This window comes from Taurulus bubalis (genome assembly GCF_910589615.1).
Source record: "Taurulus bubalis genome assembly, chromosome: 15".
NCBI classification, from domain to species: domain Eukaryota; kingdom Metazoa; phylum Chordata; class Actinopteri; order Perciformes; family Cottidae; genus Taurulus; species Taurulus bubalis.
The window spans coordinates 18647381-18719469 of NC_136603.1; the positions used below are offsets into that span (position 1 = coordinate 18647381).

The 72089-nt window shown below is 42.0% G+C and overlaps 1 protein-coding gene across 1 annotated transcript; it reads right to left on the reverse strand.

The window, feature by feature from the left end:
• Nucleotides 1–2130: 2130 nt before the first annotated feature.
• On the reverse strand, nucleotides 2131–40501 carry col18a1a (collagen type XVIII alpha 1 chain a; the record flags this gene model as incomplete). The annotated part of the gene is made up of 42 exons (XM_079230939.1): nucleotides 2131–3553; nucleotides 3901–4013; nucleotides 4276–4473; nucleotides 5439–5756; nucleotides 5865–5897; nucleotides 6346–6474; nucleotides 6606–6670; nucleotides 6848–7007; nucleotides 7155–7286; nucleotides 7374–7408; nucleotides 7531–7584; nucleotides 7935–7965; nucleotides 8259–8324; nucleotides 8633–8698; nucleotides 8854–8907; nucleotides 9046–9081; nucleotides 9248–9325; nucleotides 9432–9491; nucleotides 10251–10286; nucleotides 10651–10683; nucleotides 10781–10870; nucleotides 11119–11154; nucleotides 12327–12425; nucleotides 13580–13606; nucleotides 13904–13975; nucleotides 14226–14357; nucleotides 14974–15018; nucleotides 15643–15705; nucleotides 15840–15962; nucleotides 16078–16128; nucleotides 16246–16323; nucleotides 16419–16481; nucleotides 17793–17819; nucleotides 17986–18192; nucleotides 18414–18440; nucleotides 19541–19665; nucleotides 21728–21806; nucleotides 25480–25551; nucleotides 27673–27756; nucleotides 30050–30591; nucleotides 38866–39276; nucleotides 40153–40501. The coding sequence occupies 42 exons, from the start codon at nucleotides 40499–40501 to the stop codon at nucleotides 3340–3342; spliced, it is 4713 nt and encodes a 1570-aa protein (XP_079087065.1). The 3' UTR covers nucleotides 2131–3339.
• Nucleotides 40502–72089: the final 31588 nt, after the last annotated feature.

The following is a 72089-nucleotide window of genomic DNA, read 5'->3' on the forward strand; positions in this document are numbered from 1 at the left end:
ATTGGATAGATTGCAATTAAATTTGGTTCAGATATGTATGTCCCCCACAAGATGAATCATAATGACCTTGTCAATACTTTGACTTTTCATCTCCCCTTCATATTTGATTTTTTTTTTTTTTTTTGTCCAGTACCTTCAAAATAATGACATACCTTTCAGGCTCAGATTTGTTGTGTGTTGATTAGGGATTGCCGGCATGATAACACGCTAACCTAACATTGGGAAAATATATATCTACGGTATGTGCGTTTGATTGTTTTAGGACTTTTTGTGAAAATGAAAACTGCTTATTCAGCAGTATGTTTAAAAGCATTTTTATATGTTTATTCTTATATGTGTGCTTCCTGTTACCTTTAGACTTAACTTGCTCAAATGTAATAACTCCATTCTTGCTTTTTTATCTTTGGAACAACTTTTTTTGAGAGTTTGCAATCCCAAACAGCTCTCTTCTTTAATACATTTGATATTAAGTGTCTACCTAACCCCATTTGGATGTGTTAAAATAAGAAACCTTGCTGTGGAAAAATGTTTTTTCCTATATTCATTCTTCTCAAAGTGAACATACACAACATGAACACATCCTCCACAGTTATAGTGCCATGTGCTATCATGCAAACATATTTAATTAATGCAGAAATTATTGTTCTTTGCTTTCCTTGTCGGCACTTTCTGTCCACTCTATGACACGCCACTACATTATATATATATATATATATATATATATATATATATATATATATATATATATATATATATATATATATACATACATATTATATTTTACATAAATCATACATATCCAGGTCCATCTCTCAGATATGATGGAGGTTGATACACACTCCACACGTAGAACATCCCCAGACGTCACCACAGCACCAATGATTATGTCCAGCGCAGATGTGGAAGCTTCGGAAACTCACTAATTAACACATAATAGCTCGTTTGTTTGCCAGCTGGTGGCCTAGCAACCTCCAGGAAGTGAAGAACTGGTCACTTAAAAAAACTGCAGTTCATGACGGTGTTTTATGATTAATTTACATTTAGCTGACGCTTTTATCCAAAGCAACTTACATCTTTGCTCTCTATACACTGTAGACACAGCAACGGAGAGCAATTAGGGGTTAAGTGTCTTGCTCAAGGACACAACGACATGGACGAGCAGAGCAAATTAAACAACTGAGATATCACGTGTTGATTATTGAGACTCTTTTGTGGAAATATAATTCTTTTTTTTTTCTTTACTTTTATGACATACTATACTATATTTGTATAACTCGATGTTGTACAATACTGTGCTATTTTTGGGGATATTTTTATGACAAACTATACTATGACTACAGTATGCGATTTTAATGAGATACTATATTAGTATAGGGTATTTTCATGATTACACAGAGGGATAAATACTGTCCCCTATAATCACCTGAATGTAAGAACCTCTTTCTGGTGGGCATATGATTTTAAAGTAACTTCTAAATTAGGCCAACTCTGAATAATTCAAATTAATCTTCTTAATCAAATATTATGTGGAAACGCCTCCTAACTTTAAAGAAGAGATTTAAGGGGATTTCATGAGCTATCGCCAATGACTGGTGACCCAATTCAGTTCTCTTTTAAAATCCACATACTTCTAGACCTACATGTATTCCTGATTGCCTGGTAATTTTTTTTTTTATGTCAATGTTGACATGTTCTGCTGTAATCGTATCCTAATTAGTTCACAATGCAACATACATGTTTACACACATTGATAAACTGTACATTAACTGCTTCTGGCAGTATTTTTTGTTTGTTTTAACCATCGGCCATACCATTATTATGGTTCCTGTTATCATTTATGTAGTTATGATGTCATGGTGAAATTGAGTGAAGTTCCATTTGTAGATAAACAGTTATGATGTATGACCAAGGTGTGTTGGGTGCCTCGCTTTACCACTGATTTGCAGTGGAGTCAATGCCACCAGCAACAGCTCATTGAAAAGGACATAAAGCTGCTGGTCATGGCTGCTGAGGGAAACCTCTCAAGGCCACAGGGCCATCAGAGCAACGAGATGGGGCCATTAGTTTCAGCAAAGGAAAGTCATTCAACACACTGTCCAGCTGTAGGAACAGGACATCACATTATTATTGTAGTTGAAAAAGACTTTTATTCAGTGCCTGGGAGAAACAGTACAGCACACATAGTTATAAAAATGGATATCCACAGGTTCAGTCAAGATATTCAAGATATCAGTAGCATCAAGGCCAGGTTAGTCTCTGAAATTCATACAAGGCTACTGCAAGAGTGTCTCTCTCCTTAACATGCTGTTTTATCCGGCCCTAACACCCGTGACAGCAATCCCTCCAACAAAGATTAGCAGCAAACTAATCATTTCCAGCTTACTCACTGATAGGTTTTCATGAAGTGGTAAAAGGAAAACTAATCATTTTAGATTCATAAGGCTCAATTTTAGCTAGAATGAATCTTGCCCTGTGGATGTGGGATTATTTTTATTACAGTAGTGTCTGTGTCCAACAAGGTCATTTAAATGTAGGAGAAGTAAAAGCATCTGAATGCACTTGAGCAAAAGCTGCTGTAACATTTACATATTTGTAGAATAATACTTTGTAAAGGAGTGGTTTACTACATGAGCTTATTTTGTAAAGCAGTCCTGGGTGTGTATGAAGGCACAGATTCTGATCAGAAGCTCTTTTGAAAAGAATGAACTGTTTAAATTGTGTAGAATATAAATGAGGGTATGAAGCTTTTTTTTTCAAATGTTTTTTTTTTCCTTACATAACTTCATTTAAAAATAAATATCTATTATCTTCTTTAAAATAGTCTTTAAACGTTGCTGTTCCCCGTCATTACCCACAATTTAAAAATGAAATTGGAAAAAAAAGTGGAACTGATCAATACTTAATATAAAAATAAAAAATAACAGGATGGATATAGCATTTTTATAAACAGTTCAAAAGGTAAAACAATGATAACGTCAAAAAAAGAAATCACAAACAACAAACATGTAATATACAGAATACACAAAAAAAAAAAAGGATACAATTTGAGAACATATTTAGCTTCTCCGCTCTCGTTCTGCACCTCGGACAAAATATGTGTCAATGCCCCCGAGAAAAAGGACCAACACCGCTCTGTTCGACCCATCTCTTTGGCGCTTGTGGAGGGGAGGAGCAGACGATGCAAAGGGTCTCTGCCAGGCAAAGAGCCACAGGGCCAGTTCATTGGACGCCACATGGTCACCTGGCGTGTTCTCGGGAAATTCAAATGGTGTTTAACCAGGGCCCAGAACAAAACAAAACAAAAAAAAGAAGAAAAAAAAATAGGAGGATGGAGGGGATTTATTTTTTGGAGTGTGTTGTGAAGGCGTTCTCGATGCAGAGGACGATGTAGGAGCCGGAGCAGCTGCTGGAGGTTTGCTGCAGGAGGCGGCCGCTCTGTAGTGATGATGCCAGACCAGTCACGGCGTGGTCGCCCGCCCGCCATGTTTCACAGTAGTGGTCTGTTTGCCGGTGGCCTTTGTTGCTCGATCCATGCCAGACCATTTTCTCTGGCCTGCAGGAAAGCATAAACAAGCGTGTCAGAATATATATATATATATATATATATATATATATATATATATATATATATATATAAACACAGTATTCAGGATGTGCCCATGGATAGAAAAACCACAAAGTATACAAAATGTAACAGCCAATGAAGCAAATGCTTCTGCTACTACTACTACTACTACTACTACTACTACTACACAGGCCGCTACATGAAAGTGCATAGGATGCTGTATTAAATGGAAGATAAAGGAATGAAATGAACAAAGAATGAATGAAAAATGCATGAAATGAAAAATGATAAATGAAAAAATAAAAGATAAATGAATGAAATGAACAAAGTCTCACCATGCGCTGTCCCTGACGATGTCTCTACCATCGAAGGAGTAGATTGGTACATTCTCCCTCATTTTGCTCACATCACCAAAGAGAGACTCCCAACTGCTGAACAACTCTTGGTGCTGCAAGAAGGAGATTAAAATGCCTTGTATTTAATTTCATTGAGCAGCAAAATACATAGAAATAACCACAGTAGTAGATCACAACAATTAACACAGAATCCTCTTTTCTCTTAAGAAACCTTAAAGGTGTCGGAGCTACAGTTGGACTTAAGTGAAAATCACGCGTCACGCTTAGCAGCCTCAAGAGGGTCGGCCTATGCAGATGCCCAACGTAGTATAAAGAGAAACCCTTTAGCAATACTGCCACTTTCCCGTCGCTCACCTTGAGGTTCACGATGGGGGTGTTGTCCCTGTCCGACCTGCGGACGATGGTGTAGAGGTCCTGAAGCTTGGAGGACAGGAACGCTCTGAAGGTGCCCTTCAGGCCCACGGCGCGGGCCTGCTGGAAGCACAGGAAGTCGGCCCCGCGGATCCCCCGCATGTTACCGGTTTGAGGGGCGTTCAAGGCGATGAGATGGAGCTGGAGAGGAAGACACAGGTTTCTGTTAAAATTATGTATTCTGTACGATCTGCTCTTGGTACACATCGGTTTGGGATAAAAAACAATGTATATACGTAGTAAAATTATTGTGAGCATATCAAAATATTGCACATTGAACGTGTTAGTCAATAAGTTCCATTGTGTGCCCCTTACTCTAAAAGTACTGAAGGTTAGACCACTAAATAGGCCAAAGTATCAGCCAATAAAGGCTTATTGCAGATGTATATATGTCCGCTGATAAGTAATATATTATTGCAAAATGAAAGGTCAGAAAGGTCAACTATATATTTTTTCACTTTGTGAGAACTGACAAGTTGATTTTCAAGTGTGTGGCTCACTTATGATCATAGTAAAAAACGGTCACATGAATATGGATATTGGATCCTCTCAAATATTTACATTGGTATCAGCCTTAAAACTCCAGCATCGGTCAATAGGGATGTCATATATTAAGTCAATACCAGTGAATACTAGAGAAATTTCCCGATTCCCAATACCATAAAAAACAAAAACAATAAATCCCACGTACGCCAACATGCACTCTTTTATTACCGTTTATATACTGTTTTTTTGCAAGTGCATTATATTATTAAATTAAATGTTTTATTATATTATATTCAATCAGCATACAACATTATTCCGACCCGAAAAGAGTCCTCAAAAAATGTATCTGATCTGAAAATAGGACAAAAGAAGCCCTAATTGTCTGCAGGTGCTTCTTTTACAAAAGGTCAACAATGACAACGAAAGAGGGAACAGAAATACCGCTTCACTGAATAAAATCCCTGATCAGTGTGTTCCCTTTCTTTTTTAACCTCCGTGTCAAATAAATAAACACACCACATGTTCATACTTATCAGTTAAGAGTGTCTGCAAGATGAAACCCTCCAAAGCTAACTAGCGTTGTTGACATGTATGAGCTCTCCTGGTTGACCTCTACTCACCCCTGGTGCTGAGGGCTCCACGTGGCTGACAGGCTGCACTACAGGTGGTCTGGGTCGCCGCTGCGGAGTTACAGGGTGTCTGTTCTCAGTCTGTTGTGTGGCTAATCTCCCATCCGTCTGGCCTGTGTGTCTCTGGTCTGGGAATCTGGGGTCATACTGCGGGTATCTGGGCTCAACGGGTGGGTGCGGTGGAGGCTCAATGGGTCGTATGGCAGAACCACCCTGGGAGTAATGGCCGGCTCCGTTGTTGTGGGACTGGTCCTGGGACTGGGGGTACTGGATCACAGGAGGAGGCTGGACCTCTGCCACCTCGTTCTCCTTTAAATGAAAATGAGAGAGATTTAAATTGGAAATCAAAAACAGTGAAGGAAAAATGCCAAATATGTGTTCTATCTCTGTATTCTGTTTTTCTCCTGTGGAACGTACCAGATCTCTGAAGAAGGGACTGTAGTCTCCAAGCTGAGGGGGGTAAAGATGTTTAGTGAGTACTGACATCTCACAATGAATGAATGAATGAATGGCCTGATCTGAACTGAATTACATAATAATGCAGGCAGGGTATATTTTCTCTGTCAGAATTAAATGACTGTTTTACACATACACTTGTTCACGCCTACAATAAAATGTTGAAATATTAATTCACATAACTATAAATACAAAATGTACAAAACAAAACTATATCGCAGGTCAACCAAAAATACCAGTATTTATGTAAAAAAAAAGAAAATGTGGGTAAAAAGAAAAAAAAACAGGGATATGGCACCGAGTTAAATTCTTTAGATTTTTTTTTTCCCCTAGTGGCCAAAAATTGACCACAGCAAGTTTAAAGTCTAACTAACAGTATTGAAAATCTACATTTTGAATGTCTCTCGAAGCATTGCGTTTTCTTTGGTGCAAAGTACTGTACCATGACTTGCCGCAGTCCATCGCGCACTCTCAAATAGAGGTCTGCTTTGTCAATGATGTAGATGAGGCTGCCCTCTGTCTGGCGTCTCGCAGTAGCTATCATTGTGTCATATGACCTTAAAACAGTAAGCTGTGGAAAACAAATATAATGGCATTTAGCTTTAGTTGAACATGAATGAAATAACTAATAGATGGCTACCAATTGCTCCTCAAATGCAGAATTGTGATCTTATATTATTAAAGTGCAGTGATTGTGCTTACCCCAGAAGAGTGACCGGGACTTCCAGGGGCACCAGGAGGACCAGGAGGTCCAGGGACATTGAGGGCTTCAAATGCAAACAAAAGCTTGTTAATGATTTGGCTTATGAACCAATCGAGTGGAGTTTAACTCCAGTAGCCAACCGGCTGAGAGCAGACAGTAGCTTAGAGGTCCCCTCCACACTAGATAGCAGTGTATAGTTTAGAATGATTCAGAATATTTAAACAGAGAAGAAGTCGCTTACAGTGATTGGGCCTATATGCTCCGGGAAGTGAGGGAGATCCTTGGGGTCCTGGAGGTCCAGGTTGTCCTGGAGGACCTGGTCGGCCATCGTAACCAATCCCTGGCGTCCCTGGAGGTCCCTGGGGTCCAGGAGGGCCCAAAACAGGTTCTCCCTTTGGACCCTAACATGAAAAAGAAATGTTCATCATCTAGGTCATGACAAACATGTCATCTGTAATAACGAGTAAAACCACAAACCTTCTGACAAGATAGGATCTGGACCGTTATTAAAACCTGTAAATATACGAGGACAGATTCTCAAAACTCACCTCTAAGCCTGGTTTACCAGGAGGTCCTGCAGGGCCTTGTACTCCTCCAAAACGTGGGTCATAATATCCGCTACTAGGCTCTCCCTTTTCTCCCTTCACACCCAGGTCTCCGCGCTCTCCCTTCAGTTCATTCTGTTGGAAACAGATGAACATTATGAAGTGGAGTGCATCCAGCAGACTGAGGAAACGGACTGGTGGGGTAGCAACGAGCTAGCTTACCTTGAATGTGTAAATATCGAAATTAGAGGTAGTTCCTGGAAAAATAAATGTGTTTTAGTAACTAAGTACTAATAATTCCCGTCAACACTCCTGCAGAGCAGTGGATATGTATGTCATAACGGTACAGTATGTATATCTTATGCAAACTAGGATTTACCTGCGATTCCTGGAATTCCTCGGTCCCCACTCTCTCCTTTTTCCCCTTTAGTCGCTACGAGAAAAATATCATTTTCAACATTGGTGAGTTCGACACAATATCTCACTGGTGTATCTGCTATGCAAAACGGTGCGATTGATAGTGACGTCTTCTGTGTTTTATCCATTCATTCTTCAAATCTAGTCAGACTTGACAGTCTAATCTCTTGACAATAGAGTGCATATCCCCTCGGCGCTGAGGCGGCTTCATCGAACTCAAATTAAGATAGAACTGTTTATCTCTGCCGACACTTAAAAGCCCTTATTAAATCTCTCTTCCTTGACTGGCCCTTTTTACTCCTTCCTTCTGATCCCTCTCTATCCTACAGTATTATGTATCGGTGCGATGTGTGAGAGAGGTCATACCTGGGTAATTCCTTGAAGTTTCATCATAGCGCTATGAACGGGGGAAAAAGAAAAGGCTCAATGAAGAAATTCCCGGCAACAATAGAGGAAAAGCTTCATCTCAGATTTATGCTAAATTATGCAATTAGCGACTGACTCAGTAGTTCCACCAGACAACAAGGCAAACAGAACAAAAGCACCAGATAATGACTGCATATATACATATCATATGATACGGTTAAGCTGTCAGCCACTACATGAGAGACATTAACGTTGTGCTAAATAGTACATGTACATGTACAAAGTGTATTTCACGGTACAAGGTTTTACATCCTGTGTACTTACGTTGAAGCGGTCTGAGGGAATGGCTGGTCCGGGCGGTCCAGGAGGTCCAGGTTGTCCAGGGACTCCCTGATGGAAACAAAGTTATTCTCTCTTTCTTCCTGTTTGGTGTGCACGTAGAGGTTTATTACGGACATACTATTAAGAGCTGAAGTCAGCAAACACTGACAAGCGTGAGAAATGTGCATCTTTGATTAGGATTACCAAAGCTCACTGATGAGAACATGTGAATGTACATGTTATACATATATTTAAATATTTATTCATAGATCTACAATATATCATCGGTTTGATGGTCAGATGCATTTTAAAAGGTGGCGTTTCACTGTCAGAAACGATCTATCTAAGAAGGTATTGGTGATCATATCAACACTTACTGGGTAGCCATAGCCGACTCCTGTCTCTCCTCTCTCACCCTTGTAACCATTTACACCAGGGCGACCCTGAGGGGAGAAAGTCATCATTTAATATTTCCCTGCACTTGAAAAAAAAGGACACAAAGGTATTTAAATGTGACTATAGCAATATGCAATGGGTCGGTAAAATGAATATGTGGTACTTGGTATAAACACAAAACAGTGGAGGAAGGGGTACTTACGGGTCTTCCGGGCATTCCCATTTCACCCTTTATTCCAGAAGGCCCATACTGGCCCTGTACAATAAATCATGAAATGAAAGACATTGTGAGCTGACAGGAGAATGAAGTGGAGGAAAAAATAAATTTTGGGTTTAAAACTGTTCAGTTATCTATCAGCGTAGATATATAAGATGGAGATGCTCAAACACTCACAGTGGGTCCAACCGGTCCAGGTGTTCCTCGGTCTCCCTGCATGCAGGGTAGAGGAAACAGATGTGTTGTATCACCGAAAGCAGGCAAAACATTTAGAAAAGTAGTATGTCTTATACTTTAAAGGAGAATGCGTACCTCTTTTAATGAGAGACACAAACCAGACATACAGTAAAAGCATACAGTCAAAAGCAGTGAGCCTCACCTTCGAACCCGTCAGCCCATCCAGATGCAGGAGGTTTCCATCAGGTCCGATTACCAGACCTGGTTCACCTTTCTCGCCCTGAACATGGAACAGCACAGACGAGACAACGCAGACTCAATCACAGCAGTGTCTCAATGGCCGTTCAACGATTCCTTTAGGTAAAGTCAAATAAACAAGACTTTACCTTGCCCCCGTAGCCTGGCAGGCCAGGGTCTCCTCTGTCACCCTTCGGTCCAATAGGACCCTGCAGGACAGAGAAAGAAAGCTTCATCAGCTTCCTTTGGCAGCAGGAGAGTGTTTCCACAGATCAATTCAAGCCATTCCATTAGTCTCCGTCTCTACAGTTCGGCTTGTATTGCTGAGCTGACCACTGTTTACACGGTCAGTCCAGAATTAAGTGGATGAGATGCTGTGGGCTTCTGTGAGTAGATGCAGCGCCAATATGTTATCTGCTCACTGAAGTGCAGAGAAGCGTTTGATGCTTGCTTACTTTTTGGAAGCCAAACTTGAAATTATCCAGCGGCAATATGGGAATTTTAAACCGAATTTAAACCGAGCACCGCCCACTTCACACCAGTGAGAATAACTCAGACTAAACAAAAAACAAAGGCCTGTTTCATAGGAAATAACCCAAAAATATTGCAGAAAATGTACTTAATTTTACGCATGAAGCTGATCGAGGAAAATATATTTGTTGTTTTAGGAAGAAAAAACAAGTATAATTGTGACCTGTTTTGTAAGATTTGTATCTTTAGTAGGAGTAGAGGTCTTGAGGCTGAATGCCCCAGACAGGAAAAATGCCATTTGTTTACAATAATAATAAAAAAGGAATAATAAAAAAAGAATGAATCTGAATGAACAACAGGTTGAAAAAGCACAAGGGACAAAGAGACAACACCATTAATGTGAAGTGTATTCACCATTAGTGTGAAGTAAATACACTTAGCATTTATGGTTATAATAAGGGCAAGGGACATTAATTATGAAAGCCGGGGAGACTTACAGGGAATCCAGCTTGGCCAGGTAAACCATCTCCTCCCTGTACAGGAAAACATATTCATATAAATCCATTAGTCTGGTGTTCTGTGTTTTGCTGACTATCATGCACCAATTTATTGTTTTTAACTTTTTTAATAACTGTACATAACTTATTCTTGCCCTGTAAAATTAGTGCAGCTTTGTGTACAGCTGCCTAAAATATAATATATTGAAATTGAAAGAGATGTTTTGTGGTCATAATGTGTTAGTAGGCGGTTGTTTTTCTTTCTCTTCTGTTGACTGTACATTTTGTATGTATCAAACCAGTAGTAAATTTGAAATACCGCGAGATCTTACAAATTTTCCCTATATAAATAATGTGTGTGCAGTCCCACATACATAACAAATAAAATAAAAATACAAACCTGAGGCCCATCATTGCCAACAACACCATTGACCTGTAGTGACACAACAACATAATGAAGTGAAGATGAATCACTGATTAAAACCCCTCTTAGTTTAGGATGACAGTAGAGCATGCTTTGTGTTGCTTACATTGTCAGGCGTCTGGTAGATGATTTGTCCTGGTGGTCCGGGTGGCCCGGGTGGTCCTGGGACAGCTGTTCCATCTCGACCTGGTTCACCCTAAAACCACAACACAGCAAAAAGATGAGTAACTGTCCCACCTGGTAAGGAATCATTTGTTAAATCAAATGTTAAGTGTAACACAGGTTTCCTTTTTTATATATCTGTATAAAAATAAAGGTTGGTTGTTTTTTATGTCTAACAGATCAAAATAACTACAAAGAAACATACATAAGTGAGATGGAATGTGTGTAGCAATGAACGGATATTTTAGGGTTAAAATGTATTGAAATGAAGATGCAATTCACCCTTTCTCCTGTGGTGCCACTGTCCCCCTTTGGTCCCTGTAAAATGAAACAGGAATGAGACAAACGATACGTTAACAAAGGTGAAAGGTCCAGATGTCTGCTTCACAAAGATCCACCAGCAGACGAGAGGAACAACATGCTTATTCATTGAAAACTGAAGACAATAAACACACTGCTTCATTCATATCACATAATATACTGAGAGACCTGTTCAATAAGATGATAAATTAGATTAATTTAAGTTTCCATTCATATGTAGAATTCACAATGAGCAGGCAATGACACAGTTGCACGCGTCCTTTGGGTGCAAAGCCCCCGCGTGGATTGACAGAAAGCAAGCTTTACCCAGCATGCCGTTTGGTGGTGTAACAGGTAATACTGGAGCACGTGACGTTTGAATAAACAATGAATTACAACTGAGCCATCTATATGACAATTAAACAAAGGAGATGATGAAGACCATGACATGCAATTGAAAGCTCTGGAAAAATCTAGGAAATGGACCTTGTGAAACAACTATTTGCAAGGTCAAGAATGAACTTTCATGATTGTATTGGGTATTACTTGTTACAAGTCCCAATATGATACATTTAAAGCAGTTATTGACTGACACTGATAGGAAGTCTGATGTGTTGTGCACTCTTAATAGAACAATATTTATAAAGCATTACTACTTATTTTTTTACTGCAAATGATGATTCTCCATTCTCTTATCAGTCTAGGTAGGAAATAATTTTTTTTTTCCTCCAAAAGGCTTTGTGTCCTCACACAAAGCCTTTTCCTCTGTTACTACATCTTGCCAGCATTAGCTCCAGGCTGCACACTCGGCTGTTTTTTCTCAACAACAACAACAACAAAATGTTCTGACCCAGAATGTACTCAATACAAAGGACTGATGAAATTACCTAATGTGGCCACAGGGGGTAAATAACACAGACAACATTTGAGAAATGCTCAATATGTTTGCCCCATGGCTTCTTAGATTATGACCAGTCTGCTACAAAACACATACAAATAAATACATTTTAAAAAATCCTTGAAAGTCACATTTTGACAGTTTGCCCCGTTTGTAGTGTGACACGGTAAACCAAATGCTCTGTTACATCACACGGGAGGTATTTAACACGGTGACCTTTCAAAACCTGTGTGACCTCTGGTATCCAGCCGCAGCATGAAATAATCTCATTTGTCATCTCGATGTATTTTACCTGAGGTCCAGGGAAGCCATCCAGGCCTGGACGTCCATCTCTTCCTGTGAGACCTTCACTGCCCTTCTGACCCGGTATACCAGGCAACCCAGCTTTGCCCTGCAGAGTACGATCAAGATACAACGCTGAAAATCTCACTTCAGGGAAACACAAAAAAATAAATCATTCTACTTCATGGAATAGTTACTTTTTTTTACATTAAATTCCACTGTTCCTCTTGCCTATGTATTCATTTAATACTGGGGTGGCCACACGACTGCCTGTTTTTAAATGACCCGTGGGGAATTATTTTTTAATTAAACTAATATAGCTTGAGGATATTTTGAATAAGTTGCACAGTATGTACATGGCACATAATCATTTAAACACTGGATGCGATCCAGGCTAAATGTTCTGACATTTTCTCCATCTTAACCTCTCGGCAAAAAATACAATAATTTACCTGACTGTTGTGTTTGTTATAGACTTATAGAGATTCACATTTTTACTTTTTCAATCGTTGCATACTCTTTTCAGTGAACCCTTAGGCACTAAACATATAACAATATAGGTAAATGGGAATTATTGCCTGTTTTAACTTTAGTTGTTTACAGATTTACACATGGCATCATAATATTTTAAATGTATGCCATACACACAAGTATTTCATTACATTTAAGTCAGCAACATGTGGGCAAACCAGTAAATAGTTGTTATTATAGTAGTAGTGTTGCATAGTTATTTTGATAGAAAATTATTACAATGTCTTGCATTTATGCTTTTTGCATTTACGGTCGTTTGGCCAATGACTCCTTATATCTTTCTCTTCCTGGCCCACGATCAAAAAAGTTTGTCCTCTCATTGCATTTATTTGTTTTTGTCATCAGTTCTGTTTGTGTGCTTGTATTGTTTATTTCCTCTGCTATTCCTTTAGACAGGGCAAGGACCTTCTTTCGCACCCAAAGGTTTAGAAAACACACGGGTGAAATGACACCAGAGGAAAGCAGCAGGGATGAGACCAAAACTGAATGTTAAATAAACCCGTTTAAGATGCTTGAGGGTGGGCAGAGCCTAAACTCCACCACCTTTAGAGACCGTGGTTCAGTCCCAGGTAGCTGTACCTCACGCTTGTTTGTGGGTTTCCACAAGTGTACTCAAAATTAGACCCCTTCTTGATCCAATAGTCTGCATTAAAAGTACAAAACATGTGTGTTGGAGAAGGGGCCAAGAGGCCCAGCTCATCACAGATTAGAAAAATGACTTCAGTTACTTACCGGAAGTCCAGGCAAGCCAGAAGAACCCTGAAAGCACACGCGTTTGGTTATTTCCTCATGCATTTGCAATAGCACACTAGGGCACACGGGCACACTCAATAGTAATCTTGAGTATTAATCGTTCACTAAATTACCAACATGACTTTAAAGCTGCGGCTCATTCTCTGGCTTATAATATGGGGGCTTAAAAAAAAAGATTTAAAGAATTTCAGCACAAGTAGGAAGTACATCTCATTCTGAACCGTGTCCGTATTGTGAAGAATGTGAGATATTGTATATCATCTTCCACAAATCCTAAAGTATTTTCTCCATTGCAGTACTGACCTGTCTTCCCTCAGGTCCTCTGACGCCAGGCAGTCCATTGCTGAACCCTCCGCCTGAGGCCTCCATGTCATCCTTCAAACACCAAGAGATGTTATGACAGTTAGACAAACTAAAACTTCTGTTGGTTTGTTTTTCCCAGTAATGGACGACAAACAATGTGTCTGCAGTACAGCTGTCATTGAGCATAATTTAATATTTACATTTATTGTATGGAGAACTGTCCCAGACAAACAAATTACACACAAGAAATGTAGCTAATTTTGGCATCTTTTACATTGATACTTAGGCAACTCTTCTAAGAGGTATCATCACAAAAACGTACAAATCCAACACGATAGCTTGGTCCAGGAGGCCCCGGAAGACCTGGTTGCCCAACTGGTCCGATAGGTCCGGGCAGACCAGCCAGTCCAGTCTCTCCGGAGGTTCCCGGTAAACCAGAGTCTCCTTGAGATCCCTGTAGGGCGAAGTGACAGAATAAATAAATACAAATTGAAATAAAAGCAAATACAACGATTGCATCTTCATTAGAGTGCATCTTACCAACAAAACTATATTACCGTTCATGCAGCATTTTTCGTATGAGTAAGTGTGGTTTAATAGTACGTAGATTAATGTAACTGCACAGACACCCATGCTCATTGTTGTGGGGCCAAATTCAGACGTTACCAAATATTAAACCAAAGCATAGCCAGCACTCAGATTAAGCTTGAAGTCAAGTCTAGCTGACAATATTTGACAAACATTTGCATATTGCTAGAAGACACAAATCCCCTTTGATGGCTGACGTGCTGGAGCCCAGTTACCTGCGGATGGGAAGGCTTAGGGAAGTAGGAGGAGGGTAAATAGTGGGGCAGCAGAAAAGTAGGAGCTTGGCTGGAGAAATGAAAGGGATGAGGGAGCGTACTGGTATTTCAAAAGCACGCCACCAATTCATGTACCTTGATTTCAGGACTATACTGGTTACAACAACAAAGGCAATTTGCATTCAGTTGTGTTTTTGAGTCTAGATCTAACTGTAACGAGTCAGCTACTTTAAGGCATCATCTGAATGAAGACAATGAAACCCGCACCTTCTCTCCGACTGCTCCTGGAAGACCCAGACTGCCTGAATCACCCTGGTGTAGGAAAAAGAATAGATCAAAATGTGTTAAAAAAAAACACTCTGAACTATAATGATAGAGTGGCTATTGTGCATGTCTCTTTTACAACATTTAACATTTGAGTGGAGGGATTGTGTTGAACTTGCCTCCCACTTGGAAGCTGTGAAAAGCAGCAAGCGAGCAAGCTTCCACTCGGAAGGCGGACGCTAGTTAGCCTAGCTTAGCACTAACTCCCACTAGACATCTTTTCCCCACACCTGCTGAGTCATGAACAGAGCCCACTCACTCGCATTATAGCGTAGCCTAGCTAGCGGTAGCTGCCATTCTCTCATGGGTGCAGTCGTGGTGAAACGCTAACAACCAGACTCACAGTAGCAGGTCGCCCTGTAACCTCAGCGCTGCATTCAGTGATTCAAATTACAACACAAATCACATTATTATTATTATTATTATCTACATTATTGCCCGCCCACACACAAGCAAAACTGAATTTGAACGTCAGTTCGACTTAGACAGATTCAACTCATGTTTACACTCTGACTGCTACTGAGACCACTATTGAGAAGCTTCTGATGATGCTAAAAAAAGATGTTTAGTTTGAGTTTACAGAAGGAACAATTGGTCTCACAAGATCATTACCTTTTCTCCCTTGGGACCAAGAGCTCCTGGGCCTCCATCAGTACCCGGCAAACCAGGCAAGCCCTAGAAGGATTTGGTTCAGGCATTCAGTTGTTGTTGATTGGGTTAGATTCTACAGTCATGTTCATCACGATTCAAAGGGTTGAGAGAATAATTTGGTGTGAGTGATGCTAAGAGGCAAACACATGGGCACCTACAGGTTGACCGGGCGCCCCGTCCTTTCCTGGTGGTCCGAATGCCCCAGAACTCGATGCTGCTCCTGCTGTAGAGGGACCGGCGGGACCGGGGGGGCCAGGGGGACCTGGTAGGCCAGGCAATCCCTAAAACAACAAAATGTATTGTCATTTACGGATGCTGGTTACAGTCTTACAGCAACAAAGAAGATGCCCTCCTCTACATCGTTTGTGTCTGTTGAGAGTAGAATTAAAAATTCACCCGAATGGATTCAGGATCAGGGAAACCAGAGCCTTCCATGTCCACAAAAGTCTGAAAAACATGGACTGGAATCAGTTGTATTCAACAAATGAGACACAGAGGCAGGAAATGTGCTGATACACGTTGAGCCTAAACATGATGCAGCGTGCGAGGCCCAGATTCACTCACAGATCTGAGTCCGGTTCCTGGGAGTCCCGGAGGTCCAGGGAGTCCCCTGGGACCAGGTTGACCCTCTCCACGGTCTCCCTGTTTGCACGAGACTCATTATTATAATCATATTTATAATAATAAAAATACCGTAATAATATACGTTATTCTATTAATGTAAGTGGGCATCTAACCTTTTCTCCTTTAGCTCCAGAGTCACCTGGGGTTCCTGGGAAGCCAGGTGGTCCATCAGGACCCTGTGGGGAGGACACGATAATGTTAGGGCCCTCATGATGTTAATACCAGGACATCAAAGTGTAAATTAGTAGGTGTCCCCTGAAGGTGCTCCTATCACGATTCTTGGGGGCGATCACCGACAACTTTATGCAGTATCGGCCGTCAACACCATCCAAGACAGAAATACGTCACTTTGCATAGAGTCGCCTCATCAGAAGAATCAGCTGTGAGTCAAAGCATGCATTACCCCAGAGAGCGTGAGCCTGAAGGATGGAAGTATTTAAGAGGGAGACCCAACAATGTGGTTCTCTGTCAACGTTACAAATTGGAAATGGATTATGAACACTTTGAGCAAAAGCATCCCCGAGCGCTTTGTGATGACAGCAGCGTCCTGTTTACTTTCAGTCCCTTCGAAAGCATGACATATTGAGATTATCAACACACAGAACCTGCTTCTGTTCGGAGAAGTCGCCTAAAATTGATGTTCTGCTGTAATGGGAATGTAACTAAACACCCCGGAATAATATTCTCTGTTTACTGTAACGCCATGTATGAGTGAGAAAATGGCTTTAACTAATATTACAGACTGGTACTGTTTATCATTTCAATTATTTGCTTTGTTGTAACCATTTTAAGTTCTTATGTAAAAAATATGTCCAGAATATTTCTGATCAGTATCTGATAAAAAGGGTTAATTAGCTTGCTACATTTGTTTGTTTTTAAGAGGAGGGCATTGAATACAATTTAAAAAAAACTAATTTTTAAGTTTTTTATATAAATGTTTTGGTAAATTGAATGTTATACTTTTTGTTTTATTTTTTAAATCCATAAATTAGTTGGTAGCTTAAGTGACTATTACAAAAATAATATTATTTGATTAATTGAGAGAAAAAACCCCAGTTGTTTGGTGCAGCCCTAATCAAAGGGTCTATTTGAATCCTTCTATTTATGTGGAGCATTATATATTTATTTAACTATTGTTAACAGCACTGCATATTAGGTATTCAAATTAAGAGATGAGAAAGTACATGAGCTGTGTGTTTATTGGCGGTCAACATTCTCTCTCTCTCTCTCTCTCTCTCTCTCTCTCAGACACAAATCACAACTCCGATGAAGCCATCTTCATCGGAGTTGTGATTTGTGTCACAGAGAAATCATCTTGTGTGTTTTGCGTCATCTGATCTGCCTTGACAGAAACCACCAATCAAAATATTTAGAATGAATATCAGCCAATAACAATCAGTGGTTGATCGATGGGAGCACCCTCAGTATCTACCTCAACAATCCATCATCACTTGACCTTCGAACAGGTGATAAGAAGTTCAACTTACGGTTTTTCCATCCTCACCAGGATCCCCCTGTAAATAAGGAAATATACGTCCTTTGAGACACATTTCAAGATTTATTTGACAATTCCTCTTTCCAATTTCATACAAGTTTTAACTGACTATTTAACACAATTAAAAGGATCTTATTTGAAATTTTGGAATCAATTCTTTTGAAAGACAACTGCAGTCTACTAACTGGCTCTCCGTCAGCTCCCGGTTGTCCTTGGGAGCCCGCAGCACCTTGTGGTCCAGCCGGTCCTCGGGGTCCGGGGCCTCTGGAAGAAACTGAGCCGTCGCTGCCGACTGTGTACTCGGTTGCGAGGCCTGGCGGGCCGGGGGACCCGGGTGCCCCAGGTTGACCGGGGTCTCCCTTCTTTCCTTGGTAGCCAAAGCCTGCACTGCCCTGCAGATAGAGAAGAGGGTGACTAAAGCTTCTCCAAAAAGTACAACACAAGAATGATGAAGTAACACTGACACCAGCGCAATTAGACAAAAAGTAAGATACATGCAGTAATTAAGTAATATTGCATGTTATCCTTCTTCTGTCTGTACAAGACACCTGTAACTTTTCTCCGAGGCGACTCAAATCAAAGGATGAGATGATCTCTAACTTAACTAACTTACCTTTAATCCTATTTCCCCTGGTTCCCCCTGAAAATGAAAAGAAGAGACAGAGCCAAGTCAGTGGCAGTGGCCTTCATCGACTGTCACGTTCCACTTAAAACCCTAAAATGCATCCGTATCCACAGACACGTCCACATGTTGGAGAACTTCACATTTAGGATATACACCTCCAGTGGAAATGTAATCAGCGACACACATTAAATTCTTTAAAAAAGATCAAAAGAAAATGACAGAAAACAGAAACAGACGCAGAACACATCTTTTGTGTTGCCTGCTTTGTATACTTTGTTTTTTATTCCTTTTTATCTTCATGCCTCCGTATCCCCTGCCGGATTGAATCTGTGTGTGTTTTGTATTGTGTCTATTTGGAAAAGTGCATTATGTGTATGTTGCTCTAAGACAGAAGGGACTCAAATCTATGTCAGGCCAACAGTAATGACCTCACTTTACAATTATTGTAAAATCAATAACATTTGGCCCACATAAGACAACAATAAATATACATATACATACATCTTGTCCTTAGAAAATGAAGAAATGTAAACTACAGCTTGTGATTAAATACATTACATTCCCTTATGGAACCTGCTCATATGATTGGATTACATTGCAGGTGTCGGCTGCTTTTACGCATTCAGCATGCAGAACAATCTGAAGGGCAATTTAGATCTCACATTTCATATTTCACTTCCAGTTATAGTTGATTAATTAGCTTTAAATGTCATGTGCTTTAATTATTCTTAAGGTTATTATTATTTTACTAATTTGGCTTTTTATTTTCATCGAAGCTTCTCTCTTGTCTTTCTTGGTGCCTCTGTTTTTTCACTGAGCTTCACAGCAAATGACGTCTCTATCTCAGTGTAGTTTTGAGCTAGAATAATGTTTGAATGACTGAATTTGCGTGCATACAATTAGGACTTGCAGCTCCCTCTAGTGTTCTTTTGGGGCATTTCACCAAAGCCCATATGGCTGCTCTTTCTACCCTCTGCTCTTGTCCAGCTCACTCACTGGCCCACTGCGACCTTTACAAGGTCAAACACCGGCGTCATCGGTGCGTCCCGCCCACTCCCCGCGTGACAACGAATTGCATCCACGGTCAAAGTAGATTCCTTAAAAAGCGTCCAAACCTTATCTCCACGGGCTCCACCCCGTGAGCCGGAGCCGGCATCTCCCTTCGGCCCGATTGGACCCCTGTCTCCTTTCAGTCCTGCATCCCCGCGGTCACCCTTTTCTCCTCTGCCCCCAGCTGGACCTGTGAGCAGCGGGACAGAGTCATTAATGACCTTTCAAAATTGATGAATGACCGTATCCCACATCCCAAACAATACAAAGCCGAAAGCGAAGGAGGAAAAAAAAAAGGGGGGTGGGGGGGAATTACTTTTTGCTTGTTGGAGCGAGAATCCCAGCGAGCGCCGTGTGTGGCTGTGATTTAAAGGCCACGCCGAGCTTTTCTGAGGCGGTACCACCCTCCCAGCGCTGCATGCACTCACATCCTGATGTGTACCCTCTGGTGGGAGCTCGATTGAGCCTCAACTCTTCTGACGGGAGGCGTTACCTTCAGCCCACTTCCCCAGCTGTGCAGAAGACATGTGTCTGAAGCCGCTGACATGCAGAGCAATGTAATGTGTTCCAGTTCAGGGATTAGAGTTTAGCAATGGAAAACCGGATCCCATGCCCTCTGAACGGATGCACACGGGCACTGACAACACTAATACCTCATACCATAGCACTAGTAGCTTACGGTAATAGGGAATATTGTACAATCCTTGTTATTTTTAAGAAATAAAAAGCTTGACCAAAATTGTTTTCTTATGCTTTATTAAATTCTCTCTCTCTCTCAGAAAGATAACGGCCATATTTTTCATCCCCCGGGCTTATATATGAATAGCATAGATGCATAGATAGCATAGATGGATGCATGCTCGCATGCTTTTAAAGTCCATGTGAGGTCCTGCACGAGGAGAACACATGAGGTCGACAGCAGAGCATCCGATCGGAGAATATATCTATATATATTAAAGGAAGTAAAACACGGGAGGTGTGGATGCTCGTCTCTGTGCTTTAAACTGCCCTCGACCCGCCTGGTGACCCGGGACGCTCACGCCCGGACTCACAGAAAGTGAATTGTACCGGGAGTCACTTGCTGAACATGACCCAAGAGACAGTTAAATGAACTTTCTGGAGTAACATTATTTCAAGGGGTGCTCCAGGATGCAAGCCATTTTGTCTATACGATCATGATAGTTTTCTTTTTTGGTCTGTTGGACTTTCCTTTTTGAGCATTTAAATAAAAGAAAAAAGTATTTTATATATTGTAAATACAAGAGTATAATCATTCCAAGAAAAAAAAGGGAAAGTGGCCAGATCCTGGTTACAAGATGCTTTGACCTACAGTAGAATAGGAGAATCTTCACATACTTCATCTAAGCCTCTTTTCCAATGTTCCCAGTTTATAGTTTAATTTTTCATAGTGTAAGTCAAAGTATCTGCAAATTCAGTGCTGGTTGGAATTTTCTCTCTCTGACAAAACAACTTGCTTCGTCTCTGCCATTCCACAGAGTAACATAGAGTTTTAATACAATATGTTTGTATACTTTACATTGCAACCATCAGAAGATAACAATGAGACCACTGTCATTCATGCCTCAACCACTAGATGGTGCAAAACACACAGTATGCCCCACAGGAATTCCATGTGCAGTATGAAATATTATAAACGGACATAGCAGACAATAATCCGTGTAACGTTCTCCGTGGGTTAATCACTGAGTACATTATTTTCAAGTCAACTTCAACCCTGGATGGTTAAAAACACAAGTTGCTCTTTGCTCCAAGTTAACTATTTTAATGTAATTCACACAGAAAGCAGCATCTTCGCCTGACACTCATCAAGTGCTCGTCACAAATGAGAGCCTTCCAACCTCTGTTGCATTACTCCTCACGTCCACTAGATGGAGACATGTGTCAGTGCGTACCTTTGTAGCCAGCTCTGAGCCACTCCGTTATGCACGTTAAAGAAATAGGAATTTTGCAGCACCATGTGCCATCATAACCACCGGTGAGCCAAGTCATGTGTCAGCATGTGGAAATACAATACATATTTCCCATCTTACACATTATAAATCTATGAAAGACAGTGATAGAGAGAGCATGGAGCAGAGCCAAAGGCACCTGTCAAAAAGAAAACGGCTGGCATAAAGAAAGTACACTAAATATATATAAATATGACAGAAACACAAACAATATGCTCTCTGCCAGCAGAACTTAGAACTGTGTCACATGCGTTAAATAAAATGGCGTCCAGATAAACTCACCTGTTTCTCTTGCAATTGAGACGTCGTCTTTGCTGCTCAGCGGTGGCTGCTGAATGGGCCGGGAAGATGGAGGAGGAGTCTGCAGGTGAACGATCATGCAACAGAGTTAGATACATATATATATATATATAAAAACTTTTTTTTAAAGGGCAACGTATTGCATTTACTGGAAGCGGCACTAAATCCGCTTTAGATTTTATGGCTATGTGCAACAGCTATGTACCTGCATGGGAAAAAAAAAGTAGTGTTCCCATTCAATCCCACTGATGTTTATAGTTTGTGCAGCTAAAGCTCTCTTCCTAACGAACGAGGCCGTTTCCCAGCTCTGCATGAAGCCTTTTAAACGGGGTAAACATGATTGAGTCAACATGTGCACGGCAAATCAAGCACAGAGCAAAAACCTTTCTTTCCGTCCTTTGGCACATTGTCATTGTTTTTGGGGGTAATTGCAGTTTATGCATTTATCGCTGTCAGACATCTCGAGCCCGGGCCCTGCTGTAAAACTCTTCTGCATGGGAACAATATTACGGCTGTTCGGGAACACAGGAACCAGCCCGCTGTAGAATGATGTCATCACCCAGAGTCATAGCGACACCCAGGACACAGCGGTTGAGCTCGTTTACGGCAACCTTCATTAGTGCGTGTGCGTGTGTGTGTGTGTGTGTTGCTGCAACTCCTGGCCCCATTTTTAACATGATGAGCTAAAAAAATCAATAACTGATATGAACTTGGGGGGGGGGGGAATTCAGAAATTATATTTTTATGTTTTTGTGTCTTGGTGCTTAGTCCTCGTCCGTCACTAACAACACAGCAGGACTGAGAGAAGCAACAGGGGTTATTGAAGGTCGGGGGGGGGGGGGGGGGGGGGGGGGGGTTGCCACTCGTGGTGGGCTCCCAAACTGCCTTTGGGTAAAGACTAGAGAGGGGGAGGAATAAACGCCCCCCCCCCTCCCCCAGTCAGTAGCTCATTCTTCACCGGTGACACAACTCGAATCGTCACCTGTGGAATTCGAGAGAGGAGTGGGATGAAGAATGTGGAGAGGGGGCAGCTGGAGGGGCAAAGTGAAGCCACTGTTGATAATTAACCAGTTTCCTTTCTGAGGAATTCTCCCCACGGTGTTGCACGGCACTGGCTATGCTAAGAATTTGTCCGGGACCGCTAGTGACGTTGATATATGTATTAATGTGATAAAGAATACCCTGCTTGTTCACTCCTTTACTTATCCATCATAGCTGGGGTTGAAGGGTGGGAGGCTCCGATCTTGAGAACATAGTGTTGATGGATTTGAACCACATGACCCCCTGAATCTAAGAGCAGGTATGCAGCTCCCTCGGCAACGAAGGTATTCCACCTCTGGAACAGTGTCTGCTTTTTCTTCTTCTCTCAGTGCATGAAGTCCTATGAAGTATTGCAGAGAGAACTCACTGGATTTGTTTAGTTTGTGTTGATCTTAGGGTGAAATCAGTTTGTTTTTGCCTCTCATGCGTTTGACTCCTATTGGCTTTATCATTGTGAAATTGAATCTGGCTTTGGTAAAACAATTAATGAAAATGAACAGAAACAAACAAGTATTTTCCTTTTTCCCCAAACATTGCTGCCTTTGATTAAGACTTACATGCAAAACATGCCTGTTGGCCAATCAGTGAGCTAACTATTGCAAAATCGATGTAGCTGCCACATATCACAGCAACAATCAGATTAACAGTCCCAGTTAGCTCTCTTATAGTCTTTTCTTTGTATTTTAGTAATTACAAAGGAGAACTACATTCAGTAGAGCAGCTTTTAATAGTCATGGGTCACCAAGTCAAGCCTCCTCAGCCTTTAAGTCTCAAGTTCGGTCGAGTCTTCAGGCACTCAGGTCTCAGGTAGGTTGAGTCTCCCAGCAGACGAGTCACAAGTCTACAGCTCTGAGAAGAGTATAACTCTGAATACACAAAATCAATAGATGTGTTCAGGTTAAGTATTTATGAAAGCCGTCTTAAAGGGACGTTGCAGACAAACTGCTAATAAGAAGTCAGCAGTCCTTCAACCTGAAACAACCACTTGCATCACATGCAGCTGGAATTAAGCTCTTGAAACATTTCCTCTTAGGGTTTCATGCTTGAAGGAGACACCAGCGGTGACACCGCTTTGGGTGACTGACTAGCTCCGCCATCTATCACGCCGAATTCCGGGATGACAAAATGGAAAGTTTCACTCGTACAACTCTCCCTGTCTCAGCCGCCTCTGCCCGGACTTGCCTTAATTGCAGCGGTTGGACAGTGTAGCTTCTACCTTCTGTCAACAGACATCGGACGGAAAAAACAAACATCGGCAGGTAGGCATTAGATGCCAGCTGCTGCGTGTGACATCACATCGCATACTGCAGGATAAAAGCCCACTGAACAGATGGAAAAGCCCCTGATAAAAGTTGCTGAGTACACAGCAGTCACATTGAAGAGGCTTCCGACTCGCGGTGCCAAACCCCGCCCTCCCCGTCTCCTGCTCTGACTTTCTTTCCACCTCAGTCAGTTGCTGCTGATAGAGAAACCAGTCAGAATAACAAAAGCCTTGAGGCTCTGACTTGGATCCGATCGAGTCCAAATTGACATCTGGTTTTTCTAACTCTCCACTGTAATTGTAAGTGGGAGTGTGTGCACGCAACAGAGACGGCGACGCAGGGCTGCTGATGGAGGCTGTGCTTCATTTCAGCCTGCGTGGCTACATCTTTTGAAGGGTGGGAGGCTGTGAGTGGGTGTCTGTAGAATCTCATTGTGTGTGTGTGTGAGAGAGAGAGAGAGAGAGAGAGAGAGAGAGAGAGAGAGAGAGAGAGAGAGAGAGAGAGAGAGACAGAAAGACGAAATGGCAAACGGAGAGATGAGGGAGAGCGCCGAAAGATACGAGAACATGCAGAGATGATGAAAAAAAAAGATATTGGGAATTAGCATGATGGGCAAGAGATTAGTATCTGTCAGTTATCTTGCAATGTCTGATATGCTCGGCCTTCGCCCAGGTGATGAGTCTACAGATACATTCAGGGCACACACGCCTCACCTGACACCAGGTAAATCCCTGCTTACCGTTCATGCTGAAAGAAATGTGCTGAAACTACATTCAAAGCCGGACATCCTTCTTGCTGACCTCACTTTCTGTTTCAGAGGAATGTTATTAACTCCTACATTCTAGAAAAAGCCCAGTTTTACCTCCCCAAGGTAATTTCCCTCTCTCGTCTGACGAGAGGAAACTCTCCATTTAAAAAGTATTTGTCCCCGGATCTGTAAGACAGAAGCGGCTCAATTTCCAGAAGTCAACTCAGCAGTTCTTAAATCTCTCGTGAGGGATGAGCGTTCACCAACTCATGGAGAGAAACTCAAGACATCAGTGGTTTATATATCCAACACTGGGATGACTCGGTTTGCAGAAGCAAAGGAATAATCTTTGTTGGCCAGGAACGCGTGTCTGGCTCGATCAGCTGTTTTGAGACCTCTTCAGGGAACACAGTATTCTTATTTCTTCTTCTCACTCTTCTTCTTAGTGCTTCATTTATAGTTTTACACAACTTCCCAGTGAGAACATGGTAGACCAAACCCATAATGTTTCAATATCATGTACCAAGAAGAATAAAAGCAGCGAAATAGCTGCTAGGAAGAAGTACCGTTATTAATGAAGCATCACTTAAATGATGGAGGAAAACAAACGTCAGCAAGTAAATATGATCAAACCTTTGTTGCAATTAAAAGAGTGACATAATAAATACAAAGCTGTTGCATACCGTCATTCTATGTTTCTCCCCGGTTGGTTGTTGGGTTCTGGTTTCTTCATAGCCGCTTCCTTCCCCTGAAGGCTGAGGAGACCAATCAGACAATTTCAATTGTATGTCTCCAAGATGTTCTGTCGTAGTTTTACACACAGCGCACTGACAATTAAAAACCTGCCACAGCTGGGGAAAATATTTCTAATGCCAGTTCATAAACTCTACTTAAAGTGTGGTAAAATTCAAAAGGAATGTAGCTGTTTAGTCAGCAGTGTTATTGAATATGTGTACAGTACATAACCTCTATCAGGCCCAGCTCTAGACCACGGGGCCCTAGACAAGATTGGGGTAGGATTGCATTATTATGTCTTTCAAGGTTAATGGGATTCTTTTTTTCTTTTTTTTAAAGGAGAAGACAACTATTAATTATATTTCCTTCTGAAAAAAGAAGTAATTGTTCTTAATTATTGGCTGCATTATTGTGTCAGAGCAAGGTTTTTGAATAGGTAAGGCGATACATAATAACTTACAACATAGTACCCCGATATAAAATGCAAACTAAAATAAACTAGATATAATTACTACCACTGATTTGCTTTTTGTCCTCCAGCAACTTTCTTTATTAAAACAATCTAAATTGCAAGGCCCTACCCAATTGCGTATAGGGCTTGCTGGCACTAACCTCCATGGTATTGACTGACTGTCTGCTGTCTTTATTGCTGTAAATGTGTTTTGTTATGCCATGTTCTTGGCCAGCTCGCTCTTAAAACATATATCTAATCTCATTGAGCCGTTTACCTAATTGAATTAAGGTCATTTAACACTAACTCTATCTATCTATTTACAACACAGTAAGTTTGGGCTCAGTCACTGCCCTTGGATTCAGAACGTCTTGGTGACGCAAAACCTTGAATGTGTCCTCAGAACAGCCGTGTGTGAGGTTAGCATTTTAGATAAAAGACACTTCCTGAAATCGGAAACCTGTCATTTCCACTCGGAATGTGATTCTCCCGTCTAATCCAAACACCATCTAAGGATCTGATGACAACAAGCGGTACAAGCTTGAACGTTGTTCTGTCAGTAAGGTCGAGGTTCTGGTGGTCTCAGCGAGCGGAGCAGCTGTAGAGGCAGCGGTTCACTGAATAACAGTAAATGCTGCTGGTGGGCTGCAGCGAGGCACCTGTGTTTGTGGGTGGGTGGTCAGGGTCGGCACTGAAAAGGCTGCTGTCGGCTCTTATCTGTTACGGATTCACGATTGCTAATAATTTATGTCAAATGCTGGAATAAATCAACAAAGTACTTAAACGCCTTCCCCCTGATGCAATGGCCGAGCCACCAGCAAAATTCTTAGTAATAGTCTATTTGAAACCACGGGTCTCTGATTTCTTCTTCTTCTCCTTGCTAGCCGGCGACCATCAATTTTGTCAGATGCTGGCAGATTTCATCAGCTGCAGCTAGTTAACCTATTAGCTTCATGTTAGCTCCATGACTTGGTTAAAAGCATTTCTAGCTGACTCTTTTTAAGATGCTAATAGTGTGAAGGGGGTTTAATTATGTACACGATGGCTGGAAATCTGCTAACATTAGCCTGATAGCATCCAGGGCCGGCTTCCCCACAGTGGGGAAACAGGACACAGAGGTTCTGCTAGACGTGAGACAGGTCTTTCTTTTGTGACCTGGAACCCATAGAGCAAACTGTCACTTGAGGACTGTCCTTTTTGAAGCCTTGAGTTTGGCATTTTAGCCATTGTCATCTTGGTTTTGGGCCGTAGCCATCTTGGTTTTTTTGCAACCAGAAGTGACAGGAGAAGGTGGAGCACAACTGAACGCTAAATACATTTTCAGGAATTGACGGTTAAAGATTTAACATGGACGACACCCAGGACGGACAATAACGTGGTAGCGACCTGTCAATCACAAGGTAGCCACGCCCTAAAACATACCCTGCTTTATGGTCTATTTTACTCTTATGTTGGACCAACAGGTATTAAATGAACATCATACTGTATTAAAGAAGACTTGAAACTAGCGATTGAGACACACAAACTAATTTTTACAATGTTTACTGAGGTGAAAAATCAAGTGAAAATAGGGTACATTTCTCACATACTTCTATACAACCAGTCTCAGTTCCATCACATGTAGTCTGGTATCTTCAAAATGAGATTAGGGTGATAAATGTGATTATAGGGTGATAATGTGATTATTTACCATATCTGAGTCGTCGTCATCGTCTTCACAGTGCCTCTCAGCAGCACGGGGGTCTCCCACCACCCTCAGCTCACCGATCACCCCCTGTCGCAAGAACAAAAAAAACGTGATCAGCACTTGTTCTCAGACACACGCACACACACACACACACACACACACACACACACACACACACACACACACACACACACACACACACACCGTATGTCTTACTTTCAACGTGCAAATATGCTTATCTTATCTTCTATATTTCAAGGAATTCCCCATTTCCGCGAAATCAGAGGGGCTATTGATGTCGCCACTCTTAGCGTCGGCCTGTGAAGTGCCACTATCTTTGCCCCACACACACAATCTGATACATGTTCCCACACAGGATAGTCGCACAGATAGCATTCATGCTATCTGAAGGCCTATCAAAGGGCCATTAGGTCTGAATGAACAGGTGGCTTCTCTGCTGCTGAGTTATTTGAAGTCGACTCCTCGGGACAGATTTATGTCCTGAGAAAAAAGTCAAATGGATTTTTTGAAGAACTTTGAAGATAAACAGCAAAGGCTCTTTGACATTTAAACCATGTCCCAAACAGGCTTTTAATGGTCAGTCTTTTTTTGTAACTTGCACAATGTTTAGTCGACGTGTCATGGTCTTTTTCCAACAAATTGCAGGACTAAACTGTCACTGCGGCATGGTTTTCCTAGTGATGGATCATACAGAAATGGGACATCCACTAAACAAATCCAGTTTCAGAATGGAATTTCCATTTTATAAATACATAAGGTAAATATTTAGATGCCAAATAATCCCTCCAAGTCTTGATTTGATCGTAGAATTTAAATTCGCAAGACCTCTCCAGCTTCGTGTCAACACATGGCACGTGGCCAACATGTCCTGAAAGAAGGGTTCGGTTGCCTTTTTCCAAATGAGTAGTTTGTAATACATCTTTCTGACAAAAGCTCAGACTACAAGGAAATACATGAAAGGCTTGTGAAAGAAAAGAAAGAAAAGCTTTAACTGTGTGAAGCAGATTTACAATGTGGTTTACAGTTAATTAAGCAGCCGTAATAAAAACTGATAAAATGATTAAAGCAAGTGCTACAGCTGACAGAGGAAGCGAGAGATAATGTTACAGCTGAGAGAACACTAAAAACCTTATCCCAAGGGCTCGCAGACAAATGGGAAGTAATCATTTGGAATGTTGACATATTTAGTAGTTTAAATATCTCTTTACGTCTTTATAATGTACACATTTTAATTGTTATTAAAATATGCTCTTAAGCAGCGGATGGAATGGAAAGGAACACCCCCCGAATATGCCCCTTTTTTGGCTCGCCTGTAAAGGGCCTGTGCTCCCATGGCTTCAGTCTTATTAACACAACAGGGAGCTCATATGGGTCCATATAAGCAGCTAGACTCCATACTTGGCCACGCCGAACAGTGAAAACGGCAGAGAAAAGCATCATCGTCATGTTGAGGGGTAACTCAAAGAGAGAAAGGTCATGTTGGCATGCCGATAAAAGCCAGCCATAAAAGTCAATGAAAAGCTTCCATCTTTTAAATGTCACATTTCTAAGATAAATACATAAACGAATGAATTATTAAAGATATCTCCACACCCTCAAGGGTGGAGGTGACTTCAAAAGAACTTTTGTATCTGGGATTATGATTGTTAAACTGTTACTAGAGTCCAAATAGTAATCTCCCTCCAGATTGTGAGTGAATAATGAATCATAAAACAATCAGTTAATAGCTCTCAAGTGTGTAAATAACTTAAGCAATAAAATAAGAGTGTCTGGCAAAATAATTGAGCGTCAACGCCTGCAGCAGTTGCATGTTTGGTCCGTGCAGGTAGCCGTGGGTGAACTACTTTAACCCTTTAACAGCTGAGGTCAACAGTTGTTGCGGTCAACTGCTGGGATTTACAGCAGTCAAATGACTGAAGTTAATTACAGCTCAACTGTGAGGTCGTCCAATTATTTGCGGTCTGCTCTCGAGAAGATGGCGAAGCGGGGCAGACACTCGTGTTGTGGTTGAGAGCAAGCCAATTTGAGCAATCAAATCATATGAGTTATTCAGGCCGAGATGTTTCACGTGACTGACGGTGGAAAGTCAAAACACGATTACGCTTCACGCCGCAGGAGTCTCGTCTCTTCACAGTTGAACTCGGTTCTAGACAGAAGTGTGTGGGGATGGGAGACTCCAATGCAACAATTAGTCTGACTTACTGAACACAATAGAGCATACAAATAAAGATTGTTTTCTCGACACATGTGCATACAGTATATAATTCAATGTCATATAGCCCTTATTATCTTTCTTTTTTTCTGATTTCGTGGGCCTGAATATCCTCTGGAGGAAAAGAGATGAAGCCCGTTTACACACCAGAAACTTGTCAGGATCAGCTCCTCCAGCTTGCCCGACGAAGACCCCGGCGCCGGTCTGCAGCTCCATCTCGTCCGGTGACCTCTCAAGGCGCATCACCTGAGGGTCGGTGTCACAGTTGAGGTAGAACTTCACCATGTCATCCCTCACAGCGATGGAAAAACGAGTCCAGGTGTCCGTCATAGAGGGCACGAGGAAGCTGGCCGCCTCGTACGACTTCTGCGAGTCCGGCTCTGTGTAGTACAGGATGACATTCTGCTTGCCGCCCTGCACGGCCGACAGTTTAACGCCCACGTACATGATCTTCTGCGCGGCATCTGTGACGGAGAAGATGACGCCGCCGCGTTCAGTGGTGGGTTTCAAGTTGAAGTTGAGGGCGAAGTCTCGGTAGAATGGGCTCGGCAGGTGAGCGCGGGCCAGCTGGCCCGTGTTGGAGTCGGGGCCGAAGACATAGCTCGGCCTGTAGTCGGGCCCATAGACCCGGGTGATCGTATTTGGAGGAGGATCCCCAATCAGCTGTTGCAGGGAGACTCCAGTGTCTTCTAGAGGGGGAGAGAAAAAGGATATGAGGCCACAATATGCATGGAATAGGCTGGAGGTTAGAAGAGAGGGCTGCATAGCAGGGTACAGTGTTAGAACAGGCGCTATTAGGCTGCTGGGGGTTGACTTAAAGTGAATGTGCCTGATGGATGCAGGAACAACTGATATTACTCGCATAGGTCCAAAGTCTTTGTTGCACAAGAGCAAAAAAAAAAAAAAAACATAATTAGTCAAAGATGTTTTCCTTTCAAACGTCATGTAAATTTGATGAATTAACAGATTTCATAACATGTAGATGAGAAGTTACCACAACTGCCTCCAAAGAATCGGCAGGCTTTTTTGGGAAGCATTGGCACTGCTACTCTACTCATTTTAGAACTTCTAGATCAAAATATGTAAAAAGTAGACATGACCCAAAAAGGCCAACGGATAGTCCATATGAGACTATGAGCAGATCCTTAAAACGGACATTACAAGGCAAACTTTTCATTCCAAATCTGAAAAGATATATCAAAAGGCATATTCTAAAATAAGCATACATTACATGAGGAAGTGACTCAAGAGTTGACTGATTCAGTATCTGAGAAAAACAACGCAACACTTAACGTGTCGATAAAAAACTGCTCTATTTTATTTAACTGAAAACGGTACAAGCCTTATTATTCAAGGTCGTGATAGAGGAGTGTGAAACCGAGGTGTCAGAGGAGCTATAGTTCCTACATGTGATCTCTGCAAAACTCTATGACAGAAAATTACATCATACAAATCTTGCACATTTAAAAAAGTAGAAAATGTATACAATAATAATAAATCTAATATGTGTAGAATAGGCTAAATATTTATATAGATGTGATGCATAAATTCCTGACAATACAAAAAAGATTCTAATAAAAAATAAGAAATCTTCCGACTTGTGTAACATCTGCTAGATGTCACCGCTCTGGGACACCCAGGGACCAACAGCTGGGCCTCCTGCATATCTTTGCTCACTCTTCCATCACCCTGGGTGACTCTGGCGAGGTCACTGCATAATGATTGGAGGCGTTTAGGAAATAAAAGGCACACAAAGAGCATTGTGTTCACATCACGGTGCCGATGTTGTACTAGCATCAAACTCCAGACTACACCTTTTTTTGGCTTTGATCAAAAAGAACGTTTCCTCATGTTAAAAGAGAAATCACTGTTTTGGGAGAAGACAGCGTCGTTTCTGGAGCTTTGAAGAAATGCTTTGGTTTACCACCTGGGGACTAATGCGGCTGCTGCGTCGCCCGGTTCAAAGCCTCCCCACTGGAGATCAGTGGGGTCTGCAGAGCTCAAACACACAAGGCGTTTAGCTGAACCCGAGACTTGCTTTCTGCTGCACATCCATAAACCCGAGTTTTTCTGTACGCTGTATGAGAACTGAAGATGCTTTCATTTCATTCTGAGCAAACAGAGAACCCAGTCACACTGGAACAGGAAAGCAATACAAATACTTTCCAGTATTTGAAGTTCCCCCTCCGCACCAAACAGACGTACATTTGTGAAGAAGATGCCTCACTAAATGTACATTTGAATATGTGACCGGAATATATAGATAAAGCACTGATAGTATAAAGATGTCCTACATTAGTTGACGATACAAACGCAACTCTTTGGGTACATTTCAAAACAGTATAATGGTGGAAAATCCAATCACATATATCCAATATAGCAAGCTAAAAAACTAATTAAAATAGAACATCTGTCGACAGAATATCTACTTATATCAGACGCCACACATTTGTTTGTACATATCACTTGATAAAACCTCGATAAACGTTTCCTAATTTTTAAATCCTGAAACAAACAAGACCTGAGCATAAAAATGACATTTTCTATCTAAATTAGAAAACGTTCATCATGAAATGTCGGACGCAGACGGACATGAAGAGTGTCCTCTTCAGAGCTCCTTCAGTAGACTGGGAGTTCTTGACTGCTGCACGGATGGCAGTTAACAACTCACTCATTTAACCAGATGTTTGCTCTGATGAAGTCAGAGGGAGAAACCTGGAGGGTCTCTGCAGTGGGCCTGTGCTCACATGTCTGAACCTGGCGCCCTCTTATGTGCACCACCTATGCCAGAGAAGGGTTGAAAAAGGCTAAATGTTGTCGTAATCCAGTGGTGGAATCCATTACGTGGGAAAGCACGCCATTTTAATTTCCTAATCCTCCCGCTACGGGTGCTGAAGCGGATATGTGCGCAATCTTTAAAGCAGAAACACTCCATAACTGAGCATGTTCTTTTTGCTCTGGATGATAACACTGTCGCTGCTGGAATGCAACTCACTCGCTTTAACATTGTGAAAGTTTATCAAAGAAACATGCAATTAGCAGCTGGCCATGACGATCTATTAGATTTGTATGCAGATCAAACTTCAAGGTCTGGAATGTGAGGTCTCTCAAACAGGGTCTGGTTGTCCCCTCGCACGCAGAGATGGTCATACATGCTTCGAACATCTGATTTTCATACGCATTCGCCAAATGAGCAGCAGACATCCTCACACGTGCACACGGCTTCCAAGCTTCCCAAACCCCTCATTAGCAAAACACATATTAGTCGTCACTCAGTCCGACCAGATGTGCACCTTTCTGGATTATGTTCAGAATTACCAAAAAAGAAGACACGTCCTCATGAACCAGACGATGATTAAAGACTAAAAACTAAAAATGTCAATCTTTACTTCAAATAAAAAAAGAATGATATAGTTGTGCCGGATATCAGGATAAACATTTTGTTTTTAAAGCTTGGAAGAGTAAATAAAGACAGTTTTATTTATAATTTTATATATATATAATATATATAAAAAATACAAAACAAATATATAAATTATTATTATTATTATATTATATATTCTTTTTTGTGCAATACTGTCATATATTTTATATTTTGTGACCTTATTTTTATTTATTTTTTTACCTTAAGTTTATTCTAATTCTATGTGTTAGCAGGACCCAGCAAAATAAGCATTTCATTGTATAGAATAACTCTGTTATCTGTGCATATGACAGTAAAACATCTTGAATCTTGAATCTTGAAGTTTGATCATTGGATCTAAAGCAGTTAAAAAGGTTTGACCTGCTTTCGGCTAGCAAAGGAATGCTTTGGCTAAAGCCTGTTCAATGAGCCGGCATTGTCAGCAAAGGGCCAGACAGTCATTCCTTCTCAGAGATCAAAAATTACTATCAACAAGGTTCCTCATTAGCATTTTAAGTGCAATCTCAATTCAGGTTTCCCTAACAGCTTTTGTTAACCAATGACAGCTTCAAGGCCAATCTGGAAGAGAAAAGCTCTGCTGTTGAATGGAGCAGTGATGGGTTTATGGCGCTAGTTTGTCTTGTCAAGAAGGCGGCTTACTGACCAGGACCTCTTTTTCATTTCCTAACATTCCAGAACGGGGTACCAGAGTTTGTGATACCCTGTTGATAAAGCTGTATATACAGTGTGAGGCTGTGTATACAGCTTTGGGAAGTACAAGATCCTGCATAATCCATGGGAAAACATTTGAACATCTGGACAGTCACAGAAAACGTTTATGGTTTCCCTGACTACGCTCCATCACCATTTAAAACATCCCTTGAGGCCTGCTGACAAGGGCAAATATCTCTCCACTCCAAAAAAAAACCCCAGTCAGTTGTCTGACCTGTGTTCGGAGAGCGTCTGTCAGAGTTCAACTCTGCAGACGTGAAAATTACTATCCCATGATTGTAAAAAAAGAAAAAAGAAAATGTCTGCAATTCATACGCATTCGCAGCATAAACTATGTCTGTCAGCCAGCTGATTTAGAAGTGAAGTCAATTACATTTGGTCACACAACATGGTGGTTGTGTTTGCTTTCTGCTTAATTGATTCCTGTTTGATCTTCGTTTCAATGTATGTCCGTCTGCTTACAGGGCTAAAGGGAGCCATTTGCAGTGCTTATAAAATGAGATCAATGTCAAGTACTTGGTTGAATACATTTTATCTGTCAAAATAATATAGTGAGCATGATTCATTTTTATATGACATTTTGCCCATTTTGCTGGTAAAACAATACATCTCAACACGGGTGCACCATCAGCTCTGCAGCCCCTTAATAATTGTATCTCCTGCAAGGAGATATAGTACCATGATCACTACTCACAAACTACATAAACAATAACAATATATATAGTGACATAACTACTATTTAACAGCGTTATAACCAACACCAGGTTCCACTACCAGGAACATGAATGTCATTAAATTGAAGAAGAAGAAGAAGAAGAAAGAAGTAAAGAACACAAGATGTTTTCAGTTATAAAGGTACACATCATCACCCTGGATAAATGGTCCTTTCTTTCTGCAGAGGACATTATGTGAGCCCCTGGGCAGATTGTGCGGTATCTTTAACCTGATGATGCAGAATGCTCAGAAAAAGATGTCAAACCAAAAACCACATCACAGTCCAGGAAGGAGATTTCGTGTTGGCTCGCCGCAAAGATTCATCTGTGATTCTCAACCCACAAAGAGGAAGATGGGCCCACCGCAAGCTGTGCACTTTACTCTTTGGGGAAGGAGTAATATGATGCTGTTCAAGTTCTCTACCTGTAAGTGACGAACACTTACTCAATATGCAGGGGGTAAACAAACCCCTTGTCACCTACCGCTAGCTTCATAAATATGTCTGGTAAAGATGCACAGTGGAAATGCTTCTAAATTGGTTCGGAGCTCATTAGAAAATGCTGAAACAGCAGCACTACTCTTTAAAACTGCAAACAAAAATGAAGAGTGTCAGAATTAGGCTATTGTCCGGCTAGAGACATCTCTGTGCTTCAGTACTGTTTTTTGCAACACTGCCTCATCAGTTCTCCTTTTGTACCAGTGCAGCACAAACTGGAGGGGGGCAATGAGTTTCTGGCATCAAATAAAATCGGTCTACACTGTGCCCATAATTGGAACCCTCCCGAGAGCCAACTCAAAAAGATTCCCTGGCAAGCAGCGAGCTGAAGAAATGGAGCCAGCTTTGGGCCGACCTGTCATGGGATACAATGTCAATCTCGGCTCAACTGAACCTTGGGACTACAAATCAGCGTCAAACCACGAAACATTGACTAAATAAATGTACACACCGATGCCAGTAAAAGACAGTGTATATCTTTAAAGGAAATTGCCCTTGTCATGTTTTTGGACCACCACAGAGGTGGTCAGGGACAGGAATCACTTCAATAAAAAAAATGAATCAGCCTCAACTGACACAAGAGTAATGGTATCTCTCATACAGGATATAGTTTTACCGGCAGGGCCTAACCAAAATAAATTGCGGTTGACCTCTAGACCCTGATATGAATGACCGCTCATCTTTCAAGCAGGAGACTGGTAACCATGGAAAACATCATTAAAAGAGGCTATTGTGCCCCAACAATCCTGTCTTACCCCCCCGTGGTAAAAGGATCACATCTGACATATTTCTTACAATGTAGCCATGCACACACTGATATCTCTGCGATCTTCCCACAGTGATCACACACACATATATAGGCTATATTTTGCTGTATAAGCTGTTCCCTTATGTTTCTTGCCACATGCCGAGGGGCCCTTAACTTTAATTCCACCCCAAATACCGATTCAAAATGATGTGTATATCATAAGGCATTCTTCCGTGACAGGTCATAGTTAAATGATGTATAGCAGTGGACTAGTATTAAGTATAATGCGAGTGCCCTCCTCCCATACATCAAGCACACAGAGCAGCAGATAGTGGAAAGCGTCTGTAGCTTCCCAGACTCTGCATAGAGCTCTGATCAGTGAATCTGAAAGGTCAAAGGACTTGTATGAGGGAGGATGCCGTGGAAAACAGTACCAGGTTAAAGTTATTGGGCTAATAAACTGGGAAATAAGGCATTTTTCCTGTAGGGCACACATTTACAGAGCTTTGTAACATATTATCTTGGTTATGTATGTGTAACCTCATTCAGCCAAAGCCCACCAACCTGTTAACTATGTTCAAACATTTACTAGAACGGCCACTGAAGTAAGACATTGGCATTCGGCCCATGAGGCATTTTGTTAAACCAGGTGAAGTTAGATTGCTAGACAACATTGTATTGACTGAAGTTGATCAGCTATCTTCAGGATATGGGGGCAAAGATACCTCTCAATACCAAACTAATTTATTACATCTTTTCAGCCTCACTTAATTAATAACCATCACTCCAGCAAGCACTGTCCATTCGTAGATTTTTAAGATTGCTGCATTTAAATGATCCCAGATGGTCTGGACTGCAGTGGCTTTCTGTCTATCCAATAATGATTTAGAGTAACAGAAAGCACTCAGTGATACCTTGAGGGTACTCTAACAGGTGATATCCAACAGGCTCGTCTTAGTGCTGAACCAGCTTCTGGAGAGCCTATAAAAGCTGTCCTTGGGTTGTAAAGATGGCAACAAGATCGTACCTTTTTATTTGCCTTCGGTTGCAAATAGCTAAGTCAGAGCCGCTGTGTGTAAAAGGCTAGTAATACATCTTGACCTCTTTTCGTTCTTCTTTTCTCAAACACAAAATAAGGAGCAGTTAAAAACTCCTTACGCCTTAGTGAACACTTGAAGTGTAAAGCTATGCAGTGACAATCTGGAAAGCTTTAGCTACACATATGTGTCCTTTATAAAAAGACAACATATAAACCCTAAGTGCTTTAACCCGAGCCTCGATAATGTAGAAAAGCCTGGCACACCAACACAAAGAAAGTTCAATCAATACAAACAAATCCAAATCTATTTGAGCCGAGATGCATCACTTAGTCCTGGAACCAGGGATATCTTGTCCACTTGTGTCTGTCAATGAAGCAAGCTGTCAGAAAGATAGTGAAGCTGTAAAAAGACAAAGTCTTGAACTCCCAGTGATATGCAGTGGGTGTAGAGGGCAGGGCTGTAGCTCAGTAAAAGAAATTAGTCTTAAAAAAAGTCTGAATTTAGGGCTTGCTTAGAGAAACAGATTTTCTCTTATTCGATTGATTGATTGTTTTGCCTAATCTACTAGTTTGCTGTAATTTGTAGAAACTTACTGACATGTATTTAACCTCCCAGCTCTTACACTGCTGTTTGAAAAATACATTTCAAACGACAAATTCACTGTTCTGATATTTGTCATATTTAATGAATCAAATTCAATTCACCTGTTAAAATGTTTTAACTGAGTCAAGCAACTTTCCAGCTGTGATAAATACTTTTTCCTCAAACAGTTGTAAAAAGTTGATGTCCCACTGAAAACCGTTCATGAAGGCATGACTGCTTACCATGCACGACAACCTAGACAAATGCAGATCAAGCTGCCTGCAAGTTACTCGCTGTCAAAAAAGACATGCAATTCTACATGCCACAATTATCTACAGTGATTCATGCACAAGTTGTCTACAGAAGACATGCCTCTGTTTTATGCAATCTTCAGATGTATTAAGTATAAAAAATGAAAAAACGTGTCTATTGCAGAAAAAAAAAGCTATTTGATTAGTACTCAGAATAAATATGCATGGTAACAGAAAGTCTATACATATATATATATGTATATATATACATATATATATATATATATATATATATATACATATATATATATATATATATATATATATATATATATATATATATATATACACACATACTTTTTCATTGTGAAATTAGTACAATCTGTATTTAGTAACTATGTTGTTCAATTAGAAAAGTGGGATTCTTTCAATTCACATTTCCTTTTCGTGGCATGCAGAGGCTGTATGTCTGTTGATGCCATGATTGCATTGCAGAAATATACACTTACAAAACCATGTAAACTCCCTCTGAGCAAAATGGTAATGACCCATAAACCCACTGTACTGTGTGTGTGTGTGTGTGTGTGTGTGTGTGTGTGTGTGTGTGTGTGTGTGTGTGTGTGTGTGTGTGTGTTACAATGACCTTCAAGTAGTAAAGTCATATGTGATCCAAAGGACAAGGGAAACACAGACATGCAACACAGTAAGGAGGACTGGCACCATGCTTGTTAGGCTTAAGCCAGAACGTTTTACCTTTTTGACATCAGGACAAACAAAACTTGAGGCATGCTTATTTTTCTGAATTGTTTTGCTATACATGGGAATCAAGATATTGTTAATGTCTTTAACTGTACTGACAGGGATAACTGCATTTTTTTGGGTGGGTATCGGTTATTAGGAAGTGGGAGGAAACACCAGACATACTGGGGAGTAGGGATACTGAAAACTGGTTCAAAATGAATCCCAAAAACTGGGATTCAATTGAACCAGTGGTTACCTTTCTGGTTACTAACTGACAAGCACTGATACCCATCATCCTCCTCGTCTGGTAGAGTGTGGCACTCCACAGGGAGGCGTCCCTCATCCAGGAGTGCCCAGCAACTGTCGCGCAAGACTTCGCAGAAACTCCGGCAAGGCAACACCGGCAGCGGGACCCCAGAGCTGCACTTTGGTACCAAGAGAAGGCAGAAAAACCACTCCAAACTATGGTGGCAACGTGACTTCAACAGCCACGCCCATTCGTTTAGGAGTACCTGGACTTCCTCCACACTGCTCTGGTTGAGGTAATTGGGCACAACAAACCTTTCCCCAACCATGGAGGAGCAGAAAGGGAGAGCAGTATCAAGCAGCAAACATTCAGGGGATTTTACACTAAGTGCTGATTTAGCTACTTCTGTGTGGCTTTCAGCTGGTGCCCACCCACTTACAGTTGTCGGTCTAATTACGGTTGCTTGGCTAGGCTTATGCTCATTTACTGATGATTGAGTAGCATCTAAGCTTTGGTCAGTTTGGCTGTTCATCACTTTCTGGCTAGTTTCTGATGCTGGACTGGGTACTTGAAAATGGGCAGCTACTGGTATTGAGGTAGTATCTGGTTTCCTGCTAGCTGTTTGTGGTTGGGTAATAAAAAATGTTGGGGTAGTAATTGGTGTTTGGGTTGTAGAAGGTGCCTGGCTAGCAAATGAATCGTGTCTTGTCTGTAACACTTGGTTAGATAAAGTTTGCTGGTTTGCTGTTAAGTCACCAGCTGACGCCTGACTAACGTCCACTACTTGGTTGTGCTTAGGTACCTGGGTAGTCTCTACAGAGTTGTTGCCTACAATTGGGGTTAGTAAATCTCCCTGGGTAGATATTTCTAGAGAATAATTTGTCAAATTAGAGTCATTAGCATTCCAACTAGAACTACTGTTAAGTTTGCTATTTACTCTTGTATTGTTGCTGGATTTGAAAGAAAAATCTACCTCATCTGTGCTGTGATTAGTCACCCAGGCACTATTTTGCAATTCTATCTCATTCGTTTGCGACACTGCACTGCCTTCACTATCTAACCCCATATGATCAGTGGGCATTGCTACCTCTTGATGGTTTTCCTCAGAAAACCCCTGTGTTTCAAAGTTTGCGGTTGCAGATTCAGATATGAATCCAGAGCCAGACCAAAGACCTGACCCACTGCCTGATGCCAATTCAGACTCAAGCCCAGATCCAAGTCCTGAAGCGTCTCCTGCAAACCTCAAATGATCAGATCCTCCAGAACCCCTACCCTTTAGAGAAGATGTGCCATTACCAGGTTTGCGTATGCGTGATGAAATCACTGCTGTTTCCTTTTCTGATTCACGCTCATTCTCCGGTTGTGTTGTAGGTATTAGAGTGGTCAGTCGAGGTCCCTCAATGGTCTCATCCCAAGCGTGCACAATGTTTTGGATCCCATGTCCCTCGTCAATGATCTCCGCTCCAACACTTGCAATATTGTCTGATGGTGGTTCTCCACTACCTGCTGGACTGCCAGATCCCTCATGGTCCACTGTTGGAGGAAAAGTTGTAGTGCCAGTCCAGTCCCAGAACCAGGCATCACAGTAGACCACCCACAGGGTCAACAAAAACAAAACTTTAAACTGGGTCCTCATTTTAGGCATCATATCAAGTCTTGACCACGTCCACCAACTTGATCAGGCTCCCAGACTGAACTGTGTCATGTCCACACTGCCACTACTCTCCTGACACACACTTTTCAGCTCTGTCTCCACACACACTCCACTAGGCAGAGAGCAAAAGTGAAGAGGAGTGTCCCATTCAAAAGAATAAAAGGGGGAGAGCAGGAGGAGGTGCCCTCCGTATTGGCTGCCCTGGCAATATTTCCTCTCCTAACTTCTCCTAACTCCTCCTTCTCCTTTTGTTACAGCAGTGAAAAGCGATCTCTCCTGCTGACTGATACCTTAGAATTACGCCAGCTTTGCCTTTCAGGGTACAATACGGATGCTTTCAGTGTTTTACAGAGAAGGGCAATTTGTTCCCCTTGACTCGTTCTCTTTGTTAAAACATGATAATGGGGAAACTACAGATCTAGCTTTAAAAGAACTGCAAACTCTGTGAAACTATACAGTGAGAGCAAAAGTTGTGCTCATGTGATTTGAGGATTTCAACAAAAAAATAATTGAATGCAATTTTGTAGTGAAGGTGTGAAATGTAAGAAGCTGTGCTGAACTCCCAGCTATGGATTAAACAAGTCCCCTTCCATTGTAATCATGCAATATGCAGCAAACTTGTTGTTGTGACATGTAAACATGTTTAAATGGAATCTAACAACAATATGTTATTGCAGCAATTATTATATTATTTATGGGATTATGGGAAAATATATCTAAACAACACAATTAAAAAACACTAAATGTAAATTCCATCCAGTTGACGTTCCTGCAACCTCTTTCCATTTCAAACGCATGGCATCACTTTGTCATCTTCTTCCCTGTCTACATTGCCCCTGCTCTACATGGTGCCATTTATTGTCCAATACAAGTAAGACCCCGTTGTCAGTGCTCTGTGGTTACACGTTAATCCAGGCCTTACATTCTTGTCCAGACTGGTTTCTCACACTGCCTATGTGATCAGTTGACAGAGACCCTCAACATCTGCTAATGGGAGATCAGTGATAAAAGGAGCAGGCGGCTTGTGCAAGTGTCTCTCTAATAGTACCGGGATTTAAAATAAAGGCAGGCATTTTTGCACGTAAACACAGTTACTGATGGAAAGGAACCTGGGTCATATGTACACAGCATGCAAACATCCCAAGAAAGGTTCCAGGCGCTTTAGTTGAGATGCATAAATGTCTTGACTCAAGCTTGACAACTTTATCCTGTAGCTCTCCGTCATGGCCTGGGGTCGCTGATGATCCATCTGACCCCTGTCTGCAATATTGGGTTTGTTTAGTCTAACTAAGGGGGAGGGGAGGGTGAACACCAGACACATTGGAAAGTAAAAGGGGGAACATTGACAACATGCAAAAAAAGAAAATAACACAGTGTACCTCACTTATGTATCACAAGGCCATCACAAGCTATTTTGCACGTTTTGCCCTGGTGACAATTTCAATGAAAGAAAAATATTGTGTCTAGTCAGATGAAAAGCAGCTTCCTTCTGGGCAAACATGACTAAGGGACTTGTGATAGTTGGTGTCTGTCTGACGTTTTTTATCTTCAATAACATGTGTTCCTTAAAGGGACAAAAAGAAAAGAAAAGGTATATGTTCCTTAATATATAAAGAATAATACTTCAGGAATGGAAGATATATGCTTTACATCCTCATTGCAGTGGCAGCATTCTAAGAGGTTAGTTGCAGTAACAGTAAATGTAGATTAGTTGGCCCCCAAAGGCAAAAAGGTGTTAACACTCCAACCAAGCAATTGTTCACTCTAAAACTGTCAAAAAAAGACATTTTAATTATAGCAGTTGCTTGAAAAAAATTGACGTGACGACTCGTTTTTAGAGTGACTTTTACGCAATGCCGTCCAAGAAAGGGGTTCATCGCGAAATGTTTCAGGAAACATTCAAAGTGGACTGCAGATATATTCTTATCCACTTGCTAAATGCTCTGTGGTCGGACTAACTCAATGATCAAAGTCATCTTTAGTCAGCCTGTAAACCAAAACAAACACAATGGATCTCGTCGGGGCTTGGTTAATAAACCCTAGAGTAATAAACTCTGTGATAGGTAATGAGTAGCCTCAAACATCAGCTCTACCCCTCTCATGGTGCATTGTCTTATTGTATAAGTCAGGAGGAACAAAAAAACAGTAACAGACACTTTCTTGGGCAAGCATTTCCACAAGGCTCAAACCAGATCAATGTAACTTAATGACGGCAGAGGTAACACTTTCCCTCTCCTGTGGGGAGTCCCGGCTGCATGATTAGCTCTTTTATCTCGTCTCTTTCCGCTCTTTTTACTCCACAAGATGCCAAATCACAAAGCCTCACAGAATCCCGACAGAAAGAAAACAAACCGTCTGAAAGAGAATGAGACTCCAGTAGTAGCCTGAAGATGTTTTGGTTTGACACCGAAAGATAAAAGATGGTACAGAGTTTGCAAATGTTCATACACATTTTAGAATATGGGAAACTTGCCAAGAGGCTTGGGTGGCCAAGCACATAGCCCTGTCACCTTCGAACTAGAAAACCTGACAAGGAAAAGGTAAAATTGCACTTAATGGAGGCAGTACTTTAGCGCTTTGGAAGTGACAGTTTTTTTTCAGTACAGGTAATCTGCAGATATCACAACATACCTTGAACCTTGTCAAAAGTCTCTTCTTTCAACATCCCTTTAATGTGTACTGCTGCCTGTGTAGAGCACAGGCTGTGTCCGGTCTTCAAGAGGGGCATTGGTAATTGGAACAGGTATTTAGAGTAAGAATGTTTGAAAAGTTTGCATTGTGTTATATGTTGAAGGTAAGAGACTGAACAAAGGAACGCACTTACTGTTTTTAGCTGAGGATACATCAAAGAGGTTTTAATATGGGTTATTTTGTAAAAAAAAAAAAAAAAGGAAGAAAAAAAAGTTTTGTTGGTGGGACTAACAATTAGAATTGTGTTGTTAATTGATAGAAAATAATAGCTGGGCAATTGTTTTCAATTAAATTAAGTGTCAGGACTATGTTAAAAAAATGCATTTGTTAAAAATGCAGTTGATATTTGTGACCAATATCCGTTTGAAGAGTTTCAAATCGTCCCTTTAAGTTCACATTCTGGTCACTGCAGCCTGCTGACAGAGGACCATAATCTCAGCAGGGATCTATCGCAATGTAAAGGGTCAGTTCACCCAAATTACAAAAAAAGAATGCCTCAGTGCATTTGGCACCAGTAATAGAATTCACCTCCTTTGTATTTGTGTTGTGGCAGAATTTATTTTCCCATGACTACTGTATATTTCTCCTCCTTTAAGTGAAGGAAAGCCTTTATCACACATGTAGATAACGGAAAGTGGTATTCCTTGTAAAAGTGTGTGATGTCTGCGGCCTGTGAAATCCTGAGATGTATGAGCAGGGGAAGAAGTGAAATTCCAGGCCTCTCCAGTGTCCATCCTCACAATACACAGACAAAAGCGTGAAACCCAAGAACAGGAATGAGTCTGAGGCCATCAATGGGAGGATGAATGATCGGCTAATTACAACACCAACAAAACCAGCTGAACTTAATCCACGAGGGGCCAAAGGCGTCCAATTATCTGTCACTGTTATTTTACTGCCAAACTGTCGGTCAGATCTTACATTTCATATACACAGTGCCGATATCATCAGAGCTAAATATAGCTTTTGTGAATAAAAAAGAATTAAGAGGGCATATGTCTGCTGGAAAGAGCCCGAAACTAAACGTACGTGACAACAGAGGTTGACAATAAAACTTTTTTTTCTTTTTTAAAGCGAGGGGTCTGTTATCTGTAGCCCTCGGAGCAGCTAAAGGGCCTTTAGGAACGGCCTCCCTTCACCTTCACTGATGTTATTTCAGCGAGTGGAGGTCGGCGACCTCTCGCTGTGAGTCATAGTGTAGTCGGTGTTATACAAGCATTAGGCCCCGAGGCACTCGGCTCTGAGAGTTTTAAATGACACAAGACGAATCAGGACGTCCGCACAGACATGCATGGGCCAGTCAGCCCACATATGGTAGAAACACACACACACACACACACACACACACACACACAAACTTGGACTGCAGTCGCACAGCATGTCACAGCTGAGCAGCAGTATAAACAGTGAGACACAGACACAAACTATAATGAACATATGGCTGAAACACACACACACACACACACACACACACACACACACACACACACACACACACACACACACACAGGACTCCCCTGTTTAAGCTGCAGCCATACAGCATGTCACAGCTGAGCAGCAGTGTAAACATATCTCAATTTGAGTCAACCTCAGAAATAAAAACGCATGAGGAAATGTCTGCAATACCATCATCTAGAAAGATGATCTTCTACATTTGCATCCATTGTCTCTACACGCGTGCATTTATTCTCCTGCTAGCAGAAAAAGACAACTTCTCTCATCTGACCCAGTATCCCGGAGCAACAGGCCGTACAGTAAAGGCGCTATTCAGTGGCTCTCCAGCTAGATTTAAAGCCTGTTGGCAATCTTGAAAACCGAGTGCATTCACTTATCTTACCCCCTCTTTTAAAGGCACAATCAGCAATTTGTGTCCATCTAGTTTCCCCAGTCTCATGGGAAGTGGTGTAATATACAGATAATATACTGATCCTGAGAATGGAGGACCCAACTGCATTTGTGCGACTGAACGACCTCAATTTAAATGGTGTCTCCTCTCACATCTCTAAGATCTCCAACCAGTGAGTGTGTGTCACTGACTGTGTGAGACAGCCAGAGAATGAGAGGTGGGGGGTTGGATAACAAGAGTGGAGGTCAGAAGGTCACAGCTATCAGATTAGGGGGGAAAGGGGTCCCGTTTCCCACAAATAGAGACTTATCGCCGTCCTGGAGTGGCCTGCAGGAGCAGCCTGTGAGTGAGAAGCCTTGCCTGTGGTGTAAATGCCTCCCATTCAGACACGACAGCTATTGTAAACCAAAACTGTTCGAGTTTCTTAAATGCATCGTCTGTGGAAGAGAGATTGGCAAGAGGCTTTAGGAGAGTGCATTTAGACTGCAGGACTAGGGCGGCCTCCACAAAGGGCTGCATTGGTGTGGGCACGAAAAGAAGAAATATGAATCAAGTAGTCCACTGAATGATCCATTTGAATGCAAAAGTACTACACGTCCTACTACGTGGGTAGTTTCAGATTAATATGAGTGAATTACTTGTCACTTCGCATTCGTTCAAGCCCTCCGAACCCAACGCAGCGGACTCATTGAAACGGATCAGGAAACCCACAGTATGCGTTTCAAAGATGCCATTAGCGGTGCGAAAGCTCCATTAGTCCTCTTGTTTTTTTATCTGTGTTTGGAGATCGACGTCAAGTGAAACAAGTATTGATCAAGGCCTGAATTAAACAGTTACTAAGTGGTATTCCCCTTGAAAAGTAAATGAATAGTGATAGAACTTGTCTCCAGCGCTAACCCTCACCAAAGCTTAAAGGAGAACGTGAGTTTGAAAACCAAAAGCCGATCACACGGCAAAGTGAGCACTGAGCTGTCAAGTCAAGTCAATTTCATTTACATAGTCTAGTAACATCACACATGTGCTTCAGGGGCCTTTACGATCCGTACAGCGAACGACACACTCTGTCCTTTTCGGAAAAAACTCCCCCACCACCCAAAAAAAAAAACCTAAGCTGAGCTGCATCTTTCAAGCGTCTCCACCGAGCAATCCAGTATCCTGTAGAAAGAGACGGCCCGGCAGACAGAGCCCTGCGGGGCTCCTCACAGTCCTGCTCCGGCAAGCAGAAGAAACAAAAAGCTTGGCTGTCACTCCGAATAAGACAAATTCCATAACAACAGCAGGATAAGTAGCCCGTGGGGGCCGAAACAACAGTCACTGTATAGGGAAGAGGTACTGTATGTGGGAGAGACGGGAGGATCGCATGTTTTACCGTCTTTAAAGCATTGAAGAAATGTGATGTTCTCAGTAATCGCGATCACTTATCCAGCAGGGCAGATCAAAGCTAGACGCTGCCGTCACGCACCCTGAACTACGTTCTCCACTTAGTCTGAAACGCCGCGAAATTCCCTGGGGACCAATGACGGATCGGTTCCATTCGTCACACATGAAACATGAAACGTGCTACCTATGAAAAGAGCTACCTATGCACCAGCAGGAAAGAGACATTTGTTTATATCAATTTAAGTAAATCAACTAAAACTATAAAAACTTGTTGTATTATCACTGTCAAAACATATTTTTTTTATTGTATTAAGGCGGTTACCAGGACATGTCAGGGTCATTCAGCTTTATTATCGACCTGAATCGACCACAGAGGAAAGGAATTACCTTGTGAGACGATAACATGGAACGTGACATGGACTTTAAAGGAGGAGAAAATTACCTGAGGATTCAAACCCAACTGCCTTGCCGTCACCCTTAAAAAAAAAGCCCCACTCTAAAAGGACTACTTTCTTCTCCCTGCAATGACTCCACTAATTAGTGCACTGTGAAGTCAGAGCATCCGGAAATGTCTTAACTGTAATTGCCCCGCGATGCCTGGGAGGTGTCATCTTCAGCTAATGACAGAGGCTCCGTATTGATTCCTCGGCCTCAAACTAAACGTCAAAGACGAGACGAGCGGAAGCTGCGGAGAACGTTACTCTAATAGATGTTTACATGTGAATGTGTGTCGGTTCAGAAAGACTACTTTTATTTTAACACTTTGACATTCTTGCGTCTGCTTTAAAGAAGTGTTTCGAAAGTTTACATGCAAACCAGCGTATTATTGCCATTCATTAAAAGGTTTGTAGGGGGTTTTTGAGCAACGTTGGAAAGGAAGCACGCTCCCACTGCTCTGCAGAGCCCTCGGGTTTCGCAATCCTAACCGCAGACCCACACACACTGAGCAGAGGACCACAGCTGCATCGCAAATAACAAGTTGCAGGTTCGGAAAATCTGATTGTGCTGGCGTTCAGTATCACTTCACATCATGTGGTCGGAGGGTAGCTGTGGGGAAATAGCTCCCTCTACTGTTCACAACGTGAGCCACAGCTAGTTGCAGTGATGCACCGTGTTGCCCACACAGCCTGGCCTCAGCCGTCTATTAAGAGCTGATTGATACCACGCTACATTTAAAATGCAACCACAATAGAATGAAAGCAGTTATTTATCTTTATCTTCATCTTTATTTTCATCCCATGGAGCGGCCCAGGACAAACACTTCACTCTCAGGCATACGTGCACTGTGTCATGAAGACAAAGACGTTGACAGATAGAAAAAAAGGTCACAATGATCCTCGCTGACGCATACTGCACCAAATGATGGCAACAACAAAAAGTAAACCTCACTAGACAGGTGGTCCCACCCTCCACCCACCCGGACAAAAACACACCTGTGGAAAATCAAACACACCGTCCGTAAGGCCTGCCAGCAGCACACGGCGCCTCAGGGCAGATAAGGCACGTGGTCAAGCTGCTGCTGCTCGTGCACGATTGCGGGTGGTGGGAAGGTAAGAGTGAATGATGACTGTATTGCACACTGTTTAAAGTGAAGCTCACTGAAGATGACAATTCAATCACGTCGTGTTTATCTGCATCAGCGACAGCAGTGTGGTAGCCGAGCCTCCGGCGAAAGCTCTCCTCACACAGCTGCACTGATGATGTCACGGCACAAAAGACAGAACCGCCTTCCCAGTCATCGTGCCGCCTGAGTGACGGGACTACTCAACCTCGAAGATTACGGCCCTCCAAAGGTGCCGGTTTAATAGCGCGCATGAGACGACTTGCAAGGAGACGTATGGATAGTTTAAAGAATTACCACCGCTGCCAAAAGTAAGCAAACCTCTCCTTCACTCAGGCACACGGCTCACGACTGATTTTCGGTTTTGTTGCCAGAAATAGACAAAAGATCTGCATAATCTCCTCGTACTTCAAAGACGTGTGAAAGCACTTGTGCTGTTCCCCGTTTTCATCAGCAGAGGGAGGCCCGACCACTGTGGGGTTCATGATGGAGTTCAAAGGGATGCTGGCCTCATTACAGTCCAAAGCACTTAGGTCACAGGACTGTCATCAACACACACACACACACACACACACACACACACACACACACACACACACACACACACACACACACACACACACACACACACACTCAGTCCATTCAGGTCATCATAGGAAACAAAGCCTAAACATTTTGTTACACCAAGTGTGTGTTGCACAGAAGTTTGCACAGAAGAGTACCTTCCTCCAACCAGTTTTCATAAACACAATTTTTCCTCTATAATCAATAGTTTTTTTGAAGTAATGGTATTTTGTATTCATAAGTGCCCATTTAAACTTCATTATTAATGCACATATCCTTTTTCTGAATAGTTAAACAATAAATAGAATGATGTGGCTGACTCTAAACTTAAAGCAAGGTTATTTACTCCAGTGTGTATTTACAACACTGTACTGAACCAATGCACATTACTCCAATAGGCTGAATTAAAATCACTGTGCTGAAAGACATTTTCATGTTGATCTTACTTTTGTGATTTTTTGTGATTAGTTTCAAAAACCAGAAGGATAGTTCAGTCGGTTCCTTGCCGGCCAGAGTAAGCACAAGTCAAAAGTTGATTGTGTAGAACAGTGACACAAATAATAAGTGAATAAAGTAACTTCCCAACGTCTGTCTGTCCCTTACACAGCAAAGGAACAAAAGATAATGCTGAGAAAACAAGCACTTATGAATCTATCAAACATACTCAACTGAGACTTCCCATCAACCTAGAATGTATATTGTTTTTGTTCATTTCTTTATCATGTGCATCTAATAGTAAATCTTTTTTCTTTTTTTTCTAATCAACTTGGAGGAACGGTGGAACTTTGGGTGAACTTGAGGTAAAGGGTCATCCCACTCTGACAAATCATTTACCTGCTCTCAAGAACTGAAAAGAATGGAGAGGGACTCTCCCACACCTGGAATCCAGACACTGTGCTTGTCTAATATGGGCAGGGTTAGAGGGTCACAGAGTTGGAAATGTCACATTTAGGTTAGCTACATATTTACTACCAAATACCCTCTGTCTGATGAACCAAATAGCGGTATTGCATTTCATTTGTTATTCATTTTTGTTACACGATTTGTTAGTGATTGCAGTCATTTCAATAGGATTTTTCCAATCCTGGTCCAATCCTGACCAGGTGGCTACAGGTCAGAGGATTGGGGCGTTTTGGGGGCGAGTTTCACCCTTGAGACTGGGAAAAATCTGGATTACAGGAATAAATGCGTCACGGTGTCATTGTCTTTGGGTCGTGTGTGAGTAGTTCAACCACCTGGCTCCAGTTTAGTTCAATTTTAGGATTTTAATGTCTCTTTGACAATCTATAAACCCTCCATCAAATCACCCGTGTGTGCAAAGGCTACATAAATGCCGCCTATTCTCAGGCGGATCAGATCCAGCCTGTTGGTGTTTCTGTTGGGGAGAGCTCCTCCACTACAGTCCGCTGGAGAAATGAAAGAGAAAAATAGTTTGTATCTCATTTTAACCATTGGTAACCACCATTTGAGGGGAGTCTGGAGGTTGGAGAGGTTAGTAAAGGAATTGCACAAACCAGCTGTTTCTCTGTGACTGCCGAGCAGGACAGTGCACGGCAAGTCTGAACTATTCCTTCTTCAGACACTGACACGCATGAAAGAGGCCAATGGTTCCAATTTGGGGCCAAATGTTGAGCCTTTTTTTTTTTCTCACCTCATAAAAAATGTCAGTATTCAACCAAAGCCATGTTTAAGAAAGTCAACGGAACACAAATGCTGCAAACACTGAACAGCGGATGCGTTGCCATGCAGCTCCACTTTTAAACCACCGGCCGAAGATCAGTTGGTTGTGCATCACCAGCTCATCACCAATCAAAAGAATTCCCGACCGATCGGCTATACGGTGTTGTGTTTGGGGCCAGCTGGTGATGACAACGCCGTCATTCACTTCCCAAAAAGATGAAACGACGTGGAGATCGGAAGTCCGGCATTAGGAGTGTTGACTTTGGGGATTAGGATCCATAACCGGATGGGCAGGAGAAAAAAAAGGGACAAATTATCCAGATACTTCTTTGAGCGGCATCTGTAAGTGACTGCAGGGAAACGGAAAACAGAGCCTATGTCCTTCAAACAATCCTTTGACCTTTTGTGTTTTCTCTCAAAAAGGCTGCATCTGTTACTCAGACATGTCTTAGCTAGTATATACAGCACACTTTATTCATCCCCTGAGAAGTCTTTCATGCACATATTTATTTTTGTTATTTTTAGTATTATCCGTTCCCAGATGAGAACCGGCACAACGAGTGCAGGTTATGAGAATTTCTGTGAATATTGTGTTATCTCAGGGGAATGGAAGCAACAGCAAGATGAACCCAAAGAATCAACTTAACTTGGCTTATATTATGCAGCCTTTGAGGAAGGGTAATGCTGTTGGGTAATAATCTGAGAAGGCGTAGAGACTTAAAATATGTATTTAACTCGCAAAATGTCAAAAAAATAGTCCCGTAGACGTACATTGCTCTGTCTACCTTCCATCGTTTGCCTGAGTTGCTGCCTGTAACCGGCATTGCAGCTGAAATGAGATCTTTAATGGTGGAAAGGGCTGTTGACAGTGCCAGATCCTTTGAAAAGGTCAATGAAGCGGGATGTACGACTGAAAACACCCTCCATGTTCAAATAACAGGCCCCTATGTGAATAGGAGGAAAAACGATGTGTCTGTTTGGGCTCGCTTTGTCCCATTAACATGAAAACCCAAAAAGAAATCTCCCTATTGTGGCCAACTTCTCCTTTTCACGTGGGATTTGACTTCATGTTTCAAAATTCTTCTGAAAAATGGGTAATTGTGCTGTTTACCCACATTATTTGAGATAATTCCTGTCACACACACACACTGAAGGTCTTTGGCTGGCTGGTAATGGTGACCTCTTTAATGTTTCTCACCCATGTAATAAAACAGGCCCAGCAGACAGACTGGGAGACTTGGCTTCAGTACAAACCGACTGTCATCTCTTTGCCAGGAACGGATTGAGGCCGCGATGTGCCGAGGCATGAATTGGGGGTGCGAGGGTGGGGGTAGTAAATCATAATTTGCGGCTATTTATGTTTTATCTCACACTTTGTGCAAACCATGAGAGCCACAGTTATTTTGTCTTATTTAGAAAACTGCTTTATGTATAAAACACACACACACACATGTTGCCAAACTCTGACATCTGCACTGCCCAGAGTGTGATCTGTAAAGCTGGTAATAAAGTTAAATTTCACTCTGTGTGTCACAGACACTACAGAACTATCAAAACACAGTGTTTTAGATTCATTACAGATGATGGATCAGCGTCTCAGACGGTGTTTATTTCCGCTCGCTGACTCATGAGTAAAACTCGAGTCATGGCATGAGTCAGGACGAGCCGAGGTGAATCGGAAATTTCTCCCACTTGCAAACAGATGGAGGGGAAATCTAGTCGCGCTTTTTTTCTTCTTTTCTTTTTTCTACCAGTCCATAACACCGGGGGACTGGCCTTTTCCTGTGAGAAGGATGTACAAACATTCATGCCATGGTCACAAAGATGCACGTTGTTCAATCAGAACAACTTCAGAGAGAAAGAAGATTTGGAAACTTTATCATGGAAGAGGCTTTCCATCTCTAAATCTAATCACGTCTCATCGGTAGATTGCCCAGTTGGTGTGCTGGGACAAAAAACACCCAGGCGATAATTTTAGTGAAAAGAGATTAAGATTAAAAGCCAAAAAGAGTCTGGTTTTGACACTCTTAGGTACAGATTGTGTGTGTTCCTTAAGTTGTGCCAGTGAGGGCCAGTTGATGCTAGAGGGGCAAGAATTAAGCCTTGGACTTTTCAAATCATTGGGTAATTCCAGCAATGTCAACCAGGCCATTTCCTCAGCCTCTTAATCCCAAAATGAGTGAAGCATGTGTTTAAACATCAAAAGGTCCTGGGACCGTGGCCGTTAGAGCATTCTTCTGCGTCCGTGCCAATGAATGGGGGTCATTTCCAGAAGCTTTACTCAGCCGACCAAGCATTAAGTGCCCTCAATTGGTCTATTCGGAACAATAAATTATACATATATATAAATATATATATATAAATATATGTGTATACAAAATAAGTGAAAAGAGTTTGGTTAACTGGACAAGTGCTAGCAGCTTCATCACCATATCTCGCTGAAATCATTAACTTTTTATGAGGCTTCACATACCTGCTCCTTTAACTCCCAAATAAGTGTGTTTGAGAAAAAGCAGGGAAAGGAATGTGTAACCTATATTATAGGTTATGTTGTGTGAGTATATGGTGTTGTAGTAGAATACAAAATATATATTATTGTAAATAACTGTTATATTCTAACTATAGTTCAGGTTTTTTTGTTTACAGACAGAAAAAATTACAAAAGATAACATGCCTCATATTTCCATAGACAGGGACAATGCTAATCACTGCAATACTGCTGAACCAACCCGTTCAGATCCCCCGACCGTTCCAAGGGACATTACTTCTCTAGGATGTCTGTGATGACTGTCATCTGAGTCCAGCCAAATGCACAAACTCATTTGATTGGATTTTTAATGGCATTGTATATTGGCTGAGCACCTGAATTGACCCTATCCCTTTATTTCTGGCTCAGTCTGCTGTCACCCTCCAACATGCAGCATGCGTCACACCCCAAAGCTCAGACCATGTCCCAGATTTCTTTCAATAGCCTCATAGAGTCCAGGAGCAACTGGAAGGGACATTTTAATCTGTTTTATTGTTAATGTACATCATGTGTGTAAAGTAAACATAAGATGTTTTACATATTATAATATAATATGAAGGATTTACAGCTTTTACTCGGGACGTGTTTTGACATTCATTTTTAATTTAATGTTGGTTTGTTAAGTTTTTGCATTCCGATTTGCCATACATTGGAATAGATATAAATCAATAACATCTAATAAAGTATTCTAATCTATTTTTAGATTGCCAATAAGTGCATTAAAATCCACGATTACAGTATTGTTTGTGTGTGTGATTGGAACATAATTAGGTTCAGAAAGGGTTAACTCTAAAAGTGGCACTTGGCAAATCACAACTGGACGAAATTATCACAAACTAAAAGGTTTGGTGCCATCATGATGAGCTGTTATCCATTTAAAATGACTCCATTTATGAATCAAATCATAAATAGGCCGATTTATGAATGTGTGCAAAACACCACTCACACGAGCACACCCCTTCCAATGACCTTTACCCGGCCGGGAGTAATGATGAATTAAAAGTTTAGTCAGTTTAAGCCATATTTCAGCAACAAAAAAAAGGAAAGTTTGGAATGTACTGAGACAAAGGAGAAGTAGATTGTGCTCCAGGGTTTGAAATGGAGGTTCTGCTCTTCACTGGGAGAAACCTTTTAGTGGATAACTCTCAATGAAGGATTTGAACATTTCCCTGCTGACTTTTCAAGTCTACAGAGGCACCCAAACAAAAAGAGTATTGCTTCCCTACCATAGAACATTACTCACTGCGCCATCCGTTTTTCTTCACGATAAAAACACTGAATTTTGGAAAACATTGAAGCGAGTTTAACAACTGCTGTTTTGAACATATCTACACTGCTCTTCTAATGATACTCACTTTCTTGGGGTGAAATACTTTCAGAAACACGTGCAATGGCAAGAGGTTCAACAGAGATTCAACGCATTCACCATCCATATTCATACGCATAGCAAACATATGAAACACCTACTTTCCATAAAGAGGGATATCAAAGGGACTCGTTCCCCTCAGTTCAGAGAGTCTAAACAGCGAGTTGTGGAGGAAGAACCGGGATTAAAAAAGAGGAAATGCTGCGGCTTTGCATGCTCAGTGAAACTCCATCTCCATTATCCACTGTAAGCACGGCAACTGTTTGCAGATGAAAGCACTAGTGCGAGACGAGACAATACAAGCACGCAAAGACAGTGGTAATAAAAACCCCCAGAATACTGCTGACTCATTACCAGCATGCTGCAAACAATCCCTTTATAAAAAAGAACTGGGTTACAGATGAGGACAACAGCTCAATGCGCCTCCAGAGCAGAGACCTGCCGTGCAAGAAATTCTAACATATGATTTAAGACGAGAACAACAACCAAAGCAACGATAAAGAAAAACAATTTTGTCATTCTATCACAGAATAGTTTTGGTGACACATGCAGGCCGCTCAGGTTAGCGCTGTTAGATCTGTGAGCACTGTTAGCTGCGAGCCGCCGGCTTGCAATCATGATACTAGAAGATATTGTGCGAGTGTGGTCAAATTAAATAATCTTATTTGTATCTATTTACTCCCACTAAAGTCCAAACCACCCAGAAGACAGCCCCTCTCCAGGTCAATTTATGTAGACTATGTGAAAAATATAATATCAGGGAACTGCACGCTGAACATTTTGATTCAAATTAAAATAACGCCTCGTTTTATTTCTGAACACACATGGCAAACCAAGACATAAAATGTTCCTTACTTCTGTTGCAATGATCTGTGTTTTATTCTTTCAACTAATGCGATAGCTTGCATCATACCCTAGTCAAGCCATGTTATGACAGGAAAACAATACAATATATTTTTGAAATGACATATTTGGGTTATGATTTGTTTACAGGCTCGTGAGTGCTATGATAGATAACCTGACCTTTATGTGTGGAATTAGTGGAGTGGGCTTTCAAACAGTATGATACCAAGATGTGCCACAAAGAAAGAACAGTTTAGATGCTGTGTCAAAGCTACGTAAACAGTCCAGACAAATGGGCCCAATTCTAAGATTTTAATGAAAGAAAGAAAAAGAAGCAATAAAGCAACAGGGCCTGGATTAAATCAAACAGACCGACTCTGACTAACAAAAGGTCTTTCTGCAATGACCATCTTCTCAATCTTCACTTAGTGAAACAGCCCCCTCGCCCTCAAAGTGAAAACATTCCTTCTTAAATTATCCCATTAGAACAAAAGAGCCTCTCGAGAAAAAAAAATGTGACAAAAGAGAGGGAGAAAAAAACAAAAAAAACATTCCAATCATGTTGGTTCAGGCTTTGCAAACCCAAAATACTGCATGTGAAAGAGGAACGGCAGGCAGGCGCACCAGGAGCATCGCCCCGGGGCCGTGGTTTTGTGTGGTCAGTCATAGGAGGCGGAGTTTTTCTACCATCTACAGCTTCCTGGAGACTAGACTCAGTTCCATTGTTGGCCAGAAGATCTGTGCATTAATTTCTTTGACACAAACGGCTGGAAACAGCGGCACAACAACAGTGCCGCCTCACGGCCCTCAAAACCTCGCCAAGTCAGGTCGCCACGCACTAAATTAAAGCAGATTTATTTGATTTGCTTTAACTACACCTCTGGGTCGTGAGCTGGGGATATCAGGGGGCAACATTAGTCACTGCGAACGCCTTCCCATTTCCTTTAGGATGGAAAAACTGCCCCAAATAATGAATCTTTATTCTGCAGCGCAAGCCCACGAGCGGGGGAGTCGCCGCATCATGTGTCAGTGATTGATAAAACATGTCGAGGTGATCTCTGAGGGATTTGTGGGGAGGGGAAAGACGGAGGTGTTTTTAAAACCACGCCGTGATTTACTTCACATCTGTAACACTATCATTAAGCATTGGGAAGAAAAAGATATACAGAGAGATAGACAGTGTAGGAGCAAAGAGAGATAGAATGGGAGAGGCAGAACGTGTCATCTTCCAGACGCATGACATTGCAATGGTATGACTGAGGGCCTCGATCCTTTCAGCAGACGTACAGGGATGTCCCCTAACGCTGCTTTGCATCAGCCGTGCCGCTGGATGGCTACAGAGGGCCGCAGCTATGTTGTTTCCATTGCAAGGACATAAGGAAGTGATCTTTGTACAGTCTCACTTCAAATATAATTGTGATACTTCCTGAAATTATCGCATTTGGGTGTTTTGGGGTTTTCACGGTCAGTGAAAGACAAAACACAGACTATTTTTTAAATATTTTAATTATTTTGTTAATGTGTGTTATGACCAAACAGTGAAAAGTCCTCATCTGGCCTCAACTAAATAAGGTTGATCAACACAACCTCAATCCAGCCTGAGCATGTGTTTTCTTCACTAAAGACCAGATGGAGAGCAAAAGAGCCCCTGAAGCACTTCCACAAGAAGTGAAGCGAGCTTCAGTCTGGGCCCAGCAGAACACGTGTTGCATGATTTATGGAGAAATATAAAAAATGCCATAATTTCAGTTCACTTTCACCTTTCTTATCATTTTCTCTACCCTGGAGATGGAGACCTACGCCGTTTGCGTGGATGAAGACACTCAACAAGTTGCGGTAAAAGACCAGCTATGTCAACTTCTGTTTTATTTTGAAAATAACTCCTTTTCAAAATAAAAGATAACAAGTTGACCTATAAGCACATTTAGAGAGACGTGTACCCTATGATAAGTGGAAATAATCAAAGAACATGGAAACAAAACTCAGAATCTGACTAAGCATTTTCTGCCAACTTTCAATACTTGACAGTTTTAGTCAGATACTTTGTACTCAAGACACATTTCATTCTGTACCTAAAAAACATTCATATTTTATACCTTGACATTATTGATTTGTTGTAAACCTTAAAGACATGTTTTAAAGACAACTAAGCAAACAGTGAAACTGACAAACGTCACCAAACACAAGCCAGCTTTTATAAACACAGGAAGAGTCCCAAAGGGACCGTCATCTAGACACAGCGCTACCTTTTACAGACTGGGCGGGGAATACGAGTCTGGCCGTCCGAATACCTGCTCTCTTTTACTTGACCCTCTTTCTGTCCCCTTTGCATGTTAACTTTTATGACCTGGTCCCCGGGAGAAACGCATTGGGTGTGGAGGACACTTAAATGTTCACAGGCTGTCCTTGGAGACCAAAAGGACAAGATGGGAAGGCCGCATCCTTTCATCCCAAGACATCAAAGATTTGAGCTGAGTGGGCCAACCCAGACCCACAAGTACAGAGCTGGACAACTTACACATTCCACTGCTCTCACACACACACACACATTATCAGCAGTGGGCCACCACAACAAGAACACTACCACCACTGCCATACGATAGGAAAAGCTTTTTCTTTTTTTCTCCCAAAAAGGCCTGTACTGTCCCTTTGCTATCATCTGCACTTCATCTTCTTTTCTGTGGTTGTTGTTATGACATTTGAAGTCTGATGACCCTTCAGAGGTATGAGTCTGCCGTCCTCCTGCCCTTCAGCCTCGGCGTAGCACCTTCCCAAGACAATTGTGATTGGTTTAAAGATACAAACAAGCCAGAATGATAATGTGTGGAGCGAGACCTTTCGTGAGAGTGTTGCCCCCGATTGAAAGGGACGAACAGGCGATGGCACTACCTATAAAATTACACTTCAGATATATTTAGATCGAGATTTTTTTTCAGAAAGTAATTTTCCACTTATTCTCCTAATAAAAGTTATTTCTAGACTATATAACGCAACTCTATCAGCTCTTAGGTATCGGCCGATTTTTCCTGCTCAATAACGATCATTATCATTACTGTTATTACGTTTAAAATCGGTCAACCTGTAGTCCCCAATATCTGATATGGCAACCATGTTTCGAAATATAAAATTATGATACCAAAAGTCGCCACGAACACTTTAAACCTTCACCTCTCCGATTTTCCTCTTCCATATTTAATTGTGCTCTTTTTTTTCCTCTCAAATTATTCCCCAAAAAAAAGACAGGAGAGTTGTGATTACCATTACTGTCAAAACGCCTGGCATTAACTTCTTCAATATTTTAGCTTTCATGTCTACTTTACTTTGGCGCTACATTTCCTCCCAATTCAGATTGAAACTTCAAACGGCTCTTCTGAACCAGTGTCAGCCGCATTCGGCCGATCTCGCTGATTAAAGAGCTGCACAATGTCGGCCTACTTACTCGCTCAGATCGGTGACACTAAGACCGCGGACTGGATCTCAGAGGCCTGAGAGTGTTTCGGTTGGATGCTGGGAGAAGTAAGTAAGAATACACGACCATTGTCTGCTCTGAGGCATTCCCCTCAAGCTGTGTCTGTTCACCAAGGCGACTCCGCTGTGTGTGAGTGAGACGGAGAAAGCATGCCGGGCCCTCGCTTTCCACTCCGGCCGCTGAGCTTATGGCCATTGGGACTCACTGAGGGGGAGCGGAGATAAAATGAAGTCAGGCCTTGGGAGGTGGGGTGAGAGAGGGAGGGGTAAGGGACCATTATGGTCGCGAGTGGCGGAAATCCTGAACTAACACTAACACACACACACATACACACACACACCCAACAATTTGGAGCTACACACACGCGCTCAGCAGCAGCAGAGGAGGAGGTGCAAGTGTGTGTATGTGTGTGTGTGTGTGTGTGTGTGGCCTCATTTTATTCTCTCTGACAAACAATGCACCATTCAACTGGAGAACAAATACAACAAAACTACAAAAAAGTACACAGAGGCAGCTCCAAATTGTTACAGGAAGGACAGAACGTCATGAAGCCCACACAAGAGATGAACCACTTTCCCCAAAAACATTCATGAAGCAGCAGGATGAGAATGTACTTCTCCTTCTTACTGTTTCCTTTTGATCGTCTTTGTTTCAAGCCTCATATTTACTACCAAGTGTTTGGTGAAAATTAGGAACTACTTTTCACATTTCCAGCCTCCTCCTTCTGCAAGAAAAGCAGAAGTCTGCTCCCACCTTTATAATAAAGGTCCAGGAAACTATCCGTCACGGCTTGTTAGCATGTGATGAGTGTTCATGAGCATTTAATAACCCCCGGGAGGGCTCTGGGCTTCTACTCAGTTCTATGAAGGATCACGCCTTCACTGGACCAACTTTTGATCTTTGGGGTTTTTTAAAAGGGAATCATACAGCTCTCTGGTTTCAAGGAGAGAAAAAAAACGATCTAAGCGTTTAATTTCAGTGAAACGCTCGGCGCTGCGATTTCAACCTGCGAAAAAGGTAAGAGGTGCAGATTTCTCTAAGTAATAAGAGAGCCGATCTTATGACTGTGCTCCGCTTTTGAGCCCAGATCAGACCTATTAGGTAACGGCGCAGTAACCCAATAGCAGCGCCTCGCTCTACGGGCTGAGCAGCAGTATGCGCGGCCGGAATGTGTCCAAATGCCTGAGTGGTAAGAAAGGGAAGGCGTATGGAAGGTAAGGAGCAGGAAGTGGAGGCCAACGCACACCTCAAGTGAGCCAACACGCCCTGATTGGCTCTTTGTCCTGCCGCCGTTCAAACACCGCTCGACACACAGATCCGCGCACCACGTTTCTGCATCCAGAGAGAAACCGTCGGCCATGGGCTCAGCTCCCCACTGAGTGTATCAAGGAGTCATTTGTTGCCAGCGTACTTTTCACCCCATTGTGCATTTCCAGTGAAGACTCTAACATTTGGAAAGTGGCCCACCTCTTAAACCGAGTCCCACCTCACCACTATATTACTGTCCTGGCCCGAGACACGGGCAGGAGCCTGAGGACTTGGGTTTTTTTTAGAGGGAGGGGAAGTGAGAGGTTTGACTTGCCCTCAGGGTAAGCGTACTGCCGGGGTTAATAAAACAAACAAAAAACATCCATCAACGCAGTGTTGCAGCAGGGCCCTCCTCATCACATTCTGCAGCTTTACAGGAGATACTGAGGAAACGTGCCTGAATGCTTCATTGATGCTCCCTTTGTGGTCTCTTGCACAATATGTCAACTTTAATTGGTCTTTACTCTCAAGAGCATAAGTCAATTCTCTTCTGGATCTTTGTCAGTAAAACGGCAGTTACAAGCATTATTAACTGTAAAGAAATGACATTGAATCATCTTGTAGTACGTTAAAAACATTCATTTGCAGACCTCTCACAGCACAGCAGAAGTCTTTTAGTGGCTTTTTTTTCAAACTGGGAACCATTTGGAGCTTGTAAAATGAGGTGGGACGTTTGACTCTAAACTGACTCTGCATCACTTCCTGTTGTTCCTGGTGCTCGGCCCAAAACATTAGAATCTGATCCCGGTCAATCCAAAATCATGAGTCACAATTAGGATCGGCGAGCAGCCTTTTGACCACAGTCCACTGTTAACAAGCAGGTCTAAGGACTGCCATTTCCTTTACTTTCTTCCATAATAAAAATATAGGTTATATTTTTCAAGATAAGGGTTGGATTTTTCAATAAATCAAGTTTTTTCTTTAAAACAATAAAAGACTGATCCAACAATCAGCCTTAAACATCCTTTCTAAATTTTAACAAACAAAATCACACAGACATTCATATTTTTGCTATTGTGCCATCAATATTTCCAAATGTGGGCTAAATTATAAAAAAATATTGCCCTGAAATTATTTTTGCCTAAAGGTCACACCTTAAGTAATACACAGTTTCTACTACTCAGTTTTAACTGACAGAATGCATTCATTCAAATAAAAAAAAGATTATTTTCTGAAAGTCTGGATGACCTGACGTCAGCAGCTAAAACAACAACAATCTTTAAACAAAGAGCTGCAGACAGCTTTTCTACAACCAGCCTGAATTATAGGAAGTGAATGGAGAAACATTATTTTCCTACACAAAGGGAAAGGAAATAAAAGAAAAAACTACAGTCTAACCAAAAAGTGGCTATAAAATGAACCACAAAACATGAAACCACGCCCCAGACCGTAGGGTTCCACATTGAGTCCTAATCTGCCCCACTTGACTCATTTTCACAGCAGCTTTGTAACCCATTCCACTCAAACACCAAGAACATACTAACAAGGGAGGGATGGAAAAAATGACTTCTGAAAAGTGAATTATGGTCATACAGGTTTTAGTAAAGACAATACAAATGTAATTATGTTGAATACATAATAGACTTTTGAGCTTTAGAAAGCGTGCTAATAAAAAAAAGGAATAATTACACTTTACACTCACCGGCATATAATTAGCTTTACTTTTAACATGTTAGCGTCTCAACAGGAACAACGGTTTTCCAGGAACGGAAAAAGGTAAAAAAAAAAAGTGGAAATTGATACCTCAGGCAGTTTAGGGAACCCAGCCAATGTCTGACGCTGGTTAGACAGTTCTTCAGTTGGTTTAATGATTGTTGGAGGTTTTTCTCCCATATAATAATGAGTGTTATCCAGCAACCGAGAAGCATAAAAAAATTATGATTCACAACTTTTTTAACCTCAAATTAAAATCAAAGAAACCCAAGCCAGGTCTCCCAGGTGTGACTGTGCAGCCGTGCGCTGACTCACTGCTGTTCTGTCGGACTACATGCCCCTGAGCACAGCTTGCAGTTTGGGCACAGTGGAAAACGAGTTTACGTCATGTTGGCACGTTAAAAGATGATTCTGTTTCACAGTAGAAGCCTTGCTCTATTCTTTTTGCTTGTAGGGCTCAATAACAATATTGATTTTAGTTGAATGATCCCATATCGATCCTTAAAATCCAGAGATCGATTTTTGTTAACTTTTTGTAAGTGGTTCAGTTCGGGCCTTGTGCCTTGCCTAAAATGTCTACCTTAAGGAAATTGTGTTTTTATGTCCTTTAAACGGTGACGTGAATACTCAGTGTATGCACCAAATCCTTGGTTCCCAGTTTTATAAGTGGGATGTAATTAAGACTATAATATGCACACATACGATTTTAAGGCTCACTCGTTGGAATAATGAAACATTCTGAGAAGGGCTCGTCGGTACAATAGTCGGTACAATAGTATTTATTTATCTGATATTAAGGACCAGACTGTCAGCATCCAGCCCTATTTGCTTTAGGCCTTTTATTGTGAAGCAGCTGCAGAAAATCTTTGTTATCAATAAATGCACCTGCTTTACGACAACATTTCCCTGCTTCAGGCAGTGTCTTTCCTTCCAGCCCAAGGGAAACCCTTCGATGGGGAAGTGCACCGATAGCGACGTGGACAAAGTAAAATGGTGGTTAGATGTTTAACCTCTACAGAATAATATCTTACTTTGTGAGTCGACAATTGGCCTATATCTTAAAAAACAACAATGAAACTATAAATAAGTATAAATGAGTACTTTCGACAAAAACTGGGAACCCAAAGGACTTGAGAACTCTACAACTTGCTGTCGCTTGTCGGCTCTATGAGGTGCATTGTGGTCACATTCCAAGACATGCTCATATCTAATAAAATAGAGGCCCACCTCTTTGGTGCGCAGACTGTCCACTGACAAACTTCCCAGGCTATCAGCATTCTTCAGATTCTCCTGCCAGTCACACAGGACAATTTATTGACTGGCCATGTAACAACCTTGATGCAGTGTTTCAACACAGACAATCCAAGGCTTATAGTTCTTTAACGTTACGCAATGGCAATCACATCAATACAGTGCGTTGCACAGTAACACTATTACAACAACTCCATAACACCGGCACCTTGGGAGGTTTGGGCTGGAGTAGGTTAGTTTGCATCACCCTGACTGACTTGAGACAAGAACTCAAACATCAAAAGTGAAAGAAGCCTGGATCATTAGTTACAAATGATAAAGCCCATATCTGGGCATGTGCCGAGACATTGATTGCTCAAGCCGTACCCAGATGCCGTTATCCAAAATAAGAGAGAAGCAAACAGTGTTTGCACGCTGGGTTTTTATCTTGAAACGTGTTTCGTCAGTGTTTGACAAAGGACCTTGAATGCTTTGGCCTGATGGACCATGAATAATGAACAACCATTCAGTGATTGTTTAAGTAGAAATGTTCCAAGTCTGGGGCAAGATTCCCATATGTATGTATAGATGTAGCTATAAGATAAAGCGTCAAGATTTTTACATTTTCTGACTGATTTCAAAGCGACATCTTGCAGACAGATGCTGTGTATTTATTCCTCGTGAGGACAAGGTCCTGAACCATGTCCATGTTGGATTTTAGTTGAGATATAGATAATCTAACAACTCGCTGTATGATGTTTTAATGCAGTCAAGATTAAAAGTGAAGTTTATTATTATACATCTGTGCTGTCTGTAATTTAAACCTCCTCTAATTGTACCCCTTTTTCATCATGTAGTATTCTCAGATCAGAACCTTTTCACTGCTACAAACTCTGGTCTCCTCTACTTACAGTATGTTAAAAACAGTTGTTTGACACAGTCCAGATTATGTTACAGTTTTAAAGCTTTGAAAAGTCTGAATTATAAGGAAACCTTTCCAGTGGGCTTCATAGACTCGATCCTCTCTTGAGATGTAAAGGAAAGCTCTGAAAACGTGACACATTTGATATTATATATGCCATTGCTATTTCTTTTCACGGCCCGTGAGATCCTCAGATTCAACATGAAATTGAAATACACAAATCCTACCTGCCTCTACAGGTTTACAAAACACTGGCAACGACGCAAATGCATATGCACATCCTATCAGCATTCAGCATGAGCCAAAAAAGAATTTCCCTTCCTGAAAAGTAAACAACATCCTCCACTGAAGACGTGGGCTTCGTGTGGAAAGAATGTGCATGCCGATCTCATTTGTGCGTTGTGCAAGGAGCAGATTGTTATATCAGTCTGTTGGCCAGTCCCCGTCTTTGTCTCGATGCCGATTCTTTGAAACCGCGAGGCCTCACTCGAGTGTTGAGTTTCAGCTTTGCGCCGCACTTCAAGGACGTGTCAATGCGGATGAACGCTTTGACAGTAAATCCAACCATGAAAGAGGGACGTCGAGTCCTTCTTTTCTGTCGCAAAGCTTTCCCCTTTGCATGGGAGGGAATCGTGGGCGCGGACCCTTGACATCCGCAGCAGACTGATACGAATTCCACAGCGAGGACACCGCCACAATAAAATGAAAGCAAATAAAAGCAGGGGGATGTGTGCTCCCCCACTCATCTACCCCGCGATGGACATCCACATATGTAAATGTGTTTGAAGTGGACAGTCATTGAGTTGGTTGAATCAACGCTCAAAGTCGGGGCAACCACTGAGAGCAACGACACATTTCTTCAGTCCTAATCCTTGTTACTTGGCTACAGAGCACTAATCACATCTAACTCACGTAGATTAAAAGGGAACCGCAGAGACTTTGACCTTTCTCTCCGACGATCCACCACGCACCCCAAAAGACAAAGTCTCATCCCCAACAGGAGGAGGGGCGTTGACGGGAGGCAAAAAAAAACGTATAGTTTACGAGGCACGACACCTTCAAACACACCCTCAGTGAATAACGCTGGCTAGCTTATACTTCACCTCCAGCTGACACTTTAATCCCCTGTAATGAATGGTGACAATGACTGGAGGGGAATGACGTTATGCCCGTGTCTGTATCGGAGGCCCGGGGGATACAGTAGATGAAGAGAAGCGAGCGGGACAGAGAGGGCTTTCATCACCAAGACAATATCAGGGCCCTCAATTAGTACGGGCCAGACTAGGGTCCAGGGTGCCAGCGTGCATTGTTCCCCCCACTGGGCACTTTAGCACAAAAAGCCCACAGGTCATGCTCTTCCTCTGTTTCAGCTTAAGTCAAGCAAAGGCATGTTATAATCCACGTGACGGGGCTTTGGTGAGCTGGTACACCAACTTGATCTAAAACAAGTGAACCTAGTGAACCAGCTGAAGGATATTCTTGACCCCGCAGCCGAGATATATATGACTAAGCAGATTTTTATTCTTTTTATTTAGCTAGGTATTGCAAATAATGATAACCAACACAAGGGCTTGGACAGAATACCCTTTACCCCACCGAATAATGTGTTTCTTGCCCAAAGTAAACATGAATGCTGCTCTGCCAAGTCGGCAGAAGAGCCGATGTTTGTTTCACGGCCGAATGCAGGCATGCAAAAAGACTCAGTTAGAGATAAAAATATAAACTACGGTTGGAGAATTTATTCTCAAATACAAGCCGTCTCCCTACAACTCGGATCTATGCATAGTGGGCCAAACCGCAGATCCAGTCATTCCCACCCCAGGGCATTCACAGAGCAGTGACCTTGTCATGCTTTCAGAGTTTCCCTGAGAGAGAAAGAGAAGAAGGGAGGAAACAAGAGACTTGAGTGAAAACAAGCACAGAACCCGCCAAGACCCAGGGCTAGCGTGTGCCTGTTTAGGGGTCTAGACTCTTCAAGACGACAATGGGCTGCCAGGTTCAGTTGGGTCACGTTCTGTTTTGCTTACTAAATACAGACTTCGTATTAGTCATTTCCTCTCACTTAGATGAGGAGTGAATGTGCACTTCGGTAGCCAGTAGGCCCGATGCCGTCGTCTTTTTAATGCATTCAAGGGATTTTTTTTTTTGTCGTTTTTAAAGTAACATCTTAAATCTTTTAAGCCTTCAGATGACACGCATGGATAAACATTAATCTGCTTCCATTGACATTGCTGTATAAACAAGTTGTCTAATCAGAGGTTGCAATTCTGTAAAGCTGCGAAATGGGCTTCACAACTTTTAGTTTAGGTTTCTGATAAATACATTTGACTGGTTGATGATAGTTGGCTGAGTGTGTAGTACTCCCAGCAAGCTTTGCAACTTTAATAATGTATTACAAAGTGTCTACACAACCTGTGTAGCAGAAAGCAGCATGCTGTCAGAGCAGTGACAGCAGGTTGTGTGGTCACACAGGAAGGGTCCGGGAGTGTCACTCGCGTTTTGGCAGAGCCCAGCAAACAGTGTAGTTATGAGCCCAACAAATCATTTGTATCCCTGGAGAGCACAAGTTAAAGGTACGTTGTTACGTGGCCCGTGTAGAGAACTATATTGATAACATTTAATCTATTCTGTTTGACGTGGTTGAGACTGAAAACGTGGCTGAAGCACCTCCCTTGTAGACGCTCCGTTAGTTTGGATCAAATCAGTCGCCTTCAGCTCGGTGCAGCCTGGATTGATATTTACACCTTTACTATTTTGCAGCATGGTCCATTATCTTCTTGCATTCTTACCTTCGTTTCCGCCTTAAACCTCGGCGGACACATTCAAGACAGGAAACTAAAAAGGTAACAAAGACTTTACGCGGCCAAGTCTATACCACGCACAAATAATACTGTTATAAACTGGACCTATAAAGCCACAGGGTACCGTAAGAACACGACACCAGCTGAGTTTGCCGGCATGTTTCAGTAAGTCAAGTGGCCACCGAGGGAGGAATTTGCCCGCAGTCCCTTCGGCCCATCTCCCAGACTGATAGCGCCACTGTCTCAAAGGAGGAACCGCCGTTCAAATCTCTCACCGGACCTCTAAATGTTCGACGTCCCCATGGTTGGCCCACGTTCCTCCTCTCCGAACCCCTCAATGGATGGCAGCGTGCCACCTGGCCCATAACAACAGTCGAGCGAATAGAGGGCACCCTTTATTGTCTGCGAGCTCATGATTCACACAACAATTAGCAGCTTCCAAGTTAAAAGCGACCGAGACATTCCCCTTTGTGAGGACCCAGGCCCAGCACATGCTTCGGCAGGAGTTTGAGTCTTCTGCAGTGATGGAATGTAACTAACTACATTTACTTGAGTGCTGGAACAATGTTACGGCACTGATATATAATTGTACTTGATGCTTCTATTCCACGACGTTTCAGGGTGAAATATTGGATTTTTAGTCCACTCCAGTTGTTTGACAGCTTAATTCCCTAATTGCTTTTCAGACAACAACTTTAAATAAATGCATGATTATACAATAGAATACATTGTTGAAGATTAAACCAGTGGTTTCCAACCAATTTGGATTTTATTGGTCTGAGTCTTTAGCAGCAGAGTCACCCCTTCAGACTTTTCACATGGTTTCATTTAGAAAACTGTTCAAAAATCAAAGATCAGAGAAAAGCCCAAAAGCGGAGACAGATTTGTTTCGCACAAACAAATCTGTCTTTCCTCTCCTATTACACAAAATCCTCTTGAGGTTGGGACCCCTAGGTTGGGAACCACTGGACTAAACTACCTAACTGTATATAAAGTAGTCAAAGCCGACTCGACCTGCAACAAAATGCTGCGTACTCGCTGATGCATCAGGAGTATTGTCTTTTTTAAATCAGTCAACGAAAACTTTTAAATGTAAGTCCACCACCCAAGAGTACACCCAATGCGAGGGCACCTGGAAAGTCCACCTCTCGGTTTGGGACAGGTACAGTGAAGACATGCCGTGTCATCGAATCCCAAACCTTGCCCAAAGTCCTACTTCCGGCAAGTCCATACCAAAGTGGAGGACAGAGGTACAGGACTCAGCAAATCCCCCTTTTGTCACAGGAGCTCGAGGCTTGATGGTAATCTCTCCGTCCCATGGGATTCTCCTCAGTTCACACCCCCATGGTGTGAGATTTGTGAGAGGGTAGAAAGAGAAGTGCCTACAGACATGGCAGCCCTTGAAGGACGGGTGAATGAGTGGAATTCAAGGATGCCCTGAAAAGCAGCCGGCACATCCCGAGAGTCAATCAGGAGATAAGAAGACGTGGAGAGCGAAAAGAGGGATATAACCACAAAGTGAGGGTCGAAACACACAATGGCATTCCCGAGTGGGGCCTCATGAAACGCTCAATGGTCTATTCATTCATTAAAAAAAAAAAAAAACGCATTGGGTGGTAGCTGGTGCTTGTATGAACAGTGTTCACATCTGACAGTTAAAATACGCTTATTTCAGGTCTGGGTCTGAAAAAGTGCCTTTAAAATAGTGTCAGCAGGCAGTTTATATGGTCTTGGTCACTCTGGATCAGCCCTATTTCAAGGAGAGTGAAAAGCTTATGGTATAGGTTTCTTTGGACAGGAGAATGTAAATGGGTGGAGGTGGGGAGGGTCTCTAGTTTCATGCCTCCCTGTGTTCAGCAGGCTGTCAGTGAGGACAAGTGAACACTCCCTCGCGCTGGAGACGGGGGACAAAGTGCCAGGTAGACGGATCTGGTTTCCTTTGCTACAGCCAAATACGGCTTTGTGGTGGAAAAAAAAGAAAAGAAAATCTGCACCTGGTGGCCATGGAAACCAGCATTCAGCTAGGCTACAGCCCCCGGCGCTGACGAACCCGCCACAGGCAGCCGAAGTCAGCCTGACATGTGGTGTGGTCTCTGACGAGGCTGGGGGCCTTTTGCCAGCTGTACAACAACACAACATGTTTTTACGTCACAGAACACGACTGTGACGTCTGTTGTGTTCGCCCTGACATTATTTTTTTTTGCAGATGTTTGCCTGCCTGGCAAACATCTGCATGTGGAGAAGCAATAGCTGTTTCGCTACAGAACTCGTCTCCTTAGTGTTCAAAGGAAAATACATGTTTTCCTGGAGCAAATGCAGCTCGAAAGCACCTCCAAATATACATCCCTGTGGTTCCAAGGCTCACTTTTACTTTTGTTTGTAATACATAATCTTTTTCCAACACGCTCTATATGTTCAGATCCTCAAAACAAAACCTGTATATACAGTAGAGTCCTGTTATTTGCAGAGCTTCACGCCTTCCGCTAACTGTTGCCTCGACTTCCACTGGGTAAGTGAGGGTTTCGCCGCAAACAGGAAAGAGGTGCCGCGAGGTAAGAGGGCACTCAGTGTGCCATTAGTGCTGGAGATGGTTGGGTGTAGAAAACAAGTGGCCCTACAAATCCTCTTCTCTTGGAACACAAGCAGTAATTACGGTGTACCTCTGTATTTTGCCGCTGTCAACCCGGCATTTTGACATCAGGGACGGCATGACAGAACAGCCGAGCGCACCTGAAACGCTGAGCGATGGGAGCGCGTAAAAATACAAATAACAGCTGGCAGCTACAGTACATTCAAAAGGGCCCTTTTGACCATGGTCCGTTTTCATTTTTCATTTAAAATATTTAATCGCAATGCTATGTTCCTGTGAAGACCGATCAGCTAACATTCGGTTCACTTTCTTATGCAAGCGATCGCAAGCTACAAACCTGGGTGAGATGCACCTCATATATACACGCCACCTTCAGAATTAGAAATGAGGAAACACCGCTCATGAAAAGTTCTTATATATTCAGGTGATGTGGCAATAAAAAATATTCCTCCTTTTTCAGTGACGGGCAAACTGATTTCACTTGAATACAGCAAGCAGACACTCGCTTTACTACGATAAATACATTCTCACTCTCAGTGTTTCCATTGGTTGGTGTGTGTGTGTGTGTGTGTGTGTGTGTGTGTGTGTGTGTGTGTGTGTGTGTGTGTGTGTGTGGTCGGGTGGGGTTAAATACGATGATCTCCAATGGTCGTCTAAAATATAGCAGCATTGTATTTTCACAATGCACAATGTTTAACGAGCAGACAGAATTCGTTCAAAAGAGAATATGAAAAAGGTAACTTCATGCTTCCGTTGTGTACACCCGGCCGTAATTCAAAAAACGTGCCTGGTGACACTGGGGTGATTCTCAAACTGGGCCATGTTTTTCAACGTCCAGCACAGATACACAACTCCTCCGATTCACGACAGGATCCAGATGTGTTGAATTAAGTAATCAAAGCAGGATGTGACCACCGTGGGTTTCTTATAAAAACACATCCACATTGAAGTAAACTACACCAAGTCTAGATTTCCTTTTCAGTCTCCTTAGTAAGTGTTTCTCAGATAGAGACACTTTTTTTTTTTCATCCCTTGGTCTTAGACAGCTGTGCTGCATTAGAGTGTGGAGCTGTTACGCTGCGGGACTTTGAAGAGACGGCAGAAATGACCTTATAAACATCACAAGTCCTTATAAAACCAAAAAAAAAAGATTTATATATGGGGGTCTCCAGTGTTTTTACAGCAAAGCATCAAATGGGATTTTAAAAGGCCGGTTCAGTTCATTAGTGAAGTGTCTGAAACTGGCAGAGGGCTTGAATCTCACTTGTGTCGTCTTGAGTGACAGACAAAAGACAGTTGCAAGAATGCATTAAGGAAGTGTCAATCTTGTACATCAAACGTTTTATTTATTTTTCATAATGAGGATGAAAAAAAAGGAGTCGAGGAAGGGAAGTACAGATACCCACTTGACATTTTGAATGTGAGCCAACACTGGAATTGGCTCGCCGCTCAAAGATGTAAAGGTTTAATGACCTTTTAAATGCTGTTAGCCGACACAATGCAACCAAACAATGCTAGGTGGAACCTCCGAGCCTCGATGTGAGGGCACCGCCAGAGACGTCGATCATGAATAAGTAGGTTTACTGACTAGAAAATCCCAGGGATTAGACATCACAAGGTTCACTGAGTCAGACAAATCTGTGCACAGTCGCTCTATTTATTTCATTTGAGCGCGACAAAGATCCGAACAGAGGAACCAAGCTGATAGTCGTTCGCCACAGGGCACTGTTTTATTCTTCAAGGGCTGGACTTTAACAAAACACAGCACACACTGTGAGATCTACAAGTTTACCACAACTATGTCTTTTCAGAAATGCTGTCTTCGTTCATGGCCTCCATTGAGAACATGTGCTACCATGGCTTTTCACACACAATGTATGATTTTATGCTCTGTGTTTTACAGCTACAGTTTAATATTGCCTTGATTACGATAATATGTGCCAAGATTTCCTGTCAGTCCCTCTGCTCTCTATTAAAATGTCATAAGAAGTGAAACAGCTGTTTGTTCATACTACAGTGCTGTTATTTACACAGATAATCATGCACGTGTCTTGCCTTAACTTACTTCTTTTAAAAACCACACTGGTGGGCAATGTTGAAACTTAAAAGAATCCTAATAGGAGATTCAATTATGTGGTCTCACGAGAGCCAGAAGAGAAAAAGTCCCCCCACCCCTCCCCCTCCAAAAAAAAGGAAAGGAACTGAACTTAAAAGTTGTTCATTTTGCTGAAGGAGAGAGTAAACAAGAACAAAAACAGCCAGTTTCAGATCATCATTCTCAGGACACATCTGAGATGTGGAAGCAGATGTTTTCCTCGCAAATGCTGCAACTATACGTGACGAGTCAACGCATGTTTGTCAAACGGTGTTCCGCTTCAGACCCCTTCCAATATACGCACCAGCTAGGGCTCAAGATAATCAGATGGAAGTTGTAGAATCTCCCTTTAAGTAGAAGAACTGTCAATAAAAAAGCATGTCAGTCCAAATAGATAAAGTGCTGAAGCAGATAAAGTACTTTGGTGGTTTTCCTTTCACACTAAAGTCCTCTCTTTTTTTCCCCACATGTTTCAAATGGCTCTCCTGTACCTCTGGCCACCTTGCACCTCGGCACTGAAAAGAAGAAAACCCTCTAAGCCAGCTGTGATTTCCAATGTGGCATCTAATTCAGCCATTAAATGGCCCGGCGGGGTGTCCCCCCCCTCCGGCCGTTCCCCTCCCCCCCCGCCCCCAGCTCCCCTTCGGGCAAAACCACGCTGGGTGCATGTCAAAGATCACATGACAATAGGGATTCCTGACCCAGCCTGGGACTGGGAATGAATCAGACCTAATTCAAGCATGTCGCAGGCAAGCCAAAGGCATTGCTCTTGAGACGGAGTGGCAGGCCTTTTCAACACGGGCACACACACACACACACACACACACACACAGACGGGACGGCATTCCTGTGAAAATGTCACGTTGTTCGAGAGTTACTGGAAATGTGTTTTAGATAGTGAAAAGATGGAGAATTATCAAGATGTTAATATAAAAGAGGAGGGCCCTACAGAGGCTAGATAGATCGGGTTGGATACAAAATACAAGACAATGAATACTAAAACGGGTGCAGTCGAATCAAATATTAATCAATGTCCTCTCGGTTTCCTCTCCC